Source organism: Nomascus leucogenys, chromosome 10 (genome assembly GCF_006542625.1).
Source record: "Nomascus leucogenys isolate Asia chromosome 10, Asia_NLE_v1, whole genome shotgun sequence".
Classification (NCBI taxonomy): Eukaryota; Metazoa; Chordata; class Mammalia; order Primates; family Hylobatidae; genus Nomascus; species Nomascus leucogenys.
Genome location: NC_044390.1, coordinates 72,474,461 through 72,546,549, shown reverse-complemented (window position 1 = coordinate 72,546,549; position 72,089 = coordinate 72,474,461). Strand labels below are relative to the sequence as shown.

Sequence of the window (72,089 nt, the reverse complement as noted above, 5' to 3'; positions counted from 1 at the left end):
GAAGGTCTCTCATGTCTTTAAACAGATTTTTTTCATATATCTTTACAGGTTTTCTAGTTGTTCTTGGAAGATAAGTAGTCTAATTTGAGCTACTTCATTACCTGCAGGAGTATACTTTTATATTTCCAGATATATAAAGTGTTTTATTTCCCATTTTGTTAGTAATTTCTAACTTCATAACATTATGTTGTCAGAGATTTCCTTGCAATCTGTTAAGACTTGCTTATGGCCTAGCACAAGATTTTTTTTAAATGCAAATACCCAATATGTGCTTGAAAAGAACGCATATCCTCTCATTGCTAAATGCAGAAATCTGTATATGCCCATTAGGCCAAGCTTTTTAAAATGTCTTTTTTTTTCAAATCACTTAATTTACATAAGTTATTGCACACATGAAATTTTGAATAGCTCATCTTTCAGTCTGGTATAAAAGAAAGGATCCAGAGGTCAGAAAACAGTAAGAATTTTTGGTCTAATAATGAATTGCTAACAATTGCTTCCATTCCTAAATTATTGTGTTGCCTTAGGGGAATTTGTTGAACAAGGTTGGCAGCCAATTTAAATTTTAAAAAACACTTTTCAAATATATCTTGACACATCCAGCAACACTTTTAATTATTAGGAACCTCCATTTCTGTCTCTGTTGGATATTCATAAAATACTTCTAAACCATCTAATTGATTTTGTTTTAAATGTTGAGTCCAAAATTTAGTCTTTCAATTACTTTCATGAAGCTTTAACTGCTCCTATAGGCATGGTAATATAGTAAGCCCCACATTGCTCTATTGAAACCACTCTGCTTACTAAAGTCAGAACTGTAACAACCTTAAATACGAAAATTGTCTATGACATTACATTGTCACAACTCATCATGTTTTATCTTCTGCTGTTACTACACAGCTGATCCATTAAGCAATGACAGAGCCTCACCCAGGTTGTGCTTGAGAATGGCCTGCAAATATAAGAATGTATTCACTTGCACAGTTTTAGGCAAGTATATGAGTGCTAGCCTAAATTGTTTGAAATATTAGTGTAACAGCCCACCTGCATAAGTCAATGAGACTTCCACCAGAATTTTAAATATATGCAGAGCTCTAGTCCAAAGTTTACATAAACCATGCAACATACAATAAAGTACCAACTGGTAGTGGTTTCCATTTGCTACATTTTGGTGTATAATACATTTGAATCTGTGCTGTTTCTACTGTCTTTTTAATCAATTTTATTGAGGTATAATTAAAATGCAATAAAATATACCCATTTCAAGAATATATTTTGATTAGTGTTCTAAATAATTAAAAATTAGGCCAGATAGGGTGGCTCATGCCTATAATTCCAACACTTTGGAAGACCAAGGTGGCTTGCTTGAGCCCAGGAGTTTGAGACCAGCCTAGGCAAAATGGTGAGATCTTGTCTCTACGAACAATTTAAAAATTAGCCAGACATAGTGGTGTGTTCCTGCAGTCTCCGCTACTTGGAGGCTGAGGTGGGAGGATCACTTGAGCCTGGGAGGTGAAGGCTGCAGTGAGCTGTGATGGCACCACTGCACTCCAGCCTGGGTGACAGTGCAAGACTGAGTCTCAAAAAAAAATCAATTTTAAAAATGATGGTTTAGATTATAATCTTCAGCATTTCCATCGAATCTAATCTTTTTCATCTTAAAAATATCCTCCCTGAGATTGGCATGACCAGGTGTTTTGAAATATTACAAATCTATAATTAAACAGTTTGGTACTGGAGCATTGTATTAGTTTGCTAGAGCTCCCCTGCCAGAGTACCACAAACTGGGAGAAATGTATTGTCTCACAGCCCTGGAGGCTAGAAGTATGAAAGCAAGGTGTTGGTAGAGTCATGTGCCCGTGAAGCCTTTAGGAAAAGGATCTTTTTGCCCCTTTCTAGCTTTTGGTGGTTGGCCAGCAATCTTTGGTGTCCCCAGGTTTATACAGGAATCACCCCAGTCCTTGGCTTTATATGGCTGTCTTCCCTCTGTGCATGTCTGTCTCTGCATCCAAATTTCCCCTTTTTATAAGGACGCCAGCCATATTGGATTAGGGCCCATCTAATGACCTTACTTTAATTTGATTACCTCTAGAAAGACCCTATTTTCAAATACGGTCAGTTACTGCAGTATTGGGGGTCAAGACTTTAACATATGTCTTTTGGGGGACATATTTCAACCCATAACAACCACAAACGGCAGATAGGATAAAATCTTACCAGAAATTGACCCGAATACACACACACACAAATTGAATCTTATAAATGTGGCATTTCAAACCAGTTAAGAAAAATATGATTACTTAATACACGGTGTTTGAACAATCAGGTAGCCATCCGTTGTGTCGGCAGTGGACTCTTGTACCAAGACTTGATGCCTTGCAGCTTGTATGCTTTCCGGGTTCTGATTTTTGTCCCTAGGGAGGCCTCGCTGTCCTTAGGTTCTACAGAATACTCCTGTGTCCTTCCAGAAAATTTACTTTTTTGAAAGGACTGGATTGAGTTGGGTTTTGCAGCTTACAACTATTTTAAAGGCTGATGGCCTTCTAACCGGACATTCTTTCTCCTAGTGAGAAATGTATACGTTCTTCATAAAAAAAGCTTTCCTTACTGTCAGCCTGCCTCCTTCCCAATTCCATCTGGTTTCTCACCTCTACCTGGAAGTAGGCTATTTGAAGTAAATTGGTTATTTCTGCATCTTTCATCATTCTGGGCCTCCCAGGAGAAGTGATCAGTCAAAGCAGAAGCTGTCCGTTGAGGGCCACTAGGAAGTCTGTGAAGCCAGCTAAGATCGCTGCTATTTTAAAAGCCAGACATCAAAGTATTTGGATGGAATCCAGAGTTTCCTGCCTCACTGCAGCCTCCTTCCAGAAGAGAATCAAAATGTGGGGAAGAGGGAAAACTGCTCTAATTGAACCCCTAATTCCCAAAACTGCTATTGGACTCCTTGCTACAGAAAGGGGACTCCTTGGAAGTGAGCTTATGAAAATATTTTTCTGAAAACCGACGAGACCAAGGGCAGTGCTAAAACCAGACAAAGTGTACATCAGGCCAGAGGCTCTAGTTCTCTTCCAGGCTTCCTCTCACATTGCCCAGTTTTGCTTTTCAAAGAGTAACAGTAATTCCCATCAATTATGTATCTTGCACATATACAAAAAGACTCACATGATTACATTATGTAATTCTTGCAACAGCCCCATAAGGTAGTTCTATTATTATTCTCATTTTCCAAATGAGGAAACTGAGTCTCAAGGAGTTTGGCTAACTTGCCCAAGGCCACACATTTAGTAAGTGACATAGATCAGAATTGAACAGAAGGCTTGGCTGATTCCAGAGTCTGTGCTCTTAACCTCTACTCTCTAAGCCCCAAAGCAAAATACCTAAAGACACCAGGGGACATAGACAGGAGTGGTGCAGACCAGGGTAGATGGTAGGGAGTGGCAGGAGGTAGAAAGGGGTAGGAGAACAGCAACCTGGAGAGCTTGGGCCCCATCTGCAGAAGGCAGCCTCTTTGCAGCAACAACCAGGCTGCCCTGTGGGACTGTGAGCCCAGCGTGGCCAGATTTTTCCATAGGAGAACCTTGAAATCTGGATTTTATATAGAATCTTCCAACTTTTAGGTGTTGACTACTGATTCAATACTGATGTATAAAGTATAATACTTACATATATTATATTTATCATATATTTATATAATTTATGTTTACATATTATACAAACATATGTTATATATAATATATTACATATGTTATATATTTATAATATATAAATTATATATATTTATATTTATTATAAATATATAATATATAAAATATATATTATATAAATATATATGTGTTATATATATACAAAAATATATATATATATAGTGCAAATTAAAAAATAGGCACCTACAGCCCACCATTAGACAGGAACTCTTATTTCCCACTCCCCATGCTTCCCATGGGAGGAACTTTAGCTAGACTACCCCCACTTCTCACAGAGTTTTGGAGAAAGAACTGGGCATGCTCAACTTATCTCCTTCCTCCTAGAAAGGCAGCCTGCCCATGGAGGGTGCATGGTCTCTGCTTCCCTGGAAGGGAAAGTCTGTCTATTTAGGGCTGAGGCACTCACAAACCCACTTCCTTGCAAACAGAAAACCATGTTCTCCAAACTGCCTGGCTGGTGCATTACTTTTCTGTGGCTACTGTAACAAAGTACCACAAAATGGGTGGCTTAAAACAACAGAAATTCATTTTCCCACAGTTCTGGAGCCTAAAAGTCAAAAATTGAGGTCCTAGCAGGCTCATGCTCCCTCTGAAGGCGCTGGGGAAGATCCTTCCTCACCAACTCCAGCTTCCAGTGACTCTGGCAATCCTTGACATCCCTAAGCTTGCAGCTGCATCACTCCAGTCTCTGCCTCTGTCTTAACCAGGTGTTCTCTCTGTGTGTCTCTGTGTCTGTCTTCCCTTCTTATAAAAACACTAGTCATTGCATTAGGGCCCACCCTAATCCAGAATGACCTTAACTGATTACATCTGCAAAGACCCTATTTCCAAATAAGGTCACATTCTGAGGTTCTAGCAGACATGATTTAGGGGCTATTCAAATCAATAGAATTGTTTTCACTTTCCCTTCTTAAGATGTGACATTTTAATCTCCACCTGTCTGATTCCCACATCTGTCTCTACACTGGTTCCAACTGGGAGAGTAAGAAAGGACCTTTGTTTCTTTATCTCCGAAAACCCCAACAGCCATATTCGACATGAATGCCACCAATCTGCAACCTCTCAACTGCACCATAATTAGCTCATTTCTCTCATCTCTCCTTTTTTCTCTTCTTCCCTCTCATTTCCTCTTCTCTCTCTTTCTTTGTGTTATTAACCACTCCTTTGCCAGTTAGATCTCTGCTGTATGCTGCCTTGCTATAGTGGAAAGGCTTTGAAGTTGTACAGACCTGGGTTCAAGACCCACCGCACAACCTACCAGTCCTTACGGCCTGACGCTTTGTAGATGTTCAGTAAAGGTGTGGGCTGAATCTGCCAATGGATGAGAGGCCTTGAGGCAAGTGCATTGCTCTCCTGTATCTCAGTCTCCTCTTTTGAAATGTGGTAGTGTTAATAAACATCAAAGGATATCTCTGTGCTTAGTGAAAAAGACTATGAAATAAATGGTTCTGTATGAGTGGGATCAAGGAGATAGGAATGTCACATGGTGAAATTTTGCAGATGTTAGGAGAATTCACAGCAGCTCAGCGTAGTAAACAGAGCATCCCTAGAGGCCTTCCAAGCTGAGCTCCAACATCGGGAGCTACTCCTGTCCGTAGTATCTCAGCAGAGCCTGGCTTCCTTCCCTCTCCCTCTCGCTCTCCCTCTCCCTCTCCCTCTCCCTCTCCCTCTCCCTCTCCCTCTCCCTCTCCCCCTCCCTCTCCCTCTCTCCCCTATCCCACCACTTTTCCATTGCCTAATTGCCCACCCCAAACCCCCACTCCCATACACAGGCCATAGCCTCGTGGATTTCCAGCTATAAAGATCTAAGTGCTTGATACAATGTGGATGCTTATCTCCTCCAAATTTCATGTTGAAGTGTAATGTCCAATGTTTGAGGTGGGGCCTCTTGGGAGGTCTTTGGGTCATGGGGGCAGATACCTCGTGAATGGCTTGGTGCCATCTCCTCACGATAGTGAGCTCTGGCGAGATCTGGTACTTTAAAAGTGTGTGGCACCTCTCTACCCTCTTTCTTGCTTCTGCTGTCATCAAGTGACCTGCTCCCACCTTGTCTTCCGCCATGGTTGTAAGCTTTCTGAGGTCACGCGAGAAGCAGGTGCTGGAGCCATCCTGGTAGAACCTGCAGAACCATGGGACAATTAAACCTCTTTCCTTTATAAATTACCTAGTCTCAGCCACTTCTTTAGAGCAACGCAAGGAACGGCCTAATATGGTGCTATTGTGCTGAGTACTTGATACACTCCTGAGAAACAATTTGACTCTTCACCAAAGCCTTTGAAGCTGGAACAGGTGTGTGTTGCTATCACATAAAATTCCAGATTATTTGTTGTTATCATTGCTGTTTTTAGAGACAAGAGTGAGCTCTGTTGCCCAGACTGGAGTGCAGTAGCTAGATCATAGCTCACTGCAGCCTGGAACTCCCAGGCTTAAGCAATCCTCCCACCTCAGCCTCCCGAGTAGCTGGGACCACAGGTGCACACCACAATGCCCAGCTAAGTTTTACATTTTTGTAGAGACAGGGTCTCACTATATTGCCACCAGGCTGGTCTTGAATTCCTGGGCCCACTCGATCTATCTGCCTCAGTCTCCCAAAGTGCTGGGATTACAGGTGTGAGCCACTGCACTTGGCCTCTACATTGTTTTTAAGAGTGATTTTTCTGGCCGGGCACCGGGGCTTGCGCCTGTAATGCCAGCACTTTGAGAGGCCAAGGCAGAAGGATGACTTGAGCCCAGGAGTTTGAGACCAGCCTGGGCAATATGGTGAGACCCCATCTGCACAAACATTTAAATATTAGCTGGTCATGGTGGTGCATGCCTGTGGTCCCAGCTACTCGGGAGGCTGAGGTGGGAGGATTGCTTGGGCCTGGGAGTTCGAGGCTGCAGTGAGCTATGATCATGCCACTGCACTCCAGCTGGGCAACAGAATGAGACCCTCTCTCTAAATAAATAAATCAAAGTGATTCTTCTTCACTGAGACATGAACAAGAAAAAATGGAAATAATAGCAACCAGCACCAGGGCCTGAAGGAAGAGCAAAAAAGAATGGGCAGGAGACCCGTTGGGGAGTTCCTGCAGAGGGGGAGCACTTTGCTTCTGCGGCTCCATGAGAGTCCATGCATGTCTCTGTGATGATTCCATCTTGGCTTCTGCGGGGCCAGGGCAGGCCTCCCGGAAAAGGTGTCAGCTGAGCCTGAGGATGCCTCTGCCCTAGCGGGGTGAGCCGAGCATCCCAGGCAAAGAGAGAGGATTGTTTAAAGGCTTGGTGACAAGAAATCGCATAGCCTCCAAGCCACTCACAATGACTGAAGCATTGTGGAGGGAAAGGCCAAGTGGTGAGAAGTGGGATTTGGAAAGGGCGGTGGACATGTGTCGTGTTGGGACCATCCCCTTTATACTGGAGAAAGTACGGCATTATGAGTCCCTCCCTCCTCTCCAGGGGAGGGGGCCAAAACCCCACCTGGCAGCCATCCTTGCAGCTGGAGTCAGCCATGTGACATAGACTGCATCAAATAGATGCATGTATTCCAAGCACACAAAGTGAGGATAGGGGTGCTAGAAGGAGTGGGGCACTGGTGCAGATGGCAGAGCCTCATCTCTGCAATCCCAGAATCATGAGTGGGAAAAGCAGGGTCTGTGCTGAGCACAGCAGCAGCAGCAGCAGCAACAGCGGGGTCTTCACGGGGGCACCCCTGTGGGATGAGGTGGGTCTTGCTTCTGGCTGAAATAGCCTCAGAGCCTGACACTCTCTGCCTTCCTTCTCCCTCACCCCTGAGATTCTTGCACTTTCTAATATCCTTTCATACATGCATTTTGTGCTAAAATTAGTTAAAGTGGATTCTGCTGTTTCAACAAGAGCCCTGTTACAGTAATCAGTATCAGGAGTGGTCTGAGGCAGTCAAACACTCAAGGAAATGAAAATCAAGGATGAATTTTCTGGCATGGTTAGATCTGAAGTCAAGAGAATACAGCTAAAAATAGAGGATCAGGCTCTGACAGTGCATGTTCTTATGTGCGTAAATCCAGCCTCTGCACTATCACTGTGATGTCTGGAAACACAATGTCGCTGGAAGGTAAAGCTTTGGGGAACCCCATAGCCATCGTCCTCAACAGTGTGATGAGCATGCAGAATTCAAGGACCATCGGTGGTGGCGGTCAGTGGGCGATGGTCTCCACTTCTTCATGCTTCTCCAAAAGGAGTATGCGTCCTTGTCACAAAGGGATCATGCACGCATCCTGAGCCTGCAACTTCCCAGTGCTTCCCAGTAGGGTAAGCAGCTTCATCACCCTTATCCCATTAATGGTCTGACTCAAAGAAAACATTTAAAAACAGAAGGTGGGCCAGGCACAGTGGCTCATGCCTATAATCCAAGCACTTTGGGAAGCTGAGGCAGGCAGATCACGAGGTCAGGAGTTCAAGACCAGCCTGACCAACATGGTGAAATCCTGTCTCTACTAAAAATACAAAAAAATTAGGCGGGCATGGTGGCGTGCACCTGTAATCCCAGCTGCTCAGGAGGCTGGGGCAGGAGAATCACTTGAACCCTGGAGGTGGAGGTTGCAGTAAACCGAGATGGCACCACTGCACCCCAGCCTGGGCAAGAGAGAGAGAGACTCTGTCTAAAACAAACAAACAAACAAACAAACAAAAAAAAAAACAGACAGTGTAGGCAACCCTTTGAGGAGTTTTGCTGTAAAGGGAAACAGAACAGAGCCCTGGCTAGAGGGGCCATTTTCATGGCCTTGGTCTTAAGAATCACCAATAAAGATGTAACTCTACTTCACCTGGAGGAAGACCATGGTGATGCTAACTCTTCTTCTCAGCTCCGGCTCCACCCTTTTTCCATCCCTCTCATTCACTTTTTTGCTGGGGAAGAAGACAGATTTCTGGTTGGAAATTTTGGGAGCAGTCGGTGGTGTGCAGGTAAATGTTCAACAACTGGTTCTCTGGGGCAAAAGTTTTAATTTGCAGCATTTGATAACTTCTGTAGTGTAAAGATACCCATTTCAGCAGGGCTGATACCAAACTACCGACAAGGTAGCTGAGAAGGTCACTGAACCTGGAGCTGAGAAGAGATATGCACAAGCCAGTGCTAGCCAACTCTGCTGAGAGCAGGCACTGCACCAGGATAGCCCAGCCCCTTTTCTTCCCTTTCTCCTTGGGAGCTGACTGCCTGCAGGAAATACACATTCTCCTCCCCATACCCCACCACCACACACACACACTGAGGGTCTTCTGGGGATAATCCTCTGTGTGCAGAGGCCCAGGGTGGTCCCACACTGCTGGTAGCTGGGTATTTCTAACTCTGGGGTTCGGTAGTAGGAAATCTGCTTACCCACAGGAAAAAAAGCACAATCTCCAAAAATCAGCTTTATCAGCAACAAAGGTGACATCTTGCCCTCCCATTTGCCTTACTCTTTTGTCCTATTTCTCAACTCGTTCAGAACTTGGCAAGGAAGAGTAATATTTTCTTGGGCCTCTTCACATTCCAACAGAAGGAAGAGAAAGGAAAGTATTCCTATAGGTGCGAGGGCATTAAAATCATTTTGTCTCCAAATTAAATTCTCTAGCAGTAAACAGGCATACATGGAAAATCCCAAGCCGTTGCCTAGAGGGTTAACCTTGTTATTGTACAATAATCTCTATAGTTTTAATTTCTCTGTGGCTTTAAGGATTAAATGAGATACTATATAGGAAGGATCTAACACAGGCCTGGCCTAAATAGTAAGTGCTCAATAAATGTTTGCTGAATTTTCCTCTAAATCTTGCATGATGAATTTTCCTGTAAGTCAACATCTTCCACTGTTCTTTTTCAAGTTGTGGAGGAAAATTAAGCAACTTGTTTTCTGTTTTTTCAAGTTGACATTTCATGTTGTAGCCTTCACTGAATGAGTTACCATTTCTCGGGCCTTTGGGCATTGCTCTGAAAACCAATAAATAACTCAATTAGGCTGCACGTGGTGACTCACGCCTATAATCCCAGCACTTTGGGAGGCTGAGACAGGAGGATCACTTGAGCCCACGAGTTTGAGATCAGCCTTGGCAACATAGTGAGAACTTGTCTCTACAAAAGAATAAAAATAGCCAGGTGTGGTGGCATGTGCCTGTAGTCCCAGCTACTTGGGAGCCTGAGACAGGAGGATTACTTGAACCCAGGAGTTGGAGACTGCAGTGAGCTATGATCACGCCAATGCATTCCAGCCTGGGTGACAAAGTGAGTCCGTGTCAGAAAGAAAGGAAAAGAAAGAAGGAAAGAAAAGAAAAGAAAAAAGAAGAGAAGAGAAGGGAAGAGAAGGGAAGAGAAGAGAAGAGAAGAGAAGAGAAGAGAAGAGAAGAGAAGAGAAGAGAAGGGAAGGAAAGGGAAGGGAGGGAGGGAGAGGAGGGGAGGGGTGGGGAGAGGAGAGGAGAGTAAAGGAAGGAAGGAAGGAAGGAAGGAAGGAAGGAAGGAAGGAAGGAAAGGGAGGAGGGAGAGAGAGAGAGAAAGAAAGAAGAAAAAGAAAGAAGAGAAAGAAAAAGAAAAAAGAAAGAAAGAAGATGAAATAAAGAAGGAAAGAAAGAAAGAAGAAAGAGAGGAGGTGGAGCCAAGATGGCCAAATAGGAACAGCTCCAGTCTACAGCTCCCAGCCTGAGCGACACATAAGACGGGTGATTTCTGCATTTCTCTTTGAGGTACCAGCTTCATCTCACTAGGGAGTGCCAAACAGTGGGTGCAGGACAGTCGGTGAAGCGCACTGGGCGCGAGCCGAAGCAGGGTGAGGCATTGCCTCACTCGGGAAGCGCAAGGGGTCAGGGAGTTCCCTTTCCTAGTCAAAGAAAGGGTAACAGATGGCACCTGGAAAATCGGGTCAGTCCCATCCTAATACTGCACTTTTCCAACGGGCCTGGAAAACGGCACACTAGGAGATTGTGTCCCGCACCTGGCTCGGAGGGTCCTATGCCCACGGAGTCTCGCTGATTGCTAGCACAGCAGTCTGAGATCAAGCTGCAAGGCGGCAGCGAGGCTGGGGGAGGGGCGCCTGCCATTGCCCAGGCTTGCTTAGGTAAACAAAGCAGCCAGGAAGCTCGAACTGGGTGGAGCCCACCACAGCTCAAGGAGGCCTGCCTGCCTCTGTAGGCTCCACCTCTGGGGGCAAAGCACAGACAAACAAAAATTCAGCAGGAACCTCTGCAGACTTAAATGTCCCTGTCTGACTGACAGCTTTGAAGAGAGTAGTGGTTCTCCCAGCACGCAGCTGGAGATCTGAGAATGGACAGACTGCCTCCTAAAGTGAGTCCCTGACCCCCGAGCAGCCTAACTGGGAGGCACCCCCCAGTAGGGACAGACTGACACCTCACTCGGCCAGGTACTCCTCTGAGACAAAACTTCCAGAGGAACTATCAGACAGCTGAATTTGTGGTCTCACGAAAATCCGCTGTTCTGCAGCCACCGCTGCTGACACCCAGCCAAACAGGGTCTGGAGTAGACTTCTAGTAATCTCCAACAGACCTGCAGCTAAGGTTCCTGTCTGGTAGAAGGAAAACTAACAAACAGAAAGGACATCCACACCAAAAACCCATCTGTACATCACCATCATCAAAGACCAAAAGTAGATAAAACCACAAAGATGGGGAAAAATACAGAGCAGAAAAACTGGAAACTCTAAAAAGCAGAGCACCTCTCCTCCTCCAAAGGAACGCAGTTCCTCGCCAGCAACGGAACAAAGCTGGATGGAGGATGACTTTGACGAGTTGAGAGAAGAAGGCTTCAGACGATCAAACTACTCCGAGCTACAGGAGGAAATTCAAAACAATAGCAAAGAAGTTAAAAACTTTGAAAAAAAATTAGACGAATGGATAACTAGAATAACCAATGGAGAGAAGGGCTTAAAGGAGCTAACGGAGCTGAAAGCCAAGTATCGAGAACTACGCGAAGATTGCAGAAGCCTCAGTAGCCGATGCGATCAACTGGAAGAAAGGGTATCACTGATGGAAGATGAAATGAATGAAATGAAGCGAGAAGGGAAGTTTAGAGAAAAGAATAAAAAGAAACGAACAAAGCCTCCAAGAAATTTGGGACTATGTGAAAAGACCAAACCTACATCTGATTGGTGTACCTGAAAATGACGGGGAGAATGGAACCAAGTTGGAAAACACTCTGCAAGATATTATCCAGGAGAACTTCCCCAATCTAGCAAGGCAGGCCAACATTCAGATTCAGGAAATACAGAGAACGCCACAAAGATACTCCTCGAGAAGAACAACTCCAAGACACATAATTGCCAGATTCACCAAAGTTGAAATGAAGGAAAAAATCTTTAGGGCAGCCAGAGAGAAAGGTCGGGTTACCCACAAAGGGAAGCTCATCAGACTAACAGCTGATCTCTCGGCAGAAACTCTACAAGCCAGAAGAGAGTGGGGGCCGATATTCAACATTCTGAAAGAAAAGAATTTTCAACCCAGAATTTCATATCCAGCCAAAATAAGCTTCATAAGTGAAGGAGAAATAAAATACTTTACAGACAAGCAAACGCTAAGTGATTTTGTCACCACCAGGCCTGCCCTAAAAGAGCTCCTGAAGGAAGCACTAAACATGGAAAGGAACAACCGGTACCAGCCCCTGCAAAAACATGCCAAATTGTAAAGACCATCAAGGCTAGGAAGAAACTGCATCAACTAATGAGCAAAATAACCAACTAACATCATAATGACAGGATCAGATTCACACATAACAATATTAACTTTAAATGTAAATAGGCTAAATGCTACAATTAAAAGACACAGACTGGCAAACTGGATAAGGAGTCAGGACCTATCAGTGTGCTGTATTCAGGAAACCCATCTTATGTGCAGGGACACACATAGACTCAAAATAAAGGGATGGAGGAAGATCTATCAAGCAAATGGAAAACAAAAAAAGGCAGGGGTTGCAATCCTAGTCTCTGATAAAATAGACTTTAAACCAACAAAGATTAAAAGAGACAAAGAAGGCCATTACATAATGGTAAAGGGATCAATTCAACAAGAAGAGCTAACTATCCTAAATATATATGCACCCAACACAGGAGCACCCAGATTCATAAAGCAAGTCCTGAGTGACCTACAAAGGGACTTAAACTCCCACACAATAATAATGGGAGATTTTAACACCCCACTGTCAACATTAGACAGATCAACGAGACAGAAAGTTAACAAGGATATCCAGGAATTGAACTCAGCTCTGCACAAAGTGGACCTAATAGACATCTACAGAACTCTCCACCCCAAATCAACAGAATATACATTTTTTTCAGCACCACACCACACCTATTCCAAAGTTGACCACATAGTTGGAAGTAAAGCTCTCCTCAGAAAATGTAAAAGAACAGAAATTATAACAAACTGTCTCTCAGACCACAGTGCAATCAAACTAGAACTCAGGATTAAGAAACTCACTCAAAACCGCTCAACTACATGGAAACTGAACAACCTGCGCCTGAACGACTATGGGTACATAATGAAATGAAGGCAGAAATAAAGATGTTCTTTGAAACCAACGAGAACAAAGACACAACATACCAGAATCTCTGGGACACGTTCAAAGCAGTGTGTAGAGGGAAATTGATAGCACTAAATGCCCACAAGAGAAAGCAGGAAAGGTCCAAAATTGACACCCTAACATCACAATTAAAAGAACTAGAAAAGCAAGAGCAAACACATTCAAAAGCTAGCAGAAGGCTAGAAATAACTAAAATCAGAGCAGAACTGAAGGAAATAGAGACACAAAAAACCCTTCCAAAAATTAATGAATCCAGGAGCTGGTTTTTTGAAATGATCAACAAAATTGATAGACCGCTAGCAAGACTAATAAAGAAGAAAAGAGAGAAGAATCAAATAGATGCAATAAAAAATGAAAAAGGGGATATAACCACCGATCCCACAGAAATACAATCTACCATCAGAGAATACTACAAACACCTCTATGCAAATAAACTAGAAAATCTAGAAGAAATGGATAAATTCCTCGACAAATACACCCTCCCAAGACTAAACCAGAAAGAAGTTGAATCTCTGAATAGACCAATAACAGGCTCTGAAATTGTGGCAATAATCAATAGCTTACCAACAAAAAGAGTTCAGGACCAGATGGATTCACAGCCGAATTCTACCAGAGGTACAAGGAGGAACTGGTACCATTCCTTCTGCAACTATTCCAATCGATAGAAGAAGAAGGAATCCTCCCTAACACATTTTATGAAGCCAGCATCGTCCTGATACCAAAGCCTGGCAGAGATATAACCAAAAAAGAGAATTTCAAACCAATATCCTTGATGAACATTGGTGCAAAAATCCTCAATAAAATACTGGCAAACTGAATCCAGCAGCACGTCAAAAAGCTTATACACCATGATCAAGTGGGCTTCATCCCTGGGATGCAAGGCTGGTTCAACATACGCAAACCAATAAATGTAATCCAGCATATAAACAGAACCAAAGACAAAAACCACATGATTATCCAATAGATGCAGAAAAGGCCTTTGACAAAATTCAACAACCTTCATGCTAAAAACTCTCAATAAATTAGGTATTGATGGGACATATCTCAAAATAATAAGAGCTATCTATGACAAACCCACAGCCAATATCATACTGAATGCACAAAAACTGGAAGCATTCCCTTTTGAAAACTGGCACAAGACAGGGATGCCCTCTCTCACCACTCCTATTCAACATAGTGCTGGAAGTTCTGGCCAGAGCAATCAGGCAGGAGAAGGAAATAAAGGGTTCAATTGGGAAAAGAGGAAGTCAAATTGTCCCTGTTTGCAGATGACATGATTGTACATCTAGAAAACCCCATCGTCTCAGCCCAAAATCTCCTTAAGCTGATAAGCAACTTCAGCAAAGTTTCAGGATACAAAATCAATGTACAAAAATCACAAGCATTCTTGTACACCAATCACAGACAAACAGAGAGCCAAATCATGAGTGAACTCCCATTCACAATTGCTTCAAAGAGAATAAAATACCTAGGAATCTAACTTACAAGGGATGTGAAGGACCTCTTCAAGGAGAACTACAAACCACTGCTCAATCAAATAAAAGAGGATACAAACGAATGGAAGAACATTCCATGCTTATGGGTTGGAAGAACCAATATCGTGAAAATGGCCATACTGCCCAAGGTAATTTATAGATTCAATGCCATCCCCATCAAGCTACCAATGACTTTCTTCACAGAATTGGAAAAAACTACTTTAAAGTTCATATGGAACCAAAAAAGAGCCCGCATCGCCAAGTCAATCCTAAGCCAAAAGAACAAAGCTGGAGGCATCACGCTACCTGACTTCAAACTATACTACAAGGCTACAGTAACCAAAACAGCATGGTACTGGTACCACAACAGAGACATAGATCAATGGAACAGAACAGAGCCCTCAGAAATGATGCCACATATCTACAACTATCTGATCTTTGACAAACCTAACAAAAACAAGAAATGGGGAAAGGATTCCCTATTTAATAAATGGTGCTGGGAAAACTGGCTAGCCATATGTAGAAAGCTGAAACTAGATCCCTTCCTTACACCTTATACAAAAATTAATTCAAGATGGATTAAAGACTTATATGTTAGACCTAAAACCACTAAAATCCTACAAGAAAACCTAGGCAATACCATTCAGGACATAGGCGTGGGCAAGGACTTCATGTCTAAAACACCAAAGGCAATGGCAACAAAAGCCAAAATTGACAAATGGGATCTAATTAAACTAAAGAGCTTCTGCACAGCAAAAGAAACTACCATCAGAGTGAACAGGCAACCTACAGAATGGGAGAAAATGTTTGCAACCTACTCATCTGACAAAGGGCTAATATCCAGAATCTACAATGAACTCAAACAAATTTACAAGAAAAAAACAAACCACCCCATCAAAAAGTGGGCAAAGGACATGAACAGACACTTCTCAAAAGAAGACATTTATGCAGCCAAAAAACACATGAAAAAATGCTCATCATCACTGGCCATCAGAGAAATGCAAATCAAAACCACAGTGAGATACCATCTCACACCAGTTAGAATGGCCATCATTAAAAAGTCAGGAAACAACAGGTGCTGGAGAGGATGTGGAGAAATAGGAACACTTTTACACTGTTGGTGGGACTGTAAACTAGTTCAACCATTGTGGAAGTCAGTGTGGCCATTCCTCAGGGATCTAGAACTAGAAATACCATTTGACCCAGCCATCCCATTACTGGGTATATACCCAAAGGACTATAAATCATGCTGCTATAAAGACACATGCACACGTATGTTTATTGCGGCACTATTCACAATAGCAAAGAGTTGGAACCAACCCAAATGTCCAACAACGATAGAATGGATTAAGAAAATGTGGCACGTATACACCATGGAATACTATGCAGCCATAAAAAATGATGAGTTCGTGTCCTTTGTAGGGACATGGATGAAACTGGAAAACATCATTCTCAGTAAACTATCTCAAGGACAAAAAACCAAACACCGCATGTTCTCACTCATAGGTGGGAATTGAACAATGAGAACTCAGGGACACAGGAAGGGGAACATCACACTCTGGGGACTGTTGTGGGGTGGGGGAGGGGGGAGGGACAGCATTAGGAGATATACCTAATGCTAAATGACAAGTTAATCGGTGCAACAAAACAACATGGCACATGGATACATATGTAACAAACCTGCACATTGTGCACATGTACTCTAAAACCTAAAGTATAATAATTAAAAAAAAAAAGAAGAAAGAGAGAGAGGGAGGGAGGGAGGGAAAGAAGGAAGGAAGGAAGGAAGGAAGGAAGGAAGGAAGGAAGGAAGGAAGGAAGGAAGGAAGGAAGGAGGGAGGGAGGGAAGGAAGGAAGGAAGGAAGGAAAGAAGGCAGGGAGGAAGGGAGGGAGGGAGGGGGAGAGAGAGGGAGGGAGGGAGGGAGAGAGGAAGGAAGGAAGGAAAGAAGGAAGAAAGCAAGCAAGGAAGGAAGGAAGGAAAAAATCAATCTGGGGCTTCTAATGTCATCAGTAAGTTAAATAAGCATGGACGGGATTCCATTCTATGGTCAGCAGAAAGGTAAATGGCAATGAATTACATGACAACCTCCACAGTGCCCTGTGTGCACCTCCACAGCATCAGTGTTAGAGAGAACTGGTGCTTTTAGGTGAAGGACACATGGGGGCAGCTGCCTGTTTTCCGTGAAGCAGCCTGTGCTGTCACTGCACTACTCATCTTCAAATTAGAATCCGCACCAAGCTCAACTTTCCATGGAGCACCCTGTGACCTGGCCATTCCCTAGAAGGTTATCTCATATTTCCTCAGCTTTCTATGCACTGGCTTCTAGTGCTCTATTTGTTAAAAAAAAAAAAAAAATCAATCCCCAAAATGTACTCCCTCCCACCCCCAATAATTTCCATTCATATCGGACTTGATTATTTGTTAGAAGCTCAATATTTTATTTTGCATGATTAGCCTTTTAATCAAGTTGTGAGAGTTCAAAAATATTCACACTATTGCATTTCTTTTTGTTTGTTTGTTTGTTGTTTTTTTTTTGCTTTTTTGGGATTTGTTTGTTTGTTTGAGAGAGGGTCTCACTGTCGCCCAGGCTGTAGTGCAATGGTTCAATCTTGGCTCACTGCAGCCTCGACCGCCCGGACTCAGATGATCCTCCCACTTCAGCCTCCCTGGTAGCTGGGACTACAGGTGCACACCACCATGCCTGGCTAATTTTCTGAATTTTTTAGTACAGACAGGGTTTCACCCTGTTAGCCAGGATGGTCTCGATCTCCTGACCTCAGGATCTGCCCGCCTAGGCCTCCCAAAGTGCTGGGATTACAGGCGTGAGCCACCACACCCGGCCAGGACATTTTAAATCTTATGTAATAGGATTTTTGTAGAAATTTAATGAGTTGATACATGCCATGTAATAAGCACTTCATATGTATTCGTTTTTAATATTTTATTATTGATACTGTCTCCATTTCACAGGTTAAGAAACCGAGACGCAGAGAAGTTAAGTAAATTGCCCAAGTTACACAGCCAGTAAGTGGCAAAGCTAGAACATAAACTTCCTGCTATTATGAAGACACTGCTGAATCCTGCAATCCATGAATATCTATCTGTGTTAAGGAAAGCGAGAGATGGATTACTGCTGCCAGTAATAAAGGGGGAAAAACCAAGCTGCTATTAGAAGATGAGTCCACCAGGGGGAAGTAGATGCATGTATTATTTAGGCATGACGCTAGGCCGGGGAATCTTTTTTAAGACGTTAAATATTAAAAGTTTAATCACCGATTTTACGCCAATGGTGAAGGAAGAACTTGATTCAAATTATTTTCCTATTACCTGAAAGTGTAGAGGATTAAAAATGACCACGCACATAAAATTGACAGGTAAACTGTCAATTTAATGAAAGGGCTTCGGGAGATAAAATGGTGGTTGTTCACTCCCGCGAGCCTGACCCTGTGTTAGCGCTGGGGTTCAGGAGGACAGGCATGAAGTTCACTGAACAGCGAGAGGCAAAGACCCACCACACCACTCCCCCACTCTCCACTCACCCTGATTCTGTGTTAAAAGGTGAATGAGATGGTCTGGGCCAAAGGGTGCAGGCTTGGTCTCCAGCACTGGCAACAGACAGGGAAAGAATTCAGTGGGCTCAGTGCACATGTGAAGCAAATGAATGAAACTGAATTTGGAAAACAGAGTGACAAGTGTTATCTTGGGGCGGATATGCCACGAAGTATAGGAGTGCAGGAGAGGGAGGGTGCGGTCCTGCCTAGAGACATAATCAGAAACCAGCTTTTACAGATGCAGAACGGCTGGCCGGGCAGATGGAGGGAAGTGGAAAATAGTCCAGAAGAAATACTCTGGACAATGGTTTCGGAACATGGAAGGTCCTTGTGCCTTTGGAAAATAAGAAAAAGGATTGACTGTGGAATGAGTCAGAAAGGAGGAGGAGAGATTAGCTCTCCCTGTTCCCGCCACCCACCCTGCCCCCAAGTAAGAATACAGCCAAGACAGGCAGTAGAACAATCATTTTCTTTGAGGGAAGGGGGCTTATATACTTCTGATTACAAAAGTCTCATTTTAAACATTTTGGAAAAATACATAAGGAATTTGCATTTCATCACAAACAGAAAGCCAGTATTTCCTGTCTCTCTTATAGATACACTATTATATTTGTGTGTATATATGTACATGTGTATATATATGTACGTGTGTATACATATATACACACATTCATATATATCTGGGATAATTCTACACAAAATTTCATATCTTTGTTTTCTGAAATAGACAATGTACATTTTCCCATTAAATTACACATAAAAGTATAATTTTGATGACTCTACAATATTCCCTTGTATAGCTGATTCATAATTTTTAAGCAGCCCTTTATTGTTGGACACTATATGGCTTCCAACTCCCCTTTACTATAAGCAACTTTGATGAACATTCCTTTTGTAAGTCTCTACATCTCATTTTTTATATATATATATACTTTTTTTGAGACAGGGTCACCCAGGCTGGAGTGCAGTGACATGAGCATGGCTCACTGCAGCCTTGACCTCCCAGGCTCAAGCAATCCTCCCACCTCAGCCTCCTGAGTAGCTGGAACTACAGATGAGAGCCACCACACCAGGCTACTTTTTGTATTTTTTGTAGAGACCAGGTTTTCCCATGTTGCCCGGCCTGGTCTCAAATTCCTGAGATCAAGTGATCCGCCCGCCTCGGCCTCTCAAAGTGCTGGGATTACAGGCATGAGCCAACGCACCTGGCCTTAAATGTTCTTGATTCAAATTGCCAAACTGCTCTCTAAAAAGGTTTTAGTAATTGAAACTTCCAAGCAAAGATGAGAGTGACGATTTGGCCACATTCATGCCAAGGCTGCGAATTATCATATTTAATATCTTGTCACTCAAAAAAATACTTATTAGGCATTTACTAGGTGGCAGGCTCTGGGCTGGGTGCTGAGATACAACAATGAGCAAGAGAGATAAGGAATTCCTGCTTCCTGGAGTTTCCATTCTTGTGCAGGAGGCTGTCAGTAAATAAGGGAAATCAGTAAAGTATGCAGCATGTTCATTGCAAATGCTAATGAGAAAAAGAAATCCAACAACAACAACTGGAAGTGTTGGGTGAAAGGGACGAATTTTAGATGGGGTGGGCAGAGAAGGGCTTACTGGGGAGATATTTGAGTAAAGTGTTAAATAGGGAGATGGCGTGCAAATATCTGGAGGACAAGATTGCAGACATGAGGGGTCAGCAAGCGAGAAGGTGTGAGATGAGAGCCTGGTTAGCAAGTTTGCGGTAAAGCAAAATCAGTGTGGCCAGAGAAAGGGAGAGAGGAGAAGAGTAATGTGTGTAAGTGAGGTCAGAGGAGTAACTGCAATCAGAAAGGGAGGAGGAGATAGATGTGTTATGGAGGACCGTGTGGACTTCAACTTTCCCTGGAAGAGGGAGCACTGTAGGGTTTGACTTGGAATTTAACAAGATCCCTCTCACTGCTGTATTCAGAACAGGCTGAGGTGGGCTGAGGAACGAAGGAGGATAGTGCCGTAATCTAGGATGGAGATGATGGTGGCAATGGAATAGACGTGATGGGGATGGTGAGAAGAGATTGAAATCTAGAGACGTGAAGGTGGCACATGCACCTACAGGATTTGCTGATTCAGGGATGGGGGAGAGCTAAGAAAGAGTCAGGGTAAGTCCCAGCTTTTTGGCCTGAGCAGCTTGGAGAATGAAGTTGCCATTTATTAAGTTGGAGAAGTCAGCAAAGAACAAAACAGAACAGGGGTAGAGGGTGGAGATCAAGACCTCAGATATGAGCTTATTAATAAGAGATACGGTTTAAGACATCCTAGTAGAGACACCAACTAGACAGTTGGATAGAGGACTGAAGCTTAGGGAGAGGTCAAGGCTGAGGGCACACAGGAATTAACAGCACATAGAATGGACGGAAAAGAGGATCTGTCCAAAGATGAAGGCTGCGGGCACACTTGTGTTCAGAGGTTTGGATGCAGAAGGAATCAGCGAAGGATACTGAGGACGAGCAGACAGAGAGGCAAGAAAACAATCAAGAGAATGCGGTGACCCAGAAGCCAAGTGGAGAAGTCTCAGGGAGGCTGGAGGGATCAGGATTAAGATGAAGACTAAGAATTGACCATTAGATTAACAACAAGGAGGCCACTGGTGCCCATGAGAACCAGTCTTAGTGGAATGAGAGGAGCAAAGACCTGACTGGAGTAGGTTCAAGAGAGAAAGTGGAGACAGTGATTATAGACTAATCTTATTAGGAGCTCTGATGCCAAGGGAAGGAGACAAAGGGGCATTTGGTCGAGAGATCGTTCTTTCTTTAGGATGGGAGAAATAAAATATGTTTGTATGACGATGGAAATAATCCTGTAGGGGGGAAGAACTGATTTGAAAATTGTTGCGGCAAAGTGCTTGGCTGGGTGCAAGAGGATGGGATGCAATGCGAGAAATGGGGAGAAATGGTACCCATCGTGGGGGAAGCTTGTTTCTACGTTGTTTCTACATTGTTAGTGAGATAGGAAGCAAGGGTGACAGCTGAGAGTGAGGATGAGGGGATGTGTTGGAGGTTTGATGAAAATTTAGAAGATATGAAATAGTCATCTAAGGAAATAAAGAATGAATGGGCTCAGGAAATAGAGGGTGGTGCCCCAGCAGCATTATGGACCCCCTGGAAGTCCCTGTCCGTGTGGTTGTCTATGCAGCCATATCACCAGGGCACATGCATGCAGGGACATGGCTTCAACCAGGGTTGTAGTCAGGCAAGTGATTACAACAAAACGAGAGGGAGGCAAAGGAGGGATGACACTGAGCGACCTTGGTGTTTAAGCTGAGGAAGGAGGGACAGGAAAGGCTAGCAGTGAAAACAGCAATGAGTGGCCCCCGAGGCCAAAAGATGGCTGGAGTCAGAGATGGAAAGAGAGTATCTGAGATAGCAGCCGGAGTGTGGGATCTTAGAAACTGCCCTTGAGAGAAGCTGTAGTTATGGATAATAAAGCGGGGTGTCAGGATGGGAGCAGATGTCAGGGGCTGGGTGGAGAACAAGTTCACTGGAGAAGGGAAAGGTCAAAGAGCTGGGAGGCCAGGGCACCGCATGGTTCCTGCACGTGAGTGTGGAAATCATCAAGGAATCATGTTGGTCACAGTGACTAAGAACAGAAGTCCTCATGGACCAGCAGCCCCTGCGGTCCAGCTGACAGCCACAGGAGGGTGGTGGGCAGTTTCATTTGATGGGTGAAAACTGTCTCTCATTTTTTATTCCCAATCATTTGACTTTAATGAGACTCAATTCCCTCCTATGATTCATGGCCATTTATATTCCTTTTACAAACTGTCTTTCTGGTTCCTTTGTTAGTAATTCTCTTAGGCCCTTCATCTAAGAGCTCTTTACAAAGCACATTACCTCTTTGTCTGTCACAAATGTTCCCTTGTTTCCCAGTCATTTGCCTTTTATATGTTTCCAGGCCATATACATATATATATACACACACACACACACACACAGATGTTCTCATGTTTTTCCATCATCAGGTCTAGCAATATTTTACTTTATAAATTCAGCCTCATGTGCCATTCGCATAAATCTGTTTCCCAACCTCAGGTCAGATAGAACCATTCACCAATATTTTCTTCAGTTTTATGGTTTTATCTTTTATATTCTGTTCAAATCCACTCAATTATATTTATAGGATAGTATGTGATATGTGGCATTTCTCCATGTAACTATTTAACTATTTCCGGCACCATTTTAAAAAATAACTTTCTTTACATTCCAATGTATGACATAATCACATGCAAAATTTATACTTACAGTATATGTATGCGTTTCCTCTTCTGTTCCATCCATCTATCTATTCCTGTCCCAGTCCTACTCTGGCTATTGTGGGTATATTAAAGCTCTGATATTCAGTAAGGTATGCTCTGCTTGTCACTTCCACTCTCTCAATTGACATATTTTATGATTGTAACTGCACTAAAGCTATTATATAGCCAGACAATAATTTGTTCCTAGAGGATACAAGCTCTTTATATCACTGCCTCACAACAAATACCACCTTTAGGGAGAGAATTAGGAAGTTCAGGTTATAGATTTCATTCTTTGCTCCAAACAGAACCTACATCAGTTATAAAAATATACCTAAGACAACAATTATAACAGACCTAAATAGGAGAGGGTTTCTGTTAATAGACTATCTGCCTAATACAAAATTAATATTCCCAGAATCTCTTCTCTGCTCCCATTGGCTCCAAGTCTATGGGAATCTGTGCTTGTGAGAGTATGATTATTCTACCCATTTGCTAAATACCTCATTCAGCACTCTTTGCATGTGCTTTTGAGGACACCAGACTCTCCTGGTTTTCTCTCTGTCTTTTTCTGGCTACTTCAGCACTGACACTTCATCTTCCAGAGTCTAAACACTGAGTGGCCAGGACTAGCCCTTCAAACTCTTCTCCATCTACTCACTCTGCTGGAGGCCCCAGCAGCCCTATGGCTGCAAATATTCTTTACCTAACAGATAGCCAAATACACACCCATGCATGCACACCAAAAAATGATACCTCAGCTCTGACCTGTCTCCTGATATCTTGCCTTCCTATTCTATGCTTCCCCTTTAAAGTCAAAGATGCATCTCAAACTTAATGTGTCCAATCACCTGATTACCCCCCATACCTACTCCTCCCACAGTCTTCACCATCTCAGCAAATGGCAACCTTATTCTCCTAGTGGTTCAGCCAAAATCTTTGTATTACTCCTTAATTCTTTTTCCACTCTTGCACCCCATAGCTAACACATCAACAAAATCTGTCTACTCGATCTTCAAAATCTATCCAGAATCTGACCACTTCCAATACCGTCACCCTGTTCCAAAGTCTTGTCCTCCTTCCTATTCTAACAGCCTCCCAAGTGATCCCCCTGCTCCCATCCTCACCTGACACCTGACAAACTTGGTTTGAGCTTAGATCACATGACTCCTCTGCTCCAAACCACTCAAGGGCTGGATGATTGCCCAAGGTGAAAGCCACCCGGGAAATACACCTGATGGTCTACAAGAGATCAGATCTTCCTCCAAATCCCCCTCCCAGCAGCCCTTTGACCTCTCCTATTACTCTCCCATTTGCAATCTTTGCCCAGCCACACCGAATACTTGGCTCTTCTGCAAATAAGCCAGACACACTCTTGCATAAGGCATTTTAACCTGTCCTTCTTGGAACGTCTTCTGCTGGATACCTGCAGGGGTGGCTACTTCTCCTTCAGGTCTTTGCCTTCACAGGTCATCTTTCCAGGGATTAATTCCCTGATCGTTCTGTTTAAGATGAAAATTGCAATGCCCACCTTCCCAACTGGCTATTTCCTCTTCTCTGGTATTATTGTAACAATTACATATATATTATTTATTCATTTCATATGCCTTCCCTCTGTAGAGCATAACCCCAGGATGACAGGAACTTTTTTCTGATTTGTTCACTGTTGCATCTCAAATCCCTAAAACAATGCCAGGCATATAACAGATACTCAGGGAAAATTGTTGGTGAAAGATATGAATAAATGAATTCTGCTAACCATCTTAGAAGAGAATTAGAATTCATTTTATCCCATTGACTGAAAATTTCTGAGGTACAGAAAAGCCAACTAACTTCCCAAAGGCCCTAAAAATAATTCCAAAGATACTGCTGCTCTTAAGAGAGATGACACTGTAGATGCCCAAAAGGTCTGTGTCTGGGGAGAAAGTCACAAATTATTTCACTTTTACACAAATACAAGGCCTTTTCTTCATGGTGGGTCCCTGAGGCTTGACTACAAGAATAAAAAAGAATATACAAAGCCCCTGCCTTCTAAGGAGTCTGCAGTATTTTAATATTAAATATTTGGAGAATAAGCAAATTATAAAATTGAGTGCTACATTATCTAAGTGTCAGAGACTCCACTAATGGAGAAAGAAATTTGTCTTTTTTTTTTTTTTTTTTTTGAGATGGAGTCTCACTCTGTCACCCAGGCTGGAGTGCAATGGCACAGTCTCGGCTCACTGCAACCCCTGCCTCCCGGGTTCAAGTGATTCTCCTGCCTCAGCCTCCCGAGTAGCTGGGACTACAGGCACGTGCCACCACACCTGGCTAATTTTTGTATTTTTAGTGGAGATAGGGTTTTGCCATGTTAGCCAGGCTGGTCTCGAACTCCTGACCTCGTGATCTGCCCGCCTCAGCCTTCCAAAGTGCTGGGATTACAGGCATGAGCCACCACACCCAGCCAGAAATTTGTCTTAATGGAATAGTTTTGTGAAAAAAGACATAAGAAGCCAAGAACGGTGGCATACACCTGTGATCCCAGCTACTTGGGAAGCTGAGGTGGGTGGACTGCTTGAGATAAGGAGTTCGAGACCAAACTGGCCAACATGGTGAAACCCCGTCTCTACTAAAAATAAAAAAAAAATTAGCTGGGCATGGTGGTGCATGCCTGTAATCCTAGCTACTTGGGAGGCTGAGGTGGGAGGATTGCTTGAACCCAGTAGGTGGAGGTTGCAGTGAGCTGAGATCATACCACTGCACTCCAGCCTGGGCAATAGAATGAGACTCCGTCTCAAAAAAAAAAAAAAAAAAAAAGAACATGGAAGAAATATGTGAAGCAACAGGATAACCCCAACATTGTCACAAACCTAAACTAAGCAGCTGGAGATTATACCTGGTGCTGGGATAGGCATGGCCCTGCCCTAATGGAATGTTCCTGACACACTCATTGCCTGGCTACATCTACCCCATCATGATGCACCTGAAAACTCCAAGTAGTTTTATATTATAGATTAAATGGGAAAGCTACACCTTCATAAAACATGGAAAATACTGCAAGTACTTATCATACCTTACAGAGAGAGAGCCACAAACCAGGCACTGGAGGGGAAACTAAGACCAGTCAGGACGGCCCTTAAGCACCTGAGCTCCATGACAGCTTCATTCCCCAGTGGCTTCCCACAGGCTTCAGAATTTCAAAGGTGACCCTCCAGGCTCCACGCAAGCTTACCTTGCCTGCCTCTCCCATCCCATTACCATCACCTCCCACCCAGCCAGGCTCAACTCCTAGCAGTTCCCAGGTTATGCCAAGGGCGTTCCAGGTGTCTCTGCACCTGTGGTTCTCAGCCTGAAGCTGCTTTCTTCCTTGACCTATGCTGGCAAACTCACACCTTCCCTATGGCTCTGCACCAGGGACTGCCCTCTGGGAAGTCTTCCTTCGTCCACCATTCTGATTTAGGTGTCCCTGCTCTGTGGCCCCAAAGTAATCTATACCAGCCCCGGCCACTGCTCTAGATGTTCCTTATAGGCTACCCAGGGTATCTGCCACTCATCTGAAGAGCCTTGAGTGCATGGATTGGGTCTTTCAGCTGTACCCCAGTAACCATTGCCCATCAGGGGCACAGCAAGAACTCAACTGGTGATGGTTGGGAAACAAATGAAAATCAGAATTGGGTACTGGGACAAAATCTATGAAAACCATCCTTCTGTAGTGCTTGAATTGATTTAGGCGCATTAAGTATACATAAATAAGTAAATGCAAACTGTCTTCCTGGGAATGAGTTCCTTACATAACTTTTCCACGCCAGAAATTCTTCCCACCCTTGGGCATGGATACAGTACAGATACACTAGCTCCCATTTGCAAGGCTAAGCCTGTTTTCTCTTCCTCTTCAAACTCTTTTAACAATTCAAAAAACCAGAAAGGCAACTCCCCATTGTATTAACTTAGTGCCTTCTATCATTTTGCCTCTCTCCCCAGAGCCTAGTCCAGATCACTTTCCAATAGGCCAGCATTCTTCAATAGCACCCCAGAAGTCAGCTGTACTTGTCAAAACCAGAGTTTTCTACATTCCAGAGTTCCAAGCAGTTTCTCCAAAACTAAATTATAGCTGTCTTCTTTAACTGAGTCTAGCAATGAGCGCCTTCTAGCTTAGAAGATTTCTTAAGAAAACTTTTTTTATTCAGACAATCTTATCAATCAGAAAATCTCAGAAACTCATCTCTTAATTGTATTTTTCAATAATAATCTTGCGAAGAAACCATATATTGTTTGAAAAGGCATTAACTCTTAAATATCAGGCATTTTTAAGGTTTTACCCATCTCTCACTTTTCTTCTGAAATGTTTTAATGTTATTTATTCTTCTCTGAGTTCTTCACTCAAGTTTCTTGCAGCACTTATTAAAAATTATAGTCATTAGCTTTAAGATACAGGTTAAGTGGGTGGCAAGTAAGAATCACAAGGTTCTAAATTTAAAGAATGTCTAGTTGAAGGAAAATGCCAAGACTTATCACAATATGGAAATTACTATTCAGTTATGATGAAATGTGATGAAGTTTTAGGAATGTGTTTTAAACAAACTTTTGGATTTTTATTTTAGAGGCCTGTTTGTTACTAAAAATCAACCAAAGGTGGAGGGGGTGGAGGTGGGGGAGGATGGGGCATGTCAGAGCCAACCTGAAAAAGCTCCCAGAGGCCAAAGCTGGAACAATTTGAGCAACAAAATAGCAAGAGTATTGGATTATAACCTAAAGGACAAAATAAATATCCAAAAGCCCATACTGATGCAAATGAGTGACTGAATAAATAAGTAAATGGGGGAAAAAGGGACAAATGTTCCTTAGAGAAGAATTCCAAATAATACAGGTAGAGGAACGAGGGAAATAGAAAGTCACATTTTTATGTGACATAAAAATGTGCTGCAGACAACAGCCAAGGATGAACCTGAAAATTAGTGGGCAAAACTCTAAGGAGAGAAAGGGTATTTGCAGAGTCTCAAACTATCTTCTCCAAATTACTTATTAATTACCATGGTGCCTTTAAAAGAGTCCAAAAATTCCTTGATACTCTTTTCTCCAGGAGGTGAAGCTTGATTCCCCGTGCTTGAGTGTGGTCTCAACTTAGTGGTTCATTTATCACTTATAAGGAACAGGGGATGAAAATGGAAAACTAGAGACCAGGTGCGGTGGCTCACGCCTGTAATCCCAGCACTTTGGGAGGCCAAGGCAGGAGGATTGTTTGAGGCCAGGAGTTCAAGAATAGCCTGGGCAACAGAGCAAAACCCTACCTCTACAGAAAAAAATTTTAATTAGCTGGGCGTGGTGGCATGCACCTCTAGTCCCCGCTACTCAGAAGGCCGGGGCAAGAGGATCGCCTGAGTCAAGGAGTTTGAGGCTGCAGTGAGCTGTGATCGTGCCACTGCACTCCAGCCTGGGCAACACAGCAAGCCCATCTCCAAAATTAAAAAAAGAAAGAAAAAAACTTGAAACTTTATCAAAGAGAAAGCTGCCAGATATCACCTAGTCAAGTGATGAAGGTTAATATCAGCAGTAATAAATCATGTTGGGATCATGAGATATAATGATATGCTCTAATGAGGGGGCCACTTTACCTCTGTGGTCCTCTTCCCAACAATCTTTGATCCAGAGACAGGGTCTTGTTCTGTGGCCCAGGATGGAGTGCAGCTGTACGATCATAGCTCACTGCAGCCTCCAACTCCTGGGCTCACGCAATCCTCCCACCTCAGCCTCCTGAGTAGCTGGGACTGTAGGTGTGTGCCACCACACCCAGCTAATATCTCTTCCTAAAAATCTACAACCCCAGTCCAATCATAAGAGAACAGACAAATTCAAATTAAATGCACTACAAAATATCTGATCAGTAGGCTAAAAAAGTGTCAAGGTCATGAAAAACAAGGAAAGACAAAGAAAGTACCAGGAAGGGGAGACTAAGGAGACAAATGGAGATTAAGGAGACAGGATGATCAAGTGCAACAGAATGCAATGGAATCTCGGATTTGATCCTGAAACAAACAAAAAGGACATTAGTAGAAAAACTGCTGGAATCTAATTAAAGGCTGTAGTTTATCACATCGTACCTATGTTTAAATTCTTCTGACAAACGTACTGTGGTCATGCAAGATTAACATTAGAAGTAGCTGGGTTAAGCGCATACAGGAACTCTTCTTATAACCTTTATGTGCTTCTATGAATCTAAAATTATTTCAAAATTAAAAGTTTTTTAAAAGTCAATCTGGCCGGGTGCAGTAGCTCACATCTATAATCCCAGCACTCTGGGAGGCCGAGGCAGGTGAATCACCTGAGGTCAGGAGTTCAAGACCAGACTGGCCAACATTGTGAAACCCCATGTCTACTAAAAACACAAAAAATTAGTAGGGCGTGGTGACGCACACCTGTAGTCCCAGCTACTTGGGAGGCTAAGGCAGGAGAATCGCTTGGGCCCAGAAGGCAGAGGTTGCAGTGAGCCAAGATCACACCATTGCACTCCAGCCTGGGAGACAGAGCAAGACTCCATTTCAAAAAAAAAAAAAAAAAAAAAGTCAGTCTATCTGTTATCCCTAACAGGACAAACTGCTGATATTCCACCTAAATACCATTATGGACTTATGAACATGAGACAGGAATGTGTGTATCAGGATAATTTCTTGGTAATTCTTAGCTTTGAAATTTTTATCAATTTGATGTCCCTGCGGTTGTCATATAGACCAAATATATAAGATAATGCCTTTCTTCCTGTGAAAAACTTTGGTTTTTCATAGCAATCTACCTATACATTATTATCTTTATATGTTTATATACTGTATCTATACATCACAATGCCACGTGTGACTTCTTTAAAGTGTTCTTTTGAAAAATAATTAAGAAATGTAAGTGAAGAGGGATAAAAACGTTTTAATTGTTGAAATACATTGGTAAATTGAGTAACTTACATTGCAATACTAAGTAGATACACAACTCATTATCAAATTAATTTCCAGATATCCCACTAACCATCCATCACAAGTCCTTGAAAGCAGTTATAGAATTAATATGATGAGATGTCGTGATGTAGAATGAGCAACCCAAATGACTATGAAGTATTCATAGTTGCACATGCCTTTCATGAAAGAAAATAAAAAGGTAATCAAAATGTGCATATGGCATGCAAATTTGAGTTTATTTTTAAATATTGCAATGAAATACACATTGTTCCTAAAAAGGAAATTCTGACACTTAAATGAAATTTGATAACCAAATAGTAAAAAATGGAAAGAGATAGTTGTAAGAATCCATTTACCAATTTTACAGCTAAAAATTAAAGTGAAGTAGAAATAGCGAAAGATAATAGACAAATATATTATTTTAGGTCATTCATTTATAGTGCCTTATCATCTTAAGTTATAAATAGAATAAGGATTTTGTTATATAAAAACTATCAAAAAAGTATCAGTGAAAAGACATGACTTCCATGAAATGTGTTGAGTGGCCAGGGTGGAAATGTTGTCAAATGCAGCGGCCCTGGATGGGCAACAACAGCCTCCATGACAGTTTGTTAACTTGTCTTTTGTAGGTGGCCACAGAAAGTTCCATAAACAAGTGTACTGTTTAACCAATTCCCTTCTATTACCACAACAATATGTACCCAGGGTTTTACGTACACACTTAAGATTTGGGGGAATGCAAAAGGGAAGGGTGACTGTTTAGAATTTCCTTGGAAATGTCTGTGCACATTACAATGTCCCACGGAGCCAAATTCCTTCCAAATTGATGAGCAAGCTAAGGAGACAACAGAAGAGGAGAAAAGAGTGATCAAATGGGTACAACTTAGGTTTAAAAATGTATTAGCCTTAAGCCTACAAGTTATTTACTGACTTTCTTTTAAGTAAAGCACCTATTTAATATTCACCCAACATTAATTTAAGACTTATGTGGCCAGTGTAGAGCTAAGCACTGATGACAATTATATAAAGAGGCAAAAGTTGGGTAGGAAAAGAAACTTACAAACTTACAATTAAAATACATCTTGATAAGCAATGCCCAAACCTAGCTGCATGTATATTAACATCATCCAAATTAAAAATAGAGACTGTTCGGTCACAATTCCATCCCTTCCCCACTTGGTCCAAATCTCCTGGGAGAGCCTAGGCCTCCACATTACATGGCACTCCCCCATGGGATTCTGATGCAGCCAGGCCATCCATTGTCATCTGAGCACCATCACTTAAGGCCCTCTGTGCTGGAAGTACTCTGCACATCTAAGTGGGCATAACTTTCACCCTAGGGTCATCTGCAGAAGAAACTACACATTTGCATCCTGACATAAGTAATTTTAAGGAATTCTGAAATCATTCCTCAATTTGTTTCAAAATCAACCAAACCAAATCAACTTTGAACTTTGGTCACTGAGTGCATTTAGTTCAGAGAGAGTCTACATGTTACATAAAAAACAAACAAACAACAACAACAACAACAAAAGTGTCTCCAATCCTTTCCATGAAATATCTCTTTTCTGAAGTCATCTCACCAGGGTTTCTGCCCAACAACTAAGGCCTAGAAAGCCACTGAGTTCAGACATGCCACAGATAAGGACCACAATGGATGCTTAGCATCTAAGGAAAATGGGCAGCCTGTCAACTTAGAATTCTAACTTTTCAGATAATTCAAAGGAGGCTACAGAAAGACCAGAATCAAACTAATTGTTTAGAGACAGCTAAATGCCGCATGTTCTCACTCATAAATGGGAGCTGAACAGTGAGAATACATGGACACAGGGAGGGGAACATCACACAGAGGAGCCTGTTGGTGGCTGGGGGGAAAGGGGAGGGAGAGCATTAGGACAAATACCTAATGCATGTGGGGCTTAAAACCTAGAAGACGGGTTGATAGGTGCAGCAAACCACCATGGCACATGTTTACCTATGTAACAAGCCTGCACGTTCAGCACATGTATCCCAGAATTTAAAGTAAAATAAAAATAAAAGTAAATAAATAAAATGTAAGGGTAACAGAAAAAAAAGAGAAAGAGTTAAAGAATGGGGAAAATTGAGGAGAGAGAGGAGTGGCAATAAAATACTATATATTTACAGCCATGAACAGTAAGAAATGTTTTAGCCAGCTGCCTAAAGTTATATGAGCTTGCTCACCAGGATTATTGCTAAAGTGTTAGCGGCAAACTTCAGATCCACCCACAAGGGTGAGCAACCATCGTGTCTAACACTCCCATGAGAAAACTGTGGTTGAGACAAGCTGAGGGAAGTTAAGGGACCCATCTTAGGTCTGTGTTGGTAGCAGAGCTGCCCAGTCTCCTGATGGCTATCTAGACAGCACCTCTTTCCACTCTATTTCTATGCTTTTTGAAATACATTCTGTTTCCAGGAGGGTAAACAGCAGTATATTCTTGGTTTCAACTTATCTTTTCTATTTGATACAAACAAAAGTACTTCTGCATGGGAGAAAACTAGCAGAGAACTCAGAAATCTATATGGAGGGCTAGAACTATGTTAAAAATACTAGAAATAGAAACTCTCCAGTGACTTCCCAAAAAGAAACCGAATACCCTCTGTTCATGGGTAGGAGGGGATAAAACTCCAAAATGTTGCCTTGATGAGCAAATCTTCAAAGAAGTAGCTACCCAAAGATTGTTCTAGTTCTTGTCAGGAAGAAACTGGTTACAGTTTCTGCGTCTCCTTTCTCTAGCAGGAAAGCTTGTTTGTCCCTACCTGTGAAATCAGTCTGTAATCCCACCCCATCCCAAATAGCAAATCCAGTACTGGCCCTGGGCAAGAAGTTGGTTCAGTATCAAATCAGTCTTGTTTTCGGTCTGCCAACGGTTAGATTCTGGTTATTAAAAAAATTAATAGTAAGGTGGTGATGACGATTATAGCAGATGCTAACATTTATTTCATATTTAATACTAACAACAACTCTTCAAAGTATTGGCTCCATTTTTCAGATAACACAACTGAGGTCATTAAGGGGAAGGAACATGCCCAGCTAGTAAATAAGAGCCTCAATTCATAACCAAGGCAACCTGACTTCCAGAATAGAATAGGCTATCTCAGGAGATAGGACATTCCTAATCACTGGAGGCTTCAAAAGAGGTTGGGTGTCATTCACCAGGAGTGAAATACAGTGGGGAGCCCAGCATGGAATGTGTTGTTGGACCCTTGGTGGACCCAGTGAACTAAGATTCTTTGTCTGTATGGAAATGCTGCTCCATGTCTTTTAGAGACTGGTATGCAGGGTAGTTAATAAATGAAAGCTATTTCTCTCTTGTCCTTGTTCTTGTTGTCTTATTATAATTCTAACTCCTAGCTCTTCGCCATGTCCATACTGAACGTGTTTTGCAAAACCAATCTGTTAACTTATTCTCTGATTCTTACTATTCCTTCCTGCGTTAATTACATCTCTGTTCGGTTAGATTAGAATCAATATTAAGTGTTTGGGACTTAATTGATCGATTGCCCATCTCTGCTGGAGTTCTGGTACTGACACATCTCCTCTCTGTATATTAACCACTGGCTAATACCACTTAAAATCGATTCTAATCTAATTCCCAGTTCTAGCCTCTCTGGTCTCTCCCTGTCATTTCTCAAGTCCTAGGCCCTCAAAGATTTCTGCAATGAAGAAGGGTGAAATCTCAATGTTTTAGGGAGACACTTAGCTTGCTCTTATTAAATAAATATTCATTTTTAACAAAATGAAATGAAAAAAAGTAGCTGAAAGAAAATTGATCTGATTATTCACCTCTTTGCAATAAAACACACACAATTCCATAGGATGAAACCTCTCCTTTAAATTGTAAAGTTCAAGATTTCTTAGAAATATAGAGCAAATAATATCTACAGTCCATTCATCAACAAGTCTAAATATATAGAATTATTTAGAAAAATATACAGCACCTCTTGATTCTTGAGTCATGATGTTATTTTCTTCTAATCTTAAAGAGAAAATTAAGAAAAGTTAAATGTTCAGAGTATAAATAGCATATTCTAATTTTCTATAGAACTTTAAACAGTAATGACATATATGTATTTGCTAGTCTAAATCACAAAGTACAGAAAGAACAATGAGGAACAAACATAGTATGTTAAAAATAATGTAATACAGCCTTGTGTATAAAGCGAAAATATTAATAGTCATTTAAAACTATACATCAGACAATACATTGTACAGTGGTTTTATAAATCGGCATTGTTTACCATGAGCCTCGCTTAAAAATTGCCTTCAGCAAGAAGCTATCTATCAGTCAAAAGGTGCCTATTAGTCAAAAGGACTTCAATGGCCCCATAATTGCTATTAAAACTCAGAAAATGAAGCCTCATTTCATTTAATTATGCAACAGGCAATTATTTTTCCTTTAAACAGCAGATTGCTTATCAGTCAGTCATCTTACATTACAGAAATTTACCTTTCTGTTCTATGAAAATGCCATAAACTTACATAAATATTAGCTTTCGTTTTCACACTGATCATTGCTAAACGTAACAGGAAATTAAATATATGGAGCATAACCACAAATAAAAGCTAAATTATGCTCTGGAATTCTTCTTCCCATGTGGGTGGCCATTTCAACCAATGACTGCAATGAACAGACAGTACTTATACATGGTTCACTGCAGCCAATACATAGGTTGAGTCGAGTAAGCTGAAATATAAACTTCATGCTTTTTCATAAAACATAAAAATAAATAATTAGGGAAAATCAATAGCACATGATTTTACTTACTTTTCCGAACCGTCTTTGTTTGACTGGACACCATATTGACAGCTTCAGATGGTAGGCCAACATATACTCCTCCATAGTTTCTTGATAAAAAGAAATCAAACCAATTTAAATGGTACTATCTATTTACAGGAAGCAACAGAAGCATGGAGTACTCCAAACAATTATATAATTATTAAAATAACTCATGATTTTTCAAAAGTAGAATCTAGAATATTATGGCCCTTGGGAATATAATTGGTTTGGTAGGTTAAAAAGAAGCTTTTTTAAAAAAAAAAAAGAAAGATGTATTGCGTTAGTAGAATTTTTAGATATTTTACTTGTAATGAGAAAGAAGAAAAGAATTTGGGATGTTACAATTTAGTATAGTATTAAATATCATACAGTGACATGTTACAGTTAGCATTTATCAATAATTCAGAGTGGTCAACATGGTATGATATTAGGCATTATGGACACACAAAGATATCTTACTAACAGAGAGATACAAAATGAGGGCAGAGACAGCAAGAGAGAAATGAGGGTGGAGTGCAGTTAATCAGAGAAGTAGGAGGACAGGGAAGGCTGAGAGAATGAAGGGAAGCCGTCCAGTTAGGGAGAAGAGCACACCCAAAGGTCACAGGATGAAAATTAGCACGCGCCACATGCAAAGGACAAAAACCAACTTTGCTTGGAAGAAGCAAAGATGATGAACCCTGGGCAAGTTCTTTTTCAGACCATATGCCCCTACCTGTATTCTCTGTGCCAATAGTTTTCCTGGTGGAATCTGTGTTATTGGGAATATGCTACAGTGTGTTAAATCCATGAGGTATGGCCAAAACCATTCAAACTAAAGCCAGCTGCAATACCAAACATACCTCCTCTTGTCATCTTCTGTTATGGATTCTTCTGTTCTAAAAGGTCAGAAACATTTGCTATGAGACACTTGGTTACATAGTCGGGGACTTCATTTTTGGTTATGAGAAAAAGGGACTACTGAGTTAAAGTCAATTTTACTTCAAATGTTTCCATCAGACTTAAGCAGAGGAGCAAAACTATCCATCAAGTGTTTCTGTGACAATATTCTGCCTTCACCTCAATCGTTCATACATTAAAACTTGGTAATTTTCTACAAACCAAAATGTGTGAATCCAGCAAATGCCAACATGTACAACTGCCAAATGAAATGGAAAACTGAGGGCAGCTGAAACTGGAAAGAAGCCTGAGTTACCGCCTTGTGTGTACCACCCACTCCCTGTGCGACAGACAGGCTGTGGGCGAGCTGCCAGCCTGTGTCTCATTTGTAAAATAAGCTGGTTGACCAGATGACCCCTCAGGTCTCTTCCAGTCCTAATACATGATTTTAGATCTCTTATGACACTTCAGTGGCACAATTATACGTATTGAAAGATTTCTTCAGTGCAAGAAGAGTTAATGCCTATTTGATTTTTTTAATCTAGAAACATGAGCCATTTCATACGTGATCTACTGCAAAGATAGGGAGAAATGTTTAAAAGGACACATTAAGAGGGGATCACTACTTTAAAATGCATAGCTTCTCTCCTTGCATTAAGAGGAATCCAAGCCGAGCACGGTGGCTCATGCCTGTAATCCCAGCACTTTGGGAGGCCGAGGTAGGCGGATCACCTGAGGTCAGGAGTTCGAGACCAGCTTGGCCAACATGGTGAAACCCCATCTCTACTAAAAATATAAAAATTAGCCAGGCATGGTGACACCTGTAGTCCCAGCTACTCAGGAGGCTGAGGCACAGGAATCCTTGAACCTGGGAGGTGGAGGCTGCAGTGAGCAGAGATCATGCCATTACACTCCAGCTTTGGCAACAGAGGGATACTTGGTCTCAAAAAAAAAAAAAAAAAAAAAGAAAAAAAAGGAGTCCATATTCTACCAGAATTCCTTGGCATATTTCTAAGAGAATCAGGACACTTTCCTTGAAGCACTAGTTGGCATACATAAGTTGCTTTTCTGAAAGAAAAAAAAAAATTCAACAAGATTCCAATGTATCTGGCTGAATTCAACTTGTAATGCTAAGGGGCTTCAGTTGAGAAAAAAGCAGACTGCAAACATCTAAACGTCATTGACTCTTCTGATTCAGAGATTGTCTAACTATGATTTTACACACTTAAAAGTCGTGAATATTTCAAATGTGACTGTATATGCGCACAAGATTTTTGCTTTATCACAACAGCCAGTAAGTCCAAGTCTATAAAGAAGGAAAGTGTAGATTTAATAATTATCTGGTGAACGCTGGCCATGAACAGCTAATACTGGAAGAGAGTGCAAAATCCATCTTGAGACCTAATTTATCCAACTGAGCATATAACCTAAATTCACTAGATGGTTATCAGCTTCATTTACCTCTTGTTAATGCTGGATCGTTTTTTAATTCAAAAGTGTCAAAGTCATACTAATGGTGTTATGCTTATTGATGTGGTATAAGAAAGAGTTGTTCACTACTTTTAATTAAAATGGATTTATAATCCTTTAGCATAGGTAATGGAGAAATGATGAGGACAAACTCGTTCAAGATAAGTTCTGATAAGAACTGTTTACTTTGGTCCTGAGTGATTCACTTTCTCATGAAATCACTTGAACCTGTATGTAACTGGTAGCTTACGACACACATTTCCTGCCACAACTATTCTTTTCATATCCATTTATATATCCGTTTATTTTAATTCTTTCCCCTTTTGCTTAACTGTGCTTAAGGATATATTCAAGGTTTTAAAACATATTTTCACTTTCCCAAATGTAAGAAAACAGTCATTTACTTTCTCCTATTAAATTATTCAATATCTTAAAACTCAATCTGTGTTCTCCATTATAAAATTAATCAACAATCTTACATGTATAACTGGCAGGAAGTGCTAATGCAGTTGCGATATTTATTGGATAATAAATTAAGCTTCAGATATAATGCCAAATCTTTAAAAATACCACCTATAAAGACTTATAAGATGCCCCCTCTATTTTTTTTTTTTTTTTTTTTTGAGATGAAGTCTTGCTCAGTTGCCAGGCTGGAGTGCAGTGGCGCAATTTCGGCTCACTGCAACCTCTGACTCCCTGGCTCAAGTGATTCTCCTGCCTCAGCCTCCCGAGTAGCTGGGATTCCAGGCACGTCCCACCACGCTCAGCTAATTTTTGTATTTTTAGTAGAGATGGGGTTTCAACATGTTGGCCAGGATGGTCTTGATCTCCTGACCTCGTGATCCGCCCACCTCAGCCTCCCAAAGTGCTGGGGTTACAGGTGTGAGCCACCGCGCCCGGCCAGATGTCCACTCTTTTAAACCTTCCAATACGTTGTAAAGCCTGCCTTTGCATACACACTCCCATGTATAAGACTGCCACTTCATCCATTCCTTCCACCAACAGTTATTCTACAGCACTAGGTCTAGAGACCAGGACTCCGTGGGTACAATGGTGTCATTCATGAGTCCCTCCTGTGTGTCAGGCACAGTGCAGGACACTGCACGTGCATCCAGGCTATTCCTCACAACAGCTCTGAGGGCCTAGGCCTGAGGAACCAGGTGCAGAAAGCCATGCAATTAATAAACATACACGACTAACAAGCATGACCAACATCCATACCCCATCCATCTGGCACCAAAGCCATGCTTCACATTCTCATTCACCACTCTGCTTCTCAGGTAGAAAAATGTCAAAGTCAAAAACACTTCCTGTGAAAGACCAACGTAGTGGCTTCTCCTAAAGTGGGCAATACACCTCCTTACTGCGTTTGCAAAAGCTTTGACCATCACCCCATCTCTCAACCTGATTGTGTAACTATACTAGACACTTTGCTAATCCTATTGTATTAGTTCATTTAATCCTCATACAATCTTGGAAGACCAGTACTACTCACATTTTAAAAATGAAAAACTGAGTAGCATGACCGAAGTTACGAAGCTAAATCGTAGAGCCAGAATTCAAACCCAGATTTGTGTGATCCTAATTCCTGCTTCATACACTGTAGGCCTATGCTAATTTGCATTAGATAAACATGCACCTTCCCGCAGCTGGAGCTCTCCAAATTTTTTTTTTTTTTTTTTGAGACAGAGTCTTGCTCTGTTGCCCAGGCTGGAGTGCAGTGGCGCAATCTCAGCTCACTGCAAGCTCCACCTCCTCGGTTCACGCCATTCTCCTGCCTCAGCCTCCCGAGTAGCTGGGACTACAGGCGCCCACCACCACACCCGGCTAATTTTTTGTATTTTTAGTAGAGACGGGGTTTTACCGTGTTAGCCAGGATGGTCTCAATCTCCTGACCTCATGATCCACCCACCTTGGCCTCCCAAAGGAGCTCTCCAATTTTTATCATCCCACTCAAGAAAAGTCGGAAACAAGATGGTAGAAGAGTCCTAGTCTGTTTCATCAGCATGAGAAACAACCTCTAACAGCTGCCAGGGACCATCAATCTTTGCAGATCTTGTCAAATTGCCACATAAGTCATTTTTATGCAGGTACAAAGGTTGTTCTGATGAGCAGTTAATATTAGAATCTATTCATCTGGACAATCAGGTCCAGACTAAGGTTAAATCAGAAAGCGGTGGTTGGTCTAAGCCAACTCTTCCTGTGGAAGGATAGGTCCAAGCCATTGTGTTGAGCTGCCTGGGGAGAGAACCAAATGCTGTCCTGCCAATGTTCAAGGGGACACAGCATCCTACCTGCTGGGGTGGTGTGGCCCTGCCCCAACTGCACAAGCTTTAACATAAGGAAGAAAAATGGGTCAATACACAGCAATATAGATGCCTGGTAAAAGGAAGGCCCAGACATGTTAAGCCAAAGCTCCTGACAGGCCAATGCAATTGCCTCAGGTTATTAGGTTTGTAGGCTCCACAGTCTAAAAAGCCTAAAAAGCACACCTTCTGCTGGGGGGACTCATTTCCCTAAAGGTCGTTTTTTGGTAAAAGAAGTGGACATTATCCTCTAGCCGTTCAAAACTGGGATGTTAAATTTATTTTATCACTCAACACTTTTACAAGAAACTTTAAGTCTTTAGGATTTGAATCCTTGTTCTCAAGTTCTCAAGTGTTGAATAATGCCCTAGCTATCAAAACATCAGGGCTGCCCCATCTGCAACCCATTTTAAGGAATCAACATACCTTTTCCCCCCTTACAAAACTCCTTATTTTGAAAGATTTTGCCTGCCTTAATAATTTCAGCCTCAGCAACATGGCAAGACCTCGTCTCTACTAAGAACACAGAAAATAAAATTAGCCAGGTGTGGTGGTGTGCGCCTGTGGTCCCAGCTACAGGAGGCAGCAGTGGGAGGATCACACGAGCCTCCCTCTTGTGAGGGAAAAAGGTACATTGATTCCTTAAAATGATCTACAGGGCAGGCGCAGTGGCTCACACCTTTAATCCCAGCACTTTGGGAGGCCGAGGCGGGCGGATCACGTGAGGTCAGGAGTTCCAGACTAGCCTGGCCAACATGGCAAAACCCCGTCTCTACTAAAAATACAGAAATTAACTGGGCATGGTGGTGTGTGCCTGTTATTTCAGCTACTCGGGAGGCTGCGGCAGGAGAATTGCTTGATCCTGGGAGGCGGAGGTTGCAGTGAGCCGAGATCGCGCCATTGCACTCCAGGATGGGTGACAGAGAGTGACTCAGTCTCAAAAAAAAAAAAGATCTAAGATGAGGCAGCCCAGATGTTCACCTGAGCCCAGGAGACAGTGGTTGCAGTAAGCTGAGATCATGCCACCGCACTCCAGCCTGGGTGAAAGAGCAAGGCCCCGTCTCAAGAAATAATAATTATAATAATTCACTTGTCAATATTTTCTTAGACATGTAAGTGCCAAAAGGAGCTTCTGATGGGCGTGGGGTAACTGAGATGCCCACAGGTAGCTTATGTCATTCAAATCAAAGGCAAATAAATTTTACATTTACAGATACACATCACTGTAGGCACACATAGATTTCTGTCAGGTTTCAGAAGTTATAAAAATAGTGTCTGGTCCTTCTTCAGCCCTGAGGATCCACAATGTCTTGCTGGAAATGGTCATGCTCAGGCCAGAACATCCACAGCCACATAAGCTCCTGGATGAGCCGCTCCGTTCTTCACCAAGGATGTGATTATTTTCTTTTCTGGTCACTACAGCTCCAGTTGTAGGGCAGTGACCACTGCATGGTCTGCAGCTGTGATTGCTGATGGACTGCAAAATTTGTCCCCCAAACCAGAGAAAGAAATGGGGAGGGAGAGCAGAACACAGAGCCACACCCTCCCCAGCCTTGTGAGAATAGCAGCCACTGATAGGGCCCAGAAGGTCCTCAGAAGGAGGCAGCAAGGCCCTAGTTTCTGCAGTCAGTCCTAATGCAGATCAGTAAGAGCAAGGAATGAGATGACTTCACCCTCTAGAATCTTCCCTCAGAGAGCAGGGCCTGGAGATTGAACTATTCTGTGCTGGAGGAGATAAAGTGAAGACGAGGCCAATTCATGGTGGCTGAAACTAGAAAAGAGGTCAAACTGTCCTGCTGCACTTGATCACACTCTTTGGGAGTTAATTGTTCCAAATATCTCTACAAACTCAGTTTAAACATAATCTTGCTCCCATAGAAAAGGAGCAAGTGGACATACAACAACCAGGATAAATCTCTCATAGTATAATCGTAACCTTTTTTTTTTTTTCTGGAGAAGGAGTCTGGCTGTGTTGCCCCGACTGGAGTGCAGTGGCACGATCTCAGTTCACTGCAACCTCCGCCTCCCGAGTTCAAGCGATTCTCCTACCTCAGCCTCCCAAGTACCTGGGACTATAGGCATAAACCACCAAGCCTGACTAATTTTTGTATTTTTAGTAGAGATGGGGCCTCACCATGTTGGCCAGGCTGGTCTTGAACTCCTGACCCCAAGTGATCTGCCCACCTTGGCCTCCCAAAGTGCTGAGATTACAGGTGTGAGCCACTGTGCCCAGCCAGTAGTAATCCACCTCTAAATAACAGCCTCCTGGGGTGGAGGGCATAATTCAGGAAGCAATGCCCAGACACCCATAAGCTAACACACTAAAAACTGGAAAATGGGAGAGAAGCAACTTGGGGACAAAAAGAGTACCCTTTAATCTACTATAAATGGGGAAGAAACCTTGAAAATAAGGCTTATACCAAGAGAACCAAAATGCAGAGTTAGAGGAGATAAGGGATCAGGTGCCATAAACCAAATCACCTAAAAACAAAAAGTAAAAGGTGAATTCTACCAGTTTCCCTCCCACCTCTTCTGGCCTGGCCCCAAGAATTGAGGCTTATCAGGACTTCTCCAATTTCACAACCATGGAGTCAAACGTTGGTGCCGACGCAGGAGAAGAGAAACTAGCCCAAATTACCAAGGGATCAAGGGTAATCTGGAAACAAGCACATGGCACATCAAGACAAATTCTGCTCTTGCTAGGGGAGCTATGCTAGACATTAAGTCCATTAGAGAAGTGAAAGGGGAAGGAAGACCCAAGGGAAGGGACTGGAACCAAGGGCTGGGGTTTGGTTGAAACATCATCCGCTTTACAGCTGTGCCCACAGCCAATCTTAGAAGGAAGACTGACTTCCGGAGTCCAAAGAGTGCTGGAGGACCCCAGTACTAAAGGATTTACATTAATTTTACTGAGCAGTGATTCCATTTTCTAGTTACACACGAGCCACTACTATAAACTTGTGTAATAAGCTTGTTTTTCCAGGGTAAGCATGACTGAAAACCTATCGGTAAATTGCTTTCTCTGGTATCAAGACAATGTTTTGTTTCTCCTCATCTATACCATTTGAAAAATTTGTGGAAAGTAATGCAACATTTGAAAAAATGTAAGAGTGAAATATTTTTTAATCATAACCTCAAATACCATCTTATCAGGAAAACCTTGTATTTATTTATTTTTTATTATTGTTTTGTTTTTTTTCTGAGACAAGGTCTTGCTCTGTAGCCTAGGCTGGAGAGCAGTGGCACAATCATAGCTCACTGCAGCCTCAACCTCTCAGGCTCAAGCGATGCTCCCACCTCAGCCTCCCTAGTAGCTGGGACCACAGGCGCACACCCCGCACCTGGCTAACATATGTTTTTTTGGTTTTGTAGAGATGGAGTCTCACTATGTTGCCTAGACTGGTCTCGAACTCCTCAGCTCAAGTGATCCTCCCACCTTAGCCTCCTGAGTGGCTGGGACTCCAAATACGCGCCACCACACCCAGCTATAAAACCTTTTAAGCCACGAGAACGTTCCCTAAGAATCACAGAACATGTATTCACCAATTTGGACCAGGTTTAAAAAATACACTGAGCCCAGCACAGTGTCTCACATCTGTAATCTCAGCACTTCGGGCAGCCAAGGCAGACAGATATCTTGAGCCCAGCAGTTCAAGATCAGCTGGGGCAACAAAGGGAGACCCTGTTTCTTCAAAAAATACAAAATAAAATAGCCAAGCATGCTGGCTTGCACCTGTAGTCCCAGCTACTCAGGAGGCTGAAATGGGAAGACTGCCTGAGCCTGGGAGGTCGAGGTTACAGTGAGTCATGATCGCACCACTTGCCTGGGCAACACAGCAAGACCCTGTGTCTGTCTGTCTGTCTGTCTGTCTCTCTCTCTCTCTCTCTCTCTCTCACACACACACACACGCACGCACGCAGAGAAAATACATTGGGCATTCAACTAAAATCAGGTCTCCTTTTGTTAGCAAAAAATGTAGTTTATTTTATCAAAGAACAGGGGATCAAGGAGAAAGAATGAGTCGAGGTTCAAGCCACCCGCTGAGTATCATAATCATCTCCTAGCCTAAGGTCACACACTCACAGGGCTCTGACTCAGACTTTCAGTCACAGCATTAATAAAACTGTTTGCAGAAACAAGTGTTATTCAAGGTGACCCCCGTAACTCATATTCTCCCCACTTTGAACATCTTTTGGGATTGTTGAAAAGATAGATCCTCAGTTGATGGTTTAAACACGACTCACTCTTGTAGAGTAAGATACTGTTTAGTGATATGTACCTTACCAAAGTTGGCTTGACACTTGGCATGCAAGAAAAAGAAAGAAGAAAAGAAAAAAAAGCAACTGACCAAAGGCAACCACTGCAACTAACATTAGAGATGGATGGCTTCGGGTTTCCTCTGTCTCAGAGTTTCTATTAATTCCACTTGTAGCTCACTTCCTGTGAACTTACTAAAACCAGCCAGGTGCTCTTCTTACCCTTCTCAGGGTGAATAGCAGTGCTGATCCAGATTCTTACCCTTCTCAGGGTGAATAGCAGTGCTGATCCAGATTCTCTAGGTAGTTATGCACCCTTCTGTTTTACACTGGGGTCACAGACTTTTTCTGAATGAACCAGAGACACTGAATGTCTCTCCAATCATAAATAAGCTCTGCCTTCTTGTAGGTTGGGGTTCTGGAAGGTTGGCTGCCTCCAAAACGACCATGTCTCTGTGGCTGCTCTTTGGGGTGGGTGGGCTTTCACCTACCTGGCCTTTTTTTAATTAATGTATTTTTTGCATGCCTATTTAAAACCAAATATCTGCATAGAACACCTCAACCTTACAATCATTTTATATTACTATGATTTATCTAATCAATAACTATCACTTTCATTAAGTGAAACCTTATTCAAAGTTAATATATAAAATATGGATCTTTTTCTTCCTCAGTAATATATGGTAGTCAAAATCTTTCATCATTACATTTACTTAGATTCTGGGTTGTATAAAACAGCTATCCCAAGTGACCTAAAGATTTTAACAGTGAAATAATGGAACCATGTCATGATCAAGGACAAATACAGATGACAAATATTAGACAGCAGCCAGCCATTCGAAACAGCAGCTCTCAAGTCATCCCTGCTACAACTTGCCTGAAAATTCAGAAAGTTCTCACTTCCCTTAGGCTTCCAGAACTAACAAAGTTATGTGGCAAAGAAATTATTAATTTTTTACTTACTCATCAAGAAAAAACGTTCTAAATATACAGCTATTCTTATTAGAGCTGATCTAAAAAGCAAAAAAAAAAAAAAAAGCCTGTAGTCTTTTCTTTTTCCATTATTTGCAGTGTCACTAAAGAGGCTAAACTTATTTTGATTCGTAAACAATAAAAATTGAATATGGAAACCCTGGAGACCATGGCTCTCCTGATCTGTTTCTAGTTACCATTCATGATAACCTTCTGGAATAGGGTTATTAATTGATTGTGTTTACTTCCATCTACACTACAATTCTCCAGATAAAATGTAATTATTTAATTTTCTTTATAACATGTTTTCATAATGGTTCCTGCTCCTTGGGGTGGTTTCAATCCATTCTTGCAAACCCTTAATTACACAATGAATTATGTTTTACCATTGGCTGTTTTGGCCTATGTTTAATATCATTCATTTCTTCCCAATTTCAAAACTTCTTTGGACAGTTTTCTTTTGATCACTCTCCCTGGATGAGCCCATTGGCCAATATTAGTCCCTTTCTTTCTTCCAGAGTGTATAACGAAGAACATGAGCAACATTCACTTCAAAGGAATTTTTTCAACTTCTCTTTGTCCAGAAGCAAGGGATCAAGAGCTGGACTGCAAATTCCCTGTCCTCTCTGGCTCTCCTCCTGGTTATTCTCTTACTAAGGAGCGCACAGTGTTAGGAATTATTTCAGAATTGGTTGTAAAAGCATCATTTGCTATAAGGCAAGGGTGCACTCTTCATCTCCTTACCTTAAGAAATTTTGCTTTTCCTTGCTGGCACCACTTTTCTCAAAACCTCAAGAATATGCATCTTGTTCTCACCTATCCCAGCTTCTCCTAACAGGAGATGAAGCCAGCATGCTCCTCATCTCCCCACAGAGCTCTTACAGGTGGGGCCATTTCATTTTCACTCAGAACCTCTCCTCTCTGGAGTCTACACCCTGCCATAACTGTCCCCAGTGCACCAAAGATTTTGACCCTGACCCAAAGTTTTTCTGTCTAAGCACCATTATCTTGGTCAATTTAAAACTCCATGAAAACGGCCATGCGCAGTGGGGCACACCTATAATCCCAGCACTTTGGGAGGCCAAGGCGGGCAGATCACAAGGTCAGGAATTCGAGACCAGCCTGGCCAATATGGCGAACTCCCGACTCTACTAAAAATACAAAAATCAGCTGGGCTTGGTGACACGCGCTTGTAATCCCAGCTACTTGGGAGGCTGAGGCAGGAGAATTACTTGAACCCAGGAGGCAGAGGTTGCAGTGAGTTGAGATAGCGCCACTGCACTTCAGCCTGGGCAACAGAGCAAGACTCTGAAAAAAAAAAAAAAAAAGAAATTCGTGAAAATCACCCATCCAACCTCTCACCTCATATTTTGCTGACTTCCTCTATCCCAACAACTTCTGTGCTGCTCTGCTAACATACTCCCATGGCTGCTCCATGGAGCTTAGTTCCTGGAACTATTTTACCACATTTTAGAGTAGAAAATCCCACTCCCTAGGGAGGAAAAAAAAAATCCTCCTTTCGATAGTCCCATCATTCCCAAGAAGGCTGCTTTCTTATTGCAACATCAGCTCCAGTTCATCCATCCCTCCCCATCCTCCCTATCCATCAGCCCCTCATGCTACCCTTCCCTCTCTCCCTAGCACGTGTCTTACAGTCAAGTATTTCTGTGGCACTTGCTGGTCACCACCTATTCCTTTCCATCCCTGGATGAATCCATCCATCTGCTTTCTCTCTTCCTGCTCCTATTTCACAGGGTCCAACCTAAGGAAAATCTCATCGTGGCTACCAATGGGAATATATGATTTCTAACCACAGCTAGGCCCTCAATATGCTGGGTCTTCTGCCATCAAGTATTCATGTCAGAGGCCCTGCCAAATTTTTTCAACAACATTTTAAACTAACTAATAATTCTAGCTGTTATTCACCAGGGGCAACAAGCATAATGCCAAGCATTTTCCTAGGATATTAAATATACTGTATTTGTAATCTGTCCCTCCAGCAGCTACTTCAGCTCTCTGTGCTCCCCATCTCCTCACTTGTAAAATGAAACATCATTATTCTGTCCATCAGATTATCATGGGTATGGAAGGAGATAATGTACAGAAAATGCTGGAAATCAGTGTATGGTGCACAGTCCTCAGGAAAGATTAGCTATTACTGTAAGAATGATGATGATGAAGATGATTACCCTGCACAGTTATTATATTATCCCAATTTCACAGATAATTATACTAAGGACACAATGTAACACAGCTAATAAATGGTGAAGGGAATTTTAAACACAGGTCTCTCTGCTTCCAAAATGCAGGCTTTTTCAATGCTACTTCAACCCCATCCTCTTCACCCTCAGAAGACAGCGTTACCTTCTACTACACGGATGAGAAAAGAGCCCATCAGATACCCTAAGGTCTGTATCTCTGTGGAGCAGAGAGGGCTCAGCTGACATGGGTGCATTAGACATGGGAAATTTATAAAGGATCCCAAGAAACTCAAAAGAAAAGATTCATCATTTCTTTTTTCCAAACACAAAAACAAAAACAAATTGCCAATGGGTTTTATGTTATTTCATTCCAAAATATTTTTCTCTATATTTGCTACCTTCCATAATAATAAAATAGCTTTGCCAAGGAAAGAATCTCAATAAAATTCACTTTATATGTTTTAAGTGAAAGAAGTATTTGAATTACATTGTTTATTGTTTACATTGAGTAGCTATGGTTTTTTATTTTCAACAGCAAACATTATATTTGAGTCAACTTATTTAATACTGTTTCTTATTGGAAACATAGTCATAATATTCTTATAAATATTGCTTAAACTTTAAATCAAGACTTAAGAACACGAAAACTGATCCACAAAAAAAAAATGTTTTCAATTAAATTCCAATTGTTTCTGCTTGCCCACCTACAATTTCTCCCCCTTTTTTGGTAACTGCATCCCAATTTTTGTGTGGGGAATCACCCCTCTCTCGCTCTTTGGCCATATGGTTAGGTGGGGCTAATGATACTGATTGGTTCCAGTGGTGAGCACATGACCGCAGCCTGGCCAATGAGAACCCCACATTCTCCTGGCCCACTGACTGATTCAGAGATAGGAACACGATCCCAACGGGCCAGGAGAGCCCAGCCCCAGGACTTTTGATCAAACTACAAGGAAAAAGAAGCTGTTTTTTTCCACAGGAATTACGAAGCTGATAAGATATAAACTGGTCCTGTTTGTCACCACTTGAGGAAAGCTGCCTAAGAATGAAGATGAAAGCAGAGAAGAGAGTTTTTGATCACCTGGATCCAGCTGTGACTACAGCCAAGTCCCTGGAGCTTTTCCACTCCACATGCCAATAAATTCCTTTGTGTTTGTTTGTTTAGGCCAGTTTAAACTGGGCTTCTGCCATTTCCTACCAAAAATATCCCAACGCAGCCTATTTGTGCCAAATAGCTGAGAATCTGCTACACTAAAATAAGAACATGGTTGATGTTCGCAGGTTTGTGAAAGCAGCCGAATGTCATTACCCTGAATTTACTTTTTTGTTTGTTTTGTTCAGTGTGTTACTGCACTGTGATTTAATTTCAAAGAGACAGAAAGAGAGGAAAAGAAAGGCTTGTTTTCTGATACGCATGTAGGCTTTTTCTTATGGTGATTAAGTTTCTAGACATTGTCAATCATGCTTTCAAGTTTTGAAGGTTAACCTAGCTAGGTTTTGAGTTCTCCAGCCTGTCATAGGATCTACACGCATCATTATTCTCTCCACCACCAGAGAAAAACCCCCTCCCCAAACCACCATCAGCTTTTCTTACTCTCCTGGTTCGTGTCTTTTAGCCTACAGCAATATCCATGCCTCCTCCATGCCAAAAAATAATTTTTTTAAAAAAGGCAAAAGGAAAAACAAACTTCAATACACAAAATCAACCATACTCACAATTGGGCAGAAACAACTAACCAAAAAACACTTGAAGTGTAAAATGTTCATAATGATTGTGTCTGGTGGTAGAATAGTAACTGAATTTTTCTTTTTCTTTTTTTTTTTTTTTTTGAGACGGAGTCTCGCTCTGTCGCCCAGGCTGGAGTGCAGTGGCGCAATCTCGGCTCACTGCAAGCTCCCCCTCCCGGGTTCACGCCATTCTCCTGCCTCAGCCTCTCCGAGTAGCTGGGACTACAGGCGCCCGCCACCACGCCCGGCTAATTTTTTTGTATTTTTTAGTAGAGACGGGGTTTCACCGTGGTCTCGATCTCCTGACCTCGTGATCCGCCCGCCTCGGCCTCCCAAAGTGCTGGGATTACAAGCGTGAGCCACCGCGCCCGGCCGAATTTTTCTCTTAAAAAATACTTTCCTGTACTTTCCAAATTTCCTTGGTATTCTTTTTATAATATAGTATATTTTGAAAATTTGCCTCCTCTTAAAGCCACCAACATCCCTCCATTCCTTACTGCCAAACAGCGTAAAACCAAAGACCCACATCACTCTCTCCACTTCCTTGCACCTGGCTCACTTCCACTTTGACTTGGTTATCATTCACCCTGCTCAACTGAAACTACAGTCCCCAGGGTGACCAATGTGGCCATCATGACACAGGCAATGACTTCTCTTCCTCCTTCAGCCCCCCATGACCTCTTTGGACTATCAGCCATAGCTTCCCTTGGCTCAAGTTTGACGGCAGCATTATCCTCAGAGTTTCCTTTCCTTTCCTTCCCCATTCAGTCATTAAACAAATCTTATTAATTGCATTTTCTAATGCATCTTGTTTGTATCACCTCTTCTCCTTTCCCTCTGCCATCTGACCCTCTTGTAGCCTCACTTCCATTATTCCTCTGTGCCTGCACCCTCCCTCATCCCATGTGTCACACTGCTTTGGGAGTTACTGCCGTAAAACTCAAACATAATCATTTAATTCCTCCACCTTAAAATCTCTATCAGCCCTTCAATGCATAAAAAAAAAACAAGCACAATTATTGGCCTTGTACCCAAGGCCCTTCACAAGCCAGCCCTGCCCATCAATCTCATCTTTCACTTCTGCCTGGACTGTACCACAGGCTCCAGGGGACACCACCTGGCTGGCGGGTACCAGACCTACTGTCCTCTTGCACTCCCATGCCTTTTTTCATGCTTGTCCTCTGCCCTGGGTTGCCATTTTTCCCCTTTTCTGCATGAACTCTTGTTCATCCTTCAATTCCAAGACCAGCATTAAATTCTGAACACTGGAATAATTAGCACTTATCACACTGTATTTTGGTCCCTAGTAGACAGTGATCTACTTCAGGATGGATACATCATTTTATTTGTTATTATATACGGACTTCTCACCTATAGAAAACAGCAAATAAATAAGAAAAAAGGAGGAGCAGTAAAAATTGCAGACCTTTCCTAGAGAATTTATTTTTTAAATATATAGTATTTCTGGCTTCCAGAAATAACAAACATTTTCCCAAAAAGACTTTCCTGTGGTCTGCATAATATTGTGTTTGCCCTATTCTAAGTTCTTTACTCTCAGTACTTATTCTACTATTTTGGCCAATTCTTCTGGTTTGGGATCAGTCTGTTTAGATTAAAAAAAAAAAAATTTTAATGTGCATAATAAAAAAATTAAGTCATCTTAATTTCTTAGCTGGTCATTCATTCATGGCATCACCTAATATTATAGTCAAGATTTATAAATCTATAGCTTCCACTTAAAAAATTGAAAGTGTTTGAATATGCCTTTTGTGTAAGGAAAAGTAATATTATAATGTTCTTTAACTTTTTCCAGTTAAATTGACTGCATTTGTTTTTAAAATGTCATTTATTTAATAAATTACTTTATTTTAAAGTTATAGGACATAGAATGAGGTACAGTCATAGAAAACCTAAATCTAAAGAATTCAGGATTTTAAATAGTGAAATAGTTAAGTAGTTAAATGGCATCTCACATCCTGGAACGGCTAATTCTGTTGACAAAATCATCACTAAATTTTATTAGAAAAAGAAAGAGTCATGAAATCACTCTGTCCTTAAAGAGCAATGATGGAATTGATTCAACAACTATTTATTCAACACAAACTATGATCAAAGCATGACGTGAATAACTCTAGAGCGCAATAAAATGGGTAAGGCATTTCTCCACTCTCACTCCCCAGGGGAGAAAAGACAAGAACATGAAGAACTACGATATACCCAACACGATGCCCCACAAGAAAGGTCCAAAATGCTGTGAAGGTTCTGAGGAGAAAGACATGCTATGCAGCTGAGAGAGCCAGGAAATACTTCTCACGAAGGATAACACACATGCCCTACAGAACAGATGGCACTTCTACAAACAGAAAGGGAAAGGGCCATTCCAGGCAGTGGGCACAGCAAAACACAAGGACAGGAGCAAGAAGCATGAGGTCGCAGGAGCCCCTGAGAACAGAGGCCTGGAGCAGCTCTGCACAGCCCTCCCAGCCCCGGGCTCTGCTCGCTCCCCACTGCAGCATCTCCTCCCACGCCATGCGAGCCAGTCGGTTTGAGGCTAAAACATAAATGCTCTTCCTATTCCTAATAAATCCTGGGTTCAGACCAGAGGACGATGGGAATAATTGAAAGGTTTTGAGCAGAGGTCCTATACAAGCGCAGGGCAGTGCTTGAGGAAAATTAATCTGGCAACACATATAGAAGTCAAAGGGAGAGACTGAAGGAGAGACTGAAATATTGCAATAATAGGAATACGGTCAGGGTGCAGAACTCACTGTTGCTAAATGTTTAGGTAATAAACTCCAACAAAGCAACCAGGAGCTAGAAGCCATCAATTACTGCTTCCTTTGTATCTAAAGTCCTAATTTTTAAAATGCATATTTAAATATTTAATTCCCAGAAAGCTTTACAATCCCATTCTCATCTTCTCTAAATTCTTTGTAATAAGAAATAAGAAAGTCTGACTCTTTTTTTTCTTTTTTTTTGAGACAGAGTCTGGCTCTGTCACCCAGGCAGTGGTATGATCTCGGCTCACTGCAACCTCCACCTTCCCAGTTCAAGCAATCCTCCTGCCTCAGCCTCCCAAGTAGCTGGGATTACAGGGGCCCGACACCACACCTGGCTAATTTTTTATATTTTTAGTAGAGACAGGGTTTCACCATGTTGGCCAGGCTGGTCTTGAACTCCTGACCTCAAGTGATCCACCCGCCTCAGCCTCCCAAAGTGCTCGGATTGCAGGCGTGCGCCACCACACCTGGCCCTATTTTTGATATTTGACCATTGACGGCTTTCGAGCCCCATCACTCCCCTTTTGCCCCACATCTGTGTAAGCCAGTAAGTGGGGGCACTTCTTCCCTGTGCCAACAGGAAGATCAAACCTCTGCCCATTCATAAGTAGCCTCACCCCAGCCCACTCTCCAACCAAAATAAAAACAAGACTCGTTTGGATGGCTGCCCTGCTCTCCCCAGAAAGCCTCATGTGAGCAATACATCTTTCCACACCCTCCTGACATGTGGTGAATCAGTCTTGACATCCAACCCAGTTTTGGGTGAGAGAGTTGATCCCACCCTTCACTGGGTAACCAGAAATGTTCTTAAAGAGTGAACTGCTGCAGTATCCTTGCTATAGCTAGATTAGAGGCAGAAGGATGCAGAGAGAAGGGGCATGGAAATCCTGAATGCTCCTGAGCTCCAGATGTCTCCACAGGGAGATGCCTACTATTAAATGTCCTGTGCTCTACAGATAGCTCAATGGTGACTATGTTGAATGGCCCTATATATTCATTCGAATATCTAGTCATCAACTTTAAAACAATTCAATGTACACTTGGTAACTGCTTGGCCCCAGCCTTTCCTCCCCAGCTAACTCTAAAACACTGCATAGTCATAGGAGCTACGTGCTTATTTCTCCTATAATCACTTGCTTTTAACTAAAAGAAAAAAAAAATCTCTATACCTGTTGGGATGAAACACAATTCAACATTTCCCCTTCTTAAGATCCTGAGTTAAAGTGCCCAGGCAACTGAAAGGCTAATGAAAAGCACAAAGAACATTCTCCGAATAGCACTTTAGTTACAATGATCATCTTGACATGTGCATTATACACAAAGTATTTCCATGTCTTTTCAGCCATACCCACAGAGATCTAAAGGTCATAATCATGAAAAACAGCAACTTCCTCAGAAAGACAGCTTATAAAATGATTAATATTCAATACTTACACATCTTTGGCTGCTCCTGCAGGGCCTAGAGAAAAAAGAAGATAGGTTTGTATTGGTGTGATAGTATTGCTACAAAAATGTTGTCTAATACCTAATTAAAATACAGTAATATTCCTGAAAAGAAAATGGGTTTTAAAAAAATTTTCAAAAATAGAGAAAGGAGGGCAAAAAATCATAAAATTCAAATCTTTTTTTTTTTTTCAGATACAGTCTCACTTTGTTGCCCAAGCTGGAGTGCAGTGATGCAATCTTGGCTCACTGCAACCTCTGCCTCCTGGGCTCAAGTGATCCTCGTACCTGAGCCTCCTGAGTAGCTCGGAATACAGGTGCATACCACCATGCCTGGTTAATTTTTGTATTTTTTCTTGAGATGGGTTTTCACCATGTTGTGCAGGCTGCTCTCCAACTCCTGGGCTCAAGCAATCCTCCCACCTTGATTGCCCAAAGTGCTAGGATTACAGGCATGAGCCACTGCACTGGGCCTCAAATTCCAATCTTAAATTTCAAATTTAGTTTAAGTTTCAAATCTTAGCTTTGGAATCTATTCCACCCATCTTTAACAGTTCCTGTAAATTACAAGGTGCCAGTTCTGAAAAAGATCTTACAGGTCACCTTAATCCAACCTCCCATTTTAAGAATTTTAAAACTGGTAGACTTCGAGAATCATTTTCTTTTGTAAGCCACACACCTTTTACGTTGGTGTCTGCATGGCATGGTTAAGTCAAACTGTGCACTAATGCAAGCAATGGACTAAATTACTTAGGAAGCCTCAAAGACACCAGCCTAGCTCCAAAAAGAGTCACATGCATCTCTAACTCTGCTCCCATTGGCTTCCCATCTGTGATGGTTAATATTGAGTGTCTACTTGACTGAACTGAAGAATGCAAAGTATTGTTTCTGGCTGTGTCTGTGAGGGTGCTGCCAAACGAGATTAACATTTGAGTCAGTGGACTGGGAGAGGCAGACCCACCCTTAATCTGGGTGGGCACCATCTAATCAGCAGCCAGCATGGCCAGAATAAAGCAGGCAGAAGAAGATGGAAAGAGCAGACTTGCTGAGTCTTCTGGCCTTCATCTGTCTCCCATGCTGGATGCTTCCTGCCCTCGAACATCGGACTCCATGTTCTTCAGCTTTCGGACTCTCGGACTTAGACCAGTAGTTTGCCAGGGGCTTGTGGGCCTTCAGCTATAGACTGAAGACTGCACTGGTGACTTCCCTACTTTTGAGGTCCTGGGACTCAGACTGGCTTCCTTGCCTCTCAGCTTGCAGACAGCCTATTGTGGAATTTCACCTAATGATCATGTGAGTCAATACTCCTTAATAAATTCCCCTTCATACATTCATCTATCCTATTAGTTCTCTCCCTCTGGAGAACCCTAATACACCACCCATGTGAAAAAGACAGCCCATCTCTTCTGGTCCCCATCCCCATTACTTCTCACAGATTCTCTGCTCACATTTCCTCCTCCCAATATCTTTATCTGGAAGGCACCGGACTTGGTTCCAACTCTTACAAGATATATGGTATTAAGCCTCCTTTAACCTCTTAAAACCTCACCTCCCTTATGTCAAATGAGGGTAAAAGAGTATCTTTCTCAAAGGCTATTGTGAAGATTTAAAAAGACAATGTGTCAAAAGACAATGTAAACACTAACACAAAGCTGGCATATAAAAATAGCAAACTAAGTTATTATTAGACGTCACACTTCATATTTCAATTTCGATATATATTAAATAGAAATTAAAATAACTTCTGCACAAGTTGCAGAGGTGTAAAAATAAAGGAAGATGTGCTACAAAGTAAGTAAATGAGTCTGTGGGGACAGTTATTGCCAAATTGCAAGAACAATCCAACAATGATACTCATTTTGCATCTGTAATACTGCAAATTCAAAGCTGATCCTAAAGATAATTGAGGCTACGTCTCAAACGAATTCTTTTAAGGCTTTGACTAAACCTAAACTGTGTAATAAACTTAGTTCCTTTCTTCAGGGGAGAACATTTCTATGCCACCATTACTGTTAAAATTATACATATGTAAACTGCTTTAGAATCAGAGATTATTAAACCAAAAAATCCTAAACTTAAAAAAAAATCTTAACATAGGAAAAATTGCCAATAGCAGAGTGTTTTTGATAGAAAAAAAATAAACAAAAGATTAGTGCCATCATAAACCCGTGAAAATGAATGTTTTATTTTAGAGTCAAGCATGAGAATCTAGAAGAAAATCTATGTAAATCAAAAAGTATTGAGATAGGTCTCAATCAATTTAGAAATTTATTTTGCCAAGGTTAAGGAATGCCTGTGACACAGCCTCAGAAGGTCTGGAGAACACGTGTCCAAGGTGCTCAGGCTACAGCTTGGTTTCATACGTTGCAGGGAGACATAAGATGCCAATCGATACCTGTACAATGTACATTGGTTTGGTCCAGGATAACTCAAAAGTGGTGGGGGTGTGGGGGGAGGGGGCTGTTTCCAGGTCACAGGTGGATTCCAAGATTTCCTGATTGGCAACTGGTTGAAAGAGTTTATTTAAAGATCTGGAATCAATTGATTCCTGGAATTGTCTGAGTTAAGATAAGGGATTGTGGAGACCAAGGTTTTATTTTGCAGATGAAGCTCCTTTAAATGTTTCTTATCAGACTTAAAAAGGTGCCAGGCCGGCGCCATGGCTCACATCTGTAATTCCAGCACTTTGGGAGGCCGAGGTGGGCGGATCACCTGAGGTCAGGAGTTCGAGACCAGCCTGGCCAACATGGTGAAACCCTATCTCTACTAAAACAATACAAAAATTAGCCAGACGTGGCGGTGGGCGCCTATAATCCCCAGCTACTCGGGAGGCTATGGCAGGAGAATTGCTTGAACCCGGGAGGCGAAGGTTGCATTGAGTTGAGATCGCACCACTGCACTCCAGCCTGGGCAACAGAGCAAGACTCTGTCTCAAAAAAAAAAAAAAGAAAAAAAAGTGATTAATTCTCTCCTAGATCAGGAAAAAGGGAAAGGGAAGAGAATTTACCTACAGAATATAGATTTCTCCCCCCACGTGACAACTTTGCTTGGCATTTCAAAATTTATGTCAAAGAAATATATTTTGGGGTAAAATACTTTGACTTCTTTTATTTTTTTATATTTGTTTTTGGAGTCTCGTGCTGTCACCCAGGCTGGAGTGTAGTGGTGCCATCTCGGCTCACTGCAACCTCCACCTCCTGGGTTCAAGCTATTTTCTTGCCTCAGCCTCCCGAGTAGCTGAGATTACAGGTGTGCGCCACCACACCTGGCTTATTTTTGTATTTTTTAACAGAGACAGGGTTTCACCATGTTGCTGAGGCTGGTCTCAAACTCCTGAACAGAGGCAATCCAATCACCTCAGCTTCCCAAAGTGTTATTAGGATTACAGGCATGAGCCATCACACCGGGCCTGACTTCTTTTAGAGCCTGCTGTCATGTTGGTATCTTATTGCTACAAAGAGTCTGCTTTGTCAGTCTTATTAAGGTCTGTTTTAATGTTAAATGCTGGTCGGTTGTGCCTGAATTTCAAAGGGATGAGGGTATAATGAAGCATGTCCAATCTCCACTTCCCACCATGGCCTGAACGAGTTTTTCAGGTTAACTTAGGAATGACCTTGGCCAAGAAAAGGGGTCCATTTAATTGGTTGGGGGGGGCTTAGAATTTTCAGTTTACGTCTAAAAAGAAAATATCTTTTTAGCTTTTGTTTTTTATTTTTGTGGAAAAGGATAAAGAGTGTGGTTGGGTTTTGCCGGAGTCAGGGGAAGGGAGAGCCAGAGGTGAGCCTTTGATTCTGCAAGTCTTACAGAGGGAAGAAAACAATGATTATAATGTGGACCATGGGTCTTCAACTTTTTTTTTTTTTTTTTTTTGAGACAGAGTCTCACTCTGTTGCCCAGGCTGGAGTGCAGTGGCACAATCTTGGCTCACCACAGCCTCTGCTTCCTGGGTTCAAGTGATTCTCCTACCTCAGTCTCCTGAGTAGCTGGGATTACAGGCACCTGCCACAACATCCAGCTAATTTTTTTTGTATTTTTAGTAGAGACAGGGTTTCTCCATGTTGGCCATGCTAGTCTTGAACTCCTGACCTCAACTGATCCACCCGCCTTGGCCTCCCCAAGTGCTGGGATTATAGACGTGAGCCACCACACCCGGCTGAGTCCTCAACATTTAAAGACGAGGGGCAATCTAGTACAATCCACAGGAAGAAGAAAGTGGCCAAGGCTGCCCTGCTACATCTCAGGGATGGCAGCAGGGTGATGGGGTAAAATCAGTGGGGAATCAGAAGGCAGATGACCGCAGTCGGGTCCCTGCTCCAATATTTGTTTGACAGTCACTAAATCACTTTGTTTCAGCATCTAGTAAATGAGGACATACTGGGCCAACAAATGCAGCCAGGAAGGCAAAGCACAGTAACATGTGTGAAATGAGAAACGAGTTTACAAATGGCCACATGTTGTGCATTCGGTGCTTATTTTAATCAGTATCAGCAACTCTCCATCCACTTCACCTTGATTACACCAAGCTATGGGCACCATCAAAGGCCTCCTCCCTGCTGGGCTCACCATTTAACATCCCAGCAGGCCCAAGGGAGATGCATGGTGCCACCATTTAAAACAAAGTCAACAGACTATTCTCTGTTCTAAAATGGCCCTCATTTGAAAGGGCATCGTCAACTGAATAACTGCAATGGTAGGGGTGGAGCAAAGAAGTCAGAAACACTCCATGAAGTGTGTGTGTGTCTGTGTGTGTGTGTATGATTGTAAAACGTGCTCCATTTTTTAATAGGGAAGAAAATGTGCATCTTAGAAGCAAGATAATATGGTGGTTATTGAGAAGCTTGTAACGAGGGTAATGAGAATATGACTCCCTAACACACAACTTCCCAAAAGAAAAAAAAAAAGTTGCAAATGTTGGAAACCCTGAACAAAACTATCAGAGTACCTAAGTACATAAAATGCAAAGCATAAGTTTATTTGTCCTGCGAAAGTATAAAATCATAGAATGATCAGAAATAAATTACCCTCACTGCAACCTTTTAATTACACTTCACTTATATATTTATTGTAATTAACCAAATGGCAATCCCTAATCCAAGTAATTATGCAAAAAGTGCTTTGATCAAAATTAGATAGTGGCAAGATCCCATTTGCTTTAAACTGTATCTGTGGTTCATGTGCTTTATCATTTATTAAGCAAATATGTATAATGTTACATCTATTTTTTTCCAGGCCACAAGGACACATCATTCATCCTAATACCACTTCATGTCCTGCCAAATTGGCTCCTTACTGTTTAAACATAACCTTGGTGGGTTAGTACAATGGGCCTAAGGCCTCAGGAGAAGTAGAAACGAAAAAAAGGTAACAATGTTTCTTGTGGGGGAAAAAAACACACCAAAAAATACAGAGAGACTATTATAACTCAGACGGGAGGGGGTCAAAAGATTTAATGACTATTTCCCAAAACTGTAGAAATGATCATCATAATTTTAAATATCTTCCTAAAAATGGAGAGGGGAAAGGTTTGTTCTCAGGAAAAGTATTATATGCAGTTTCAGTAACAAAAATTGTAAATAGAATGTAAAGAAGGACATTTCCATCACTGTTGGTTGTTTACAGTATCACTTCATCTCCCCTTGGCTCTGTTTAGCTTTTACTTTATACATTTCAGAAGATTTTAACATTTTATTCATGAGTTTCAATGACAGAACTCTCAGTTAATTAAAAATGCATAGCAAACCCAATCTATTCAAACATTCAAAAAACTTAATCTGATATTGCAGTTTCATCATAAGATATTTGGTCTTTGTCCCTGGTTCCTGGAACAGAGCTCCTAAAACCCCTGGAATTTCCTGAGTGATGAGTGACAGGAGCCTCTCTGTGAGGCTTCTAATGAGATGACTCTTGGCCAAGCCCCTATATGGCTTCAGGATGGGGGCTGTTCGCTAGAAAGACCAAGCCTTGATTAGAAGCTTGGAACATTGAGCTCCACCCTGCCACCTGCAGAGAGAGAAGAGAGGCTGGAGATTGAGTTAATCACCAGTGGCAAAGGATTTAACCAGCCATGCCTGTGTCTTGGTCCTATTTGTGTTGCTGTTATAGAATACCACAGACTGGATAATTTATAAAGAAAATAAAATGTATTTCTTACAGTCTAGAGGCTGGGAAGTCCAAGATTGAGGAGCTCACATCTGGTGAGGGCCTTTATGCTCCTTCATCCCATGTGGGAAGGCAGAAGGGCAAGACAGCAAGACAGCAAGAAGGGACCAAACTTGCTTTTACAGCAACCCACTCTCTCAATAACCAGCCCACTCTCTCAATAACCAACCCACTCCATTCGTCCTCCAGTTTATTTATGATTAAACACATTAATCCATTCATGGGAGCAGAGCCCTCAAGCCCTAATCACTTCTTATTAGGCCCCACCTCCCAACACTACTGCATTGGGTATTAAATATCCAACACATGTTGGGGAACGCATTCAAACCACAGCGCCTACAAAAACCTCAAAATAACTGGATGTATTATTCTGTTCTCATGCTGCTAATAAAGACATACCCTAGGCTGGGTAATTTATAAAGGAAAAATGCTTAATTGACTCACAGTTCCACATGGCTGCAGAGGCCTCACAGTCATGGTGGAACACAAAGGAGCAGCAAAGTCACATCTTACATGGCAGCAGGCAAGAGAGCTTGTGCAGGGGAACTCCCATTTATAAAATCATCAGATCTCATGAGACTTATTCACTACCATGAGAACAGTATGGGGGAACCACCCCCATGATTCAGTTACCTCCATCTGGCCCAGCCCTTGACATGTGAGGATTATTATAATTCAAGGTGAGATTTGGGTGGAGACACAGCCAAACCATATTACTAGATTCAGTGAGCTTCCGGGTTGATGCACATATCTACACACCAGGACTGTGGCATAGCTCAACTCCACTGGGGTCAGAGGCTTCTGCACTTGGGACACTTCCAGACTTCCCCAAGTACCTCTTCCACTGGCTGTTCATTCAGACCCTTTATGATCAAACAGTAAACATGAGGAAAGTGTCCTCCTGAGTCCTGTAAGCTATTCTAGCAAATCATTAAGCCCAAAGAGATTTGTGAAGACTCCCAAATCTATAGCCAAGTTGACAGAAGTGTGGCAACCTGGAAGCCCAATATTTGCAACTAGAGTCTTAAGGGAGGGCAGTCTTGTGGGACCGACCCGTTAAACCCGTGGAGGCTGACACTAACTCCAGGTACTGTTAGAATTGAACTGAATTGCAGGACACTTGGTGTCGAACAATTAGGTGTCAGGAAGGGGGGGGGGAAGAACCTCTCAGACATTCTTTATGTTTCATATAAAAATTGTACAAGTCCTAGTAGTGGCTAAGGTTCTGAACAGTCTTTAAGGGCTTTATGAATCACACCGAGATTGCATCGTGCTGTATTTATTTAAGCAAAGAATTATTTATACTCCAGGTGTAGAGTTTAATACATTTTCTTATATTCTAATTTTGTCTCATTCCTGAACTACTGTAGAAAAATATAGTCTTGGTTTCCCATGGCTGCTGTAACAAATTACCACAAACTGGGTGGTTTAAACAGCAGAAATCTATGCACTCATAGATCTGAAGGCCAGAAGTACAAAATCAAGGTCTCAGCAGATCCAAACTCCTACCAGAGGCCTTAGGGAAGCATCCATTCCATGCCTCTCCCGGCTTCTGGTGCAGCGAGCATTCCTTGGCATTCCTTGGCTTGTGGCCCCATCATCTCTGCTCCACCTCCATTTTCACATCACCTTCCCTTCTATGTCTGTCTTCTTATCTTGTGTCTCTCATAAACACCCTTCTCATTGGATTTAGAGCCTACTCAGATAATCTAGTATAATCTCCTCATGTCAAAACCCTTAACTTTATTACAGTTGCAAAGATCCTTTATCCAAATAAGGTTGCATTCACTCACTGCACAGATGAGAACATGGACATATCTTTTTGGGGGCCACCATTCAACCCACTAGACCTTCTTATCTTTGTCCTTCCCTGTCTCCAAAAAATATTCTCTTTTAAAATACACAGCAAAGTTAATATCTGGATGGAAACTAAATGTAATATATATATCATGCACGACACAAACAGAACTTTATTCCTTGTGAATGATAACACAAGCCAGCTACAAGATACTGCATTGAGTAAATTTTTTTTTTTTTTTTTTTTTTTTTTTTTTTTGAGACAGAGTCTCGCTCTGTTGCTCAGGTTGGATTGCAGTGGCATGATCTCGGCCCACTGCAACCTCCACCTCCCAGGTTCAAGCGATTCTCCTGCCTCAGTCTCCCAAGTAGCTGGGACTACAGGCACCCGCCACCGCACCCGGCTAATTTTTTGTATTTTTAGTAGAGACGGGGTTTCACCGTGTTAGCAAGGATGGTCTCGATCTCCTGACCTTGCGATCCACCCACCTCTGCCTCCCAAAGTGCTGGGATTACAGGCGTGAGCCACCACGCCCGGCCTGCATTGAGTAATTTTAAGTAGATGGCTACAATATCTTGGTTCCTACAGAGAGATGGTCCTTTGAGAGCCAATCAGCCTGTCGTATACATTAAAAACTGTGAGTCATACTGTCCAGCATGTCTTCAGTATTATACAAATTCAAACATTTATTGATGTGAGCGTTTCCTCCCACGTGCCAAACTCTATTATGAAGAACATACTTATATCTTTTAAAAGAAAGAAGGGCCGGGCATGGTGGCTCATGCCTGTAATCCCAGCACTTTGGGAGGCCAAGGTGGGCGGATCACGAGGTCAGGAGATCGAGACCATCCTGGCTAACACAGTGAAACCCTGTCTCTACTAAAAATACAAAAAATTAGCCGAGCGTGGTGGCGGGCGCCTGTAGTCCCAGCTACTCAGGAGGCTGAGGCAGGAGAATGGCGTGAACCCGGCAGGCGGAGCTTGCAGTGAGCGAAGATCACGCCACTGCACCTAGCCTGGATGACAGAGCAAGACTCCGTCTCAAAGGAAAAAAAAAAAAAAAAGAAAGAAAAGGTCATGTACATTTTAGTCTATTAATACCTTTTATGATCACTATACTATAGAGACTCTCGACTTTATAAAATATACTAGAAATATTCACAGGTAAATGAATTGCTAAGTTACATATTAACTTACATCTTTCAAACCAAGTGGGGATAATTCACGCACACACACACACCCAAAATAAAATTATGTATGTGAAGAATTTGTAAAAAAAAAAAAAAAAAAAATACTAAAGATTTAAAAAGCACTCTTCCTTCAGCATAAATTATCAGAAACACAAATGCCTATGGCTCTTATGGGAAATAATAAAAACATGCAGGAATGTTTTACTCCTTATTTGTTTTAGAAAAGAAACAGTTCCTCTGAGAACTATATAAATATAACTGCAGAAAAGTAAATAAAATTCTCTTTAATTTTGACAGCTTGCTATGCTCTTCTGACCCACAATAGTTATAAAACTATGTCATAGTCTTGGTTTGGCCAAAAGAAATGGAACAACAGCTCACTACTTCATCCAAAGCAATGCTTATTTTTCAGAGTGCAATTGAAAAAATGCAGATTCATAAGTGATTTCTTCAAATAATAGAGGAAAAAAATTCAGGTCAATGTGTCCTAGAAATATAAAATTATATATTGACATAAAATTATGTCAATGAAAATTATATCAATGAAAAGCTCTTATAGAAAATCTCATTTTTATAGGTTGTCCTTGTTGAGTAGTGCTAGAGTTTGGTTTGTTTGTCCCCTCCAAATCTCATGGGGGTGGGGTCTAATGGGAGGTGTTTGGGCCATAGGGGGCAGATCCTTCATGAATGGCTGGTGGTAACAAGTGGGCTCTAACTGTATTAGTTTCCATGAGAGCTGGGTGGTCGTTAGCAAGAGCCTGGCACCTCCCTCCCTTCTCTCTACTGCTTCCACTCTTCCCATGCGATCTCTGCACACTATCGCTCCCTTTTACTTTCTACTATGAATGATAGCAGCCTGAAGCCCTCAGCAGAAGCAGATGCTGGTGCCATGCATCTTGTACAGGTTGCAGAACCATGAGCCAAATACACCTCTGTTCTTTATCAATTACCCCGTCTCAGGTATTCCTTTATAGCAACACAAAAATGAACTAAGACAAGCAGCTATACTTTAGACAAGTAAAAACCAAAAAATGGCCAGGCGCAGTGGCTCACACCTGTAATCCCAGCACTCTGGGAGGCCAAGGCGGGTGGATCACCTGAGGTCAGGAATTTCTGACCAGCTTGGCCAACACAGTGAAACCGCATCTCCACTAAAAATACAAAATTATCTGGGTGTGCTGGTGCATGCCTGTAATCCCAGCTACTCGGGAGGCCGAGGAAGGAAAATCTCTTGAACCTGGGAGGTGGAGGTTGCATTTAGCCGAGATCACGCCACTGCACTCCATCCTGGGTGACAGAGCAAGACTCCGTCTCAAAAAAAAAAAAAAAAAAAAAAAAAAAAAAAAAAACCCAAAATAAATGCAGCCATATAAGAAGTACAGGCATAAGTTAGTGCACTGACATTTAGCTGATATAATAGAATTTAAGCCATGTCTATATGGAGCTATAAGTGGCTCATGGTAAAACTGCCTTTGCTGAATTATAAATAATGAGAGGAATTTAATATAACTGACTCTATTTTGCTTTGCTTTTAATTTCATAGGTTTTTTTTCTTATTCTAACATGGAAGCCAAGATAACTATGAGAGGAATTTATAGTTACACTTTGAAGCAAGAAAAACTGACCCCACCCCCCGCAACCCTGTCCTTGTTCAAAGATCGAAGCTGCATTCATATGGCAAGGCTAAAATTCTGGTAGGGGCTTAAACCTTACTAAAAAATAGGCATAAACAATGACCCGCTATTGTTTAGCGTGCTTTCCTATAAGTTGCTTACTGCACTAGAGTCACGTAACCAGGGGTTACAAGGTTTCCAACTTCCCCAAATACTCCTATAGATAACATCAGTATTGTGAAACCTAAAGACCTGGCCTTTGAGATATTTTTCAGATTTCACATTTTGGTAGATCAAGAGATGCCACCTGGTTCTGAGAACCAACCCTTTCCTGGGAACTGACTTTACTGCCCAAAGATGTTTTAGATGCCCCTATGACCTCATCCCCAGCCAATCAATTGTTCCAATTCCCCAGTAACCCCCTGCCTACCAAAGTCCCCTTAAGAAACCCTAGCCTCCGAATTCTCAGAGAGACAGGTTTGAGAAATTTCTCTGTTCTCCTCACTTGGCCAGCCCTGCAATTATTAAACTCTGTATTTGCCACAAAAACTGCTGTTCACATTGGTTTTGCTTGTTTGTTTTGCTTTTGTTTATTTTTTTTTTGAGACGGGATCTTGCTCTGTCACCCAGGCTGCTCACTGCAGCCTCACGTGCAACTCTCCTGGGTTCAAGCCTCCCTAGTAGCTGGGATTACAGGCGCATGCCACCACGCCTGGCTAATTTTTGTATTTTTAGTAGAGATGGGGTTTCGCCATGTTGGCCAGGCTGGTCTCGAACTCCTGACCTAAGGTGATCCACCTGCCTCAGCCTCCCAAAGTGCTGGGATTACAGGTGTGAGCGACCATGCCCAGCCCTCATTGGTTTTGTTTGGGGCAGTGGGCAAAAAGAACCTACCAGGCTGTGACAATGGCAGAAATGGATCACTCACTTTGGATGCCTTTATGAACCATTCACATGGTTGTACCATCAATTCTGGGGAGACAGAGCAAGCGAATGATGCACAGAGCTTCTTGGTTCTGTCTCACCAGTAATTACTACCTGAGCAGAGGGGTCTCCACACCTCTCTTTATTCGTCATCACTTCAAACATGGTACAGTCCAGTATGTTGATCACCTGCCCCTTACTACCTTACTTTTAGAGTGAGTAGCAACCTCCTTCCAGTTACCCAGGCTCTAACAGTTTAATTTTTACTTCTCCTTCTTCCCTCACCCCGTATCTGCAGCCTCTCTTTAGCTTAACTGTATTCCACATATCTGTGACCTCAACGCTTGTACCTCTAAGGGCCTATAGCCATGATTCAGGCCCTCAGCACTTCTCTTGAGCACAGACAGCAGCTGTGAATGATGCCACTTCTACATGTACAAGCCCTCAGTGGCTCATGCCTTCCTTCTACACCAGCTGTGTCTTTCCCTATACTAATAAATAGTATATTGGGTACTTACAATATACGAGTCACTGTTCTAAACACTTTACACACATTAATTCACTGAATCTACAGTAGGCTCTCTTATTACACCCCCATTTTATGGTCAAGGAACCTAAGGAACAGACAGCCTCAGCAAATTGCCCAAGGTCATACAAATGATGAATGACAAATGTAGGATTTGTACCTGGCCTTTTTGGCTGCAGAGCCCACTCTCAACTCTGTGGCCTCAGTGCCTTTCTGTCCTCCTCGTCCCGTATCCTAACCATTCTTTCTTCCCAATACCGTGCAACCAATGTGAAAGACTACATCCAATCAGGCTAGACTTCTTACTACCCTGAAATGTGCCAAGCCCATTTCTGTCTCTAGGACTTCCTACAGCACTAAAAATGACCAGCCTTCCATTTTCAGCTATCCAAATCTTACCTATTCTTCAAAGCCAAATAAAGTTCCACTTCCTCCACGCAGGCTTCCCTGACTTCTTGAGGTTCTATTTTCTTCCCTCAATTGCTACATCAGTACAGTGTGCCCACACCAACTTAGGACTTCATTTTGTATCTTTTTTGTTTCCCGGATATACTCATTCATTCAACAAATATATTTCAAGGACCAAAACATCCATTAAAAATGTGGAAACTGGTCTAGAGGCTGAGGATACAGCTGTAAACAAAATGTATAGGCTTTCATGAGGCCTCCATTTGGGAGAGGGGAAAGGAGACAAGAAATAAACATAGTATCAGCTCTCTAGCAAAAAAGTGTTTCACACAGAGAGAAAACAAGAATGAGTTCAGCATGTTTAAAGAATAGAAAGAAGGATGGTACATACTTGTGGGGAAAGGGGAGTAGTGCAAGATAAAAATGTTGATGACATCAGCAAAATTTTGTATTATTTTTATATTATTTCCCCCACAAATCTTGGACTAATGCTAAACAGAGTTGTATCATTTCAATACTACCGAACCATTTACAGATGTAATTAAGCCTGGACCAATATAGCTACCTCAAAAGAATGCAATTATCTAGCTAATTGAGGACAAGGACATAACTAATCTAAAAAATTGGACCCAAAAGGATTGTATTAACTCCCTGGGATACACTGATAAAATAGGGTAAATAATTATCAAGCTCCTCCCCCTCGGACTATTGTTACATAAACAGCAGAAAACTATTATGGAAACATTCTAACAATAAGTTGCCTGCAAAGTTAAGATCAGTTGCCAATTACATATCTCTGGCAGAAAACAATTCAACTAACCAATTTAACCAAATATCATGAGCTGAATATTTCTGAGATAATTCCTGCTGCAAATAATTTCTATAGCCTTAACCTGCATTAAAATATGCTACTGTAGATATGGGGAACTATCCAAACTTTTAAGGGATTTTCTGGTTTACATAAAAAGGAATTTCTGATTTATATTACAAAGACTTGCTTCATAGTCTATATGAATGTGACTATATAAAAGAGAATGACTGACCTGCTGTACATCATTAACTCAGAATGCAAGGTTGGTGATTTCTCTGCCTAGTCAGCAGACATGCTCGGGGGAAAAACAAGGGAGTAGAGAATCTGACTGCAGAGAAAGAGCGAGAGTGAGCGCAAGTGCAAAAGCTCCCTACCTTATAATAAACGTGACACTTTAAAAGGAACTATTCAATCCAGATGTTTCTCTATAATTTGGGGTCTACACTCTAGACTATGCAAAAGAAATTTGCTGCATCCTTTATATACTCATAGGTTGGGAAAAATCAAATTCCTACCTTGAGAGAGTGATATCAAAAAGTGAAAGTGGAGAGCTTTTGTGTACTCAAAATGCCTCTCACAATTCCACCTAAATGGACAGCTCAACTCCTCCAGGAGGACTTCTCTGATTCAACTGTGTCATTCAACATCTCCTGGAAACTTGGAGGTCCAGATTATATTCTATTATCACTGCTTTGCAGTGATTCTCAATTGCTTAATCTTCCTACCTAGACTATGAATTTCTCAAAAGCAACAAAGTTTGACTTCATTCTACAAACATCCATTGCTGGCCGCCCCCAGCGTTGCCCTAGAAGTTCCCAGCAGAGGAGGTCCCACATAGGGGTGGATGATGTGTAAGCTTACAGTTATTAATAGAAACGTACTCCAGGGGCAAGTCTACCCAGAATTATCAAGGGGCTGATCCATCTCACTACTCCTTATGGCCACTTGACCCTTTTACTCCATACCAGTTTCTCCACGCATCAGGCATACGGAATCCACTTAACTCAAGTAACTACTGCGTATCAATCTGTCATGTTAACCAAGTCCACCACACAACAGCCAAGAGAGGCAGCTGTCCTGATATCTCAGGGAAAGAGGAAACAATTATCTGGTTTACCTGAATAACTCAAAAAGTAAAACAGGGCTTAGAATGGAGATTTCAGATTTAGGGGTATTGTAATAATATGTTAATGCATGAAAAAAGATTTGCCATGCTCTTATAAAAAATATTCAAGGAAAACCACTTTGCCTTCAAAATGGTGATAATAATATTATTATACAGTAATTAGTTTACAGAGTGCTTTCACATTATTTTTGAGTTTCACATAAGCTTTATGAAACAAGATACACCCAATTATTCCCATTATATAAACAAAGAAACCAAAGTTCAAAAAAGTAACATAAAACACCCACAATAATGCAAACAGCACAGCACCAAACCTAAGCTTAAGCCCACTGTCCAGACTCTTAAGTTCAGCACCCTTTCCACAATCTCTTTATACATTTTTTTTTCTGAAAAGTTTGTATGGCTACTGAATTGTATGACTCCTGCGACATATCGGAAGTAGTGCACTGTAAGCAGCTAGAAGAGAAGGACAATATCTCTTTAACGCGTTTAGCATTGCTCGAATTCAGTCTTCCAAGTGTGCAGCTTGGTCAACAGTGCAACTGACGCTGATGCCCAAGCTCACCCCTGAAAGAGATTTTCAGTACCTTTGCATTGTGGTTTATTTTTCTTTACATCTCTCATCCTGATGTATTTCCTCTCTGAACCTAAATTCCTACCACCAACTGACAGAACACTTCAAAATAACAATGACCAAATCCCAAAGGCAGCCAGGTGGACTCACAGGCAGGCAAATGTTTGGGAACGGCTTCTCCAAGACAAGGGCAGATCCATCAAAGAGGTGATGCAGTAACTCCCTGCTCATCATGTTGTCTCCTGCATGTTTTGAGTGTGCACTCAATATCCTTCTCTCCTCTGAACAAAAAGTAATTTTTGGCAAAGAGCAAGCTGGAGGAGAGAATAGCATGCTCTCACATGCACTGTCCACAAACAAAAGTGAGGCTGCTCCTCAAACTACTCTTTCAGTAGCTTTTTTTCTTTTAATATGACTTCCCTTTAGGTGACAAGAGGTGCTCCTAGGGAAAAAGTCAATCAAATATTCATAAACAGAATCATATTTCCCCAAGAAATCATATTTTCCCCCCAAATTTGATTTTTACATTAACATTTTAGAGCTAGCTCATCATACCTTACCATCTTTCTATTTTTTTTTTTTTTTTTAGATGGAGCAGAGTTTCACTCTTGTTGCCCAGGCTGGAGTGCAATGGTGCGATCTCAGCTCACTGCAACCTCTGCCTCCCAGGTTCAAGCAATTCTCACGCCTCAGCCTCCCAAGTAGCTGGGATTACAAGCAGGCGCCACCACACCCAGCTAATTTTGTATTTTTAGTAGAGACGGGGTTTCACCATGTTGGTCAGGCTGGTCTCGAATTCCTCACCTCAGGTGATCCACCCGCCCCAGCCTCCCAAAGTGCTGGGATTACAGGCATGAGTCACTGCACCTGGTCCATCATTCTGATTTTCATTTGGCAATGGTACCCCCTCTCCATCCCTAAAACTGACAAGCAGTTCATTAACAAATCAAAATGTACATGCACGAAACTAGCCTCGTTTTAAGGGAAATCTGTTACAAACCCTTCCTACAATTTTTTTTAATGTGGATAATTTTTCTTAACCTTTTTTAAAGTAGGCTACACATGCAGTGGATTGCATAGGGCCACGGTACCTAGTAGACTAAGACACAATTTGAGTGCGGGGTGTGGCCTTGACACTGTTTTCATACATGCAGAGCTTTCTGGCCACAGGCAGGTTTGAAGCCCGTCTGCCCTCATTAGCATAAGGCGCTAAGCTAACCTTCCCCACTGTTATATGAATCTAAAAAATTCGCTCTCCTGTGGCTCTCTGCATTATCACCAGGACAGGATTTAATTCAAGATGGTAACGGTTAACTGTAAGTCACAAACTTTTCAACAAATCGCTACCTGGGTTCATTCACATCTCTAGGACTAGAATTGCACATATGGTAGCCCTTTCTCTTGAAGCAGAATATTCCCGATGTGTGGCAACAACAGCAGCCAAGGAGGAAACACAAACTTGGCCAAGTACTGAGCAGATTGCCACATCCGATTCCATTATGTGAACGTCAAAATAAACTGTAAAATAAATAAATAAGTCTTGAGTCTTAAACTCCATTTTTTACCGGCGTCTGGGTTAAAGGATGTGACAGGCCCAAGGTTACAAAGTCATTGCCAGGGCCTCCACAGCAGCCTAGGAAATACTGCAGCCTCCGACTGCTGTTTGCATTTGCTGGTTAGGCTGGGATGTGGCATCTGATTGATTTCAATTGGAGGAGATAGGAGCTCTTTATCCAAAAGGACACTGAAATAGGTCAGCAGTTATTATTCAAAACAGATCCAGGCTACCTTAAATCCGGAGACATAGGCAGGGTGAAATAGAAGGGTGAGTTTTGGAAAAAGTCACTTGACACAAAGCCTGGCTGGCCCGGGGAAGCTAGAAGACCCTGCCTGCCAATCAACAAAATGAAGTGGTATAAAAAGAAGTTTCTATTTGTGTGTGTGTGTGTGTGTGTGTGTGTGTGTTTAATGAAAAGTATCTTAACAGACTGTTAATAACAAAGCTCTGTCTCACATATGTAAAACATCCTTACTGCTGCAGCTTCTCAGAGAAATCCTAAGAGCAGCCCAGCCGGTCTTCGGCATCAAGGCAGACACGGATGCGTTTTTGCAGCTCTGCTTCTAGTTCTCCCCAACCCCACTCCCACCCTTCCCCGCTTCCTGCCCCACCACCACTGCCCCAAAAGTCCTGTCTTGCTCTGCTGCACTTTTCCAGGTGCGGTGCCTGGGTTCCGAGGAGACGGGGGAGAGGCCTCGAGGAGCAAGTGTGGGAGGTGGGGGAGCGGCCGGGGACCACGTCCGGGAATCCTCTCCCCCAGGAGAGCGCTGAGCCCCGCCAGCTGCAGGGGAGCCCCGGCGGCTGCAGGGGAGCCCGCGACAGTCCTCCCCGCGCTCCCTCGGCAGAGATGCCCCGCAGGCTTGTCTGCTCCAGGCGCGACCGCCCCCGCGCGGGGGACTTGCCCCGCTTTCGGTCTTTCCAGAAACGGGCGGTCTGCTCCTGTCCCGAAAATGGAGACAGGAAGAGGGGGCTGCGCGCCCTCCACCCAAGATCCCTGCACCCTTCCTTCCCGCCGCCTCTCCTGCCCGCCCCCGCCTGCCCCCGCCTCCCGCCGGACTCACCTCGGCCCGCGCCCGCGCTGGTGGCGGTGGAGTTCCCGCAGCCCATCGCGCAGCCGGCCAGGGAAGCCGCGCTTCGAAGCTCGCGGCCGCGGGTCCTGGCGGCAGAGACCCAGACTAAGGGCGGCGCGCCCCGAGCGGGAGGCTGACGGGGCCGCGACGGGCCGGGAACCGAGTGGACGCCGCCCCCTCCCACCGCCGGGAGACGCTGCCCGGGTCGCGGCGGGCTGCGGGCTGCCTGGCGGAAACCACCCGGCACCCCTCGCCCCGGCCCCGCCCCGCCCGGGGACCCGCCGGACCCACCCATCGCCCCGGCAACCGCGGCACTGGCCAATCCCCAGCCTCCTGCGCGCTTCGCGGTCGGCCATTGGTCGTCGTTACGAGGGGCGGGAGTTTAAAGTGGGCTCCGGGGCAAGGGCGCGGGAAGGGGCGTGGCCGGCGCCGCGGGGTGGGGGTGTCCACCTGCCCACCCTCAGCATCCTCCCTGCCTTGTCTTTGCTTTTCTTTCCTCACTTCCCCACCCTGCCCCAGGATGTGGGGAGGAGAGGAAGTAGCAGGGGGCACCTGTTTTCTGCACAGTGGACGCCCAATAAATGCTATTGACTGAATGTTGTGCAGGTCTGAAGCCAAAACCGAAATCCCCAGCTGCTTTAACAGAAGGCCAATGCAACTCTGTTCCCCATACGCACTGCCTGGCAAAAGACGTAAGTTCTTCCCCAGATTGGTCATATTGACCTATTCCTCTTTAAAACAAATGTCTGCAACGATTTCGATAACTTGGATTCAGGACCTCCTCTCTGATAAATGAGAGAACTGTGGCACGGTGCTGTACTTTTCAACCTGACAGTTGGGCCAGCGTTATTGGAGTCAGACTGTCTGGGTAACAGTCTGCGTTCTGCCCCGTGATAGCAGTGTGACCTCAGGAAAGTAACTTAACCCATTGGGTACATCCATTGTTTCACCTATAAAATGACAATAACTCAGGTACATATAAAGTACCTAACAAAGTTCCCTATCTTTAGTAAATATCAGCTATTATCATTATTAACTCTAATAGAAATGAATACAAATTCCTTAAAGGGAAAGACTATCTGTTTTTTCATAGCGTCCTCCTGGCTTCGTAACACAGACTCACTAAATGTTTTGTGAGGTGACTTCAAGCCAGGAATTAAAGCTCCATTTTAAATTCACTTAATATTTGTAGGGAGCCTAGCCTGTGCCAAGTCCTTTGTTAAGTTCCGGGGATACAAACATGTGGGAGACAGTCTAACCAGGCAGATAGATTATAATAAATTAATTACAATATAGAAGGGATGTTAACAGAGGAATACAGATGCCATAGAGTCCCAGAGGATGCTGGGATGCTGGTTAAAAGACTTGCCTAAGGCCGGGCACGGTGGCTTACACCTGTAAACCCAGCACTTTGGGAGGCTGACGTGGGCGGATAACGAGGTCAGGAGTTCGAGACCAGCCTAACATGGTGAAACCCTGTCTCTACTAAAAATACAAAGATTAGTTGGGTGTGGTGGCATACACCTGTAATTCCAGCTACTCAAGAGGCTGAGGCAGGAGAATTGCTTGAACCTGAGAGGTGGAGGTTGCAGTGGGCGGAGATAGCACCACTGCACTCCAGCCTGGGTGACAGAGCGAGACTCTGTCTCAAAAAAATAAAAAAAACAGACTTTCCTAAAACCATACTGTTGTGTTTACATAAAAATTTGAACCAGAATCAAGGACTTGGCAGGTTTTTGAACATGACCTTTGAGGCAATGGTGCGTTCCATCATTCAGGATGCAAAATATACAGCGTTCTCCATTTGAAAATTAGCTGTGGTAGCCATGTGCTGAGAGGATAATTAATTCTTGGATAAATAAATGTATTTTTGAATTGACTTCTAGAAGTACTGCTTCTCTACCAGCCTGTGCTGTCTTGGTTCAGTGTCCATCCTAATACAAAGCCAGAATTGGGGAAAAGGGAACTATAAAGTAGCCAAAAGATATACTCCTACTTATTTCTGTGCTGACACTAGACTCCAGCCTTAGGACACTTGTAAGAGACAGAAAATGGACCTTGACACCTA

At 42.4% G+C, this 72,089-nt stretch overlaps 1 long non-coding RNA gene across 2 annotated transcripts; it reads right to left on the bottom strand.

Moving 5' to 3' along the window:
• Positions 1 to 29,380: 29,380 nt before the first annotated feature.
• C10H12orf75 lies at positions 29,381 to 70,308 on the bottom strand. 2 transcript variants are annotated; one of them, XR_004032049.1, is made up of 7 exons: positions 70,013 to 70,276; positions 52,256 to 52,280; positions 35,071 to 35,106; positions 34,944 to 34,979; positions 34,217 to 34,296; positions 33,390 to 33,427; positions 29,381 to 30,264 (listed from the first exon to the last, which is right to left on the bottom strand). It is a non-coding gene; the product is annotated as a chromosome 10 C12orf75 homolog (long non-coding RNA). The 2 variants fall into 2 exon arrangements; XR_004032050.1 differs by lacking the exon at positions 34,944 to 34,979 and having other exon boundaries at positions 70,013 to 70,308.
• Between the last annotated feature and the right edge of the window lie 1,781 nt (positions 70,309 to 72,089).